This window comes from Apodemus sylvaticus, chromosome 14 (genome assembly GCF_947179515.1).
Source record: "Apodemus sylvaticus chromosome 14, mApoSyl1.1, whole genome shotgun sequence".
NCBI classification, from domain to species: domain Eukaryota; kingdom Metazoa; phylum Chordata; class Mammalia; order Rodentia; family Muridae; genus Apodemus; species Apodemus sylvaticus.
Genome location: NC_067485.1, coordinates 57951563 through 58023651, shown reverse-complemented (window position 1 = coordinate 58023651; position 72089 = coordinate 57951563). Strand labels below are relative to the sequence as shown.

Here is a 72089-nt window from a genome sequence, read left to right as displayed (position 1 = left end):
GATGCCAGGTAGCCTTGGTTTCTGTTGCTTAGATTCTTGTGCTTGCCTCTCACCATCTGATTACCTCTGGTATTAGTTGGTTTTGTTGTCTCTGACTGGAGCTTGTCCTTCCTGTGGGCCTGTGAGCCTGTGATCTAAGGTGTAGTAGCACTCCTAGGGTGACCAGCTTTCTCTTTGGTGGGATTTGGATGTTGAGGGTTGTGGGACAACCTTAGCTCCAGGGTGCAGATGGAGATGTGAAGGATCTTGTCTCCAGTTGCTCTGCTTTTCCTGTGCCCTGTGTATTTCTGGTGGGTCCCTTTTTGCACAGTTATTGGAGTAAAAGTGGTGATCTTACCTCTGGGCTTAAGAGTGAAAACACTCCTGGGAGATCAGCTCTGTCCTGACCGTATGTGGGTACAGAGGGCTGTGGGAGAGCCCCAGCACCAGTGTGCATATGGAGACCTGAAAGTTCCTGTCCCAGCTGCTCTGCTGTTCTTATACCAATTTTTCTGCTCTTATTGCAAGGCCAATATCTGTTTTGTGGTGCTCTTGGTGACCCTTCTGAAAAGATCATCAAACCTTCCAAAGGCCCCCAGGTTTAGAACTACTGCAGAGGAGGCTCACTGCCTGTCATAGCAGCTGTAAAGAGCCTGCATTCTCTAGCTTTCTGCCCTGACAAGTTTTCTGGTAGAGTCATTCGCAGTGATTCCTCCTGAGGTCTCAGGTCGGATACAAGGAATAATGGGAACTTGTGTATCTCACCAACTTTGTCTATCATAGCCAGAATGTCACTCATGTGTCTGGTGGGACATACAGCTGGACTATGCCAGGGCCTCCAATCAGGGAGAATAGGGTACACTTGTGGTAGGATCTTCAGTCTTGTCTTCTGAGTCTGGCTCCATTAAGTCCAGGCTAAACACTTAAACTGGAGTTCAACAGATGCTATGGGGCAATGAAAGGACCTAAATCTAAAGTGGAAATGAAATTAAATAATCTGGTTTATGAAATTGTGTTATTTCATTTTAAGATTGACATCTTAACATGCTTGGCTTCCAAAAAGGTTTTCTGCCACTGTCATGGGACAGTGGGCCCTGTTTTCATTGGTTTTGCTGAGACAGAATCTTGATTTATGGCCTAGGCTGACCTTGAAGCTATGGGCCTCCTGAGTCTTTACCTCTGTAGCAATGTAGTAGATATGTGCTCTGATTCCTGGGAGGAACCACAGTCTTCCCAGGGAAGCTTGTGAAAGAGTGACACAGGTAGAGCGGCATCTGTTCACTTCTTTTCTTCGAAGCATGTTCAGGGCTCTGCATTGTTTCCCAAAGATCTCTCCTGTTCTCCGCTACCGAGATCCCTTTAACTTCAGATTCCTACATAACAGTGCTGGCAGTACACACAAGGATGGGGCATTATGTTGTCGAATAGTGCATATGTTAAAGGCTAGGGCTAGATTTTGAAATAGAAGCCAGGAAATGGGGAAATTGCACGGACTTTATCTCACCCACAAGCCAGTTTATGCTCCTCTTATATTTTAGACTGATTGTATAATGTTGTAACTACAACTTTCTGAGTCTCTCAACCAACAGTTGAGCCTGTTTCCCAGTTGAATAGCATCTTAATACATTGTGAAAATAGGGTAGTAGGCAGTGCCCTCACAGTGACAGAGAATGACTAGCTTTTCTCTTTTGACCTGAGAAATATGGGGGAGTTCTGTTCCTAAGATTTGGTTTTAGCTGGCTTCAAGATAATAAGAATATACTTCAAAATATTAGGCTGTGTCTACTTCACCGATCAAAAGAGAAAGGAGGCTGTTGTAGATGTCTAATGTGGTTTATAGCGCTGGTGCTGATCTGTGGTGGCTGCTTGTTTTACATCCTCAGTTAACACATCCAGAAACGGAAAGGGCCTGATGTGTAAAAATGCAACCGGCATAAGCTCCCAAGCTGTAGTGAATCTGACACTAAAACAGAGTGTAGCAAAAACAAGAAAAAATTTCATTAAGCCAGACATGTTTGAAGGATGGGGAGTCACTGTGGGACCACAATGGAGAGTGGTCAGACAAAAGCATCACGTGTCTCTATTGTAAAGGCAAAGCTCCAGTTTATGAGGAGACTTTGAACACAGTAGGGGCAATAGGTTCATTATTCTGAATAATACCTACTTCTAACCACGAAGCAATGCTAAAATGCTCGAGGTCTTTGGAGGTATGAATGAAGAAACACTGTCTTTCCACGAAATTCTTAGAGGCATGCTTCATTTTTCCCCATTAAAAAACACAGCTATTTCTAAAATGTGGTACATTTCAAATGTGTTTCTATAGAAGCAAGTGAGTATTATATAGTAATGCCTAACACTCAACTTTAAGAACTAGTGTTCCTGCCACACACTGAAACATGGTGCTGGAGATCCTTAATCAAAAGGTAGGATGCACAGTTGAACCATGCAGTGTGTGACTATTAAAAAACAATCCATGCTACTGCCAGCTTGGCACTGGCCGGCAGCCTCGGTCTGTTCCCAGCCCAGTATACAGCTCAGGACCGAGACAGAGTGTTTCCCCAAGCCAATGCTTTTCCCACCAGTGCTGGATCTGCCTCTCCAGAGCTCTGAGATAGTTCTCTCGGTACCCATGGGCAGCTGGGTGTGCTGTCTCTGGCCAGTGCTTCGCTGTAGTTACCTTGCCCAATCTTCCCATCCCAAAGCCTGGCCGAATTCTGCCTCGGCTACCTTCTTTCCCTCTGGCCCACCTGAGTTGTTGTGAAATGGAAAACACCAGACAGTCTTGGTGTAGAATCAACAGGTAACACAACTGCTGGGTGCAGAATCTATACGGTGGCAGATTCTGGTGGATTCCTCCAGCAGATCTAACAGTCCCCATTTTTTCTGCTTTTGCTCCCCTCACAGTCCAAAACAAAGTGCCCTCTTCCTGTGTTCCCTCTTCCTCTCTCTCCCGGAAGACCCGCCTCCCCTTTGCCCAGTTATTGGCTTCTTGTCATCTGCATTATCCAATCAATTAGGGGAGAATTCTGCTACAGAGCCACACTGCATCAATGGTGCTCAGGTCAGGCTTGCACAGTAAGCCTTGCTTAAGCACGCAGAATGTATTAGAAGAAAGTGATCCTTAAAGATAGCTTCACAAGATAATGAAAAGACTAGTTTGTGTAAAAATCTGGCGAGAAGTATTTGCAGTGGTTTGGTGTAAGGCAGAAAACAACATCACCCTGGGTTTAACTTGATTTTCCTTGAAAAGCACTGGTGGACCCAAGTAAGAATGGTGCTCATAATAGCAATGACACACTGGCATGAGAAAGATATTTGAGAATGAGCTTGAAATAAAAAATTCCCTTGCAGTTTTAATGATTGGAGACATGAGTTTATTCAAAGCCGCCTTAGATCAATAGAGAGATAACTAGAATCTGAAATGCCAGACATTCTAACTTTAAAAATTTCTTTACATGGGTTTTTTGTAAGAAATTAGCTTAGCACAATATAAAATAATTGACTAGTAAATGGAATCTTATATCGGAACAATACACGTGACACCATTTTTAATAATTCCAAAAGAACGGTTATACAAAATAGTTTACCCCACATAAATTCCTGTGGAGTTTGCAGAGCAAGTTTATACCTCTTTTTTAGGGGGGTGTAGAAACCAAAGATTGGAAATTTCTTGTCACTGGGTAGGTACTTGCAACATTTTGGAGATTAGAAAGGACACGTCGGGTCCAGGGTGCTCTGGAATGAGACCTACACTTGTTGGCCTGCAGGATGGAGATATAGATTGGCAGAGGAGCAGAAACATAGCTTGTGTTAGAGCTAAGGTCTCCCTTCAGCATGAATAAGGAAAAAAACAAAACAAAACAAAACAAACCCAATCACCTAGTTCCATACATTGTTACTACTCATTAATGTAGATCTTAATTTCTTCATATTATGTGGTATGTTCCAGGGAGAAAGGACAGCAGCTGATGATAGTCAAAACCAAGTTGAAAGACCTGGCCTCTTTGCAGACTTAAACCCAAAGAGCCAACTTTTGCCAAAGCTTTTCTGGGGACACGGAATCCTGGCATTGTTTTCAGGAGTCAACTTCGTTCCTTATCCTGGCTCCTTCCTGAAGTATGGCTTCTAGAGAGTCTGCCTGCAACTCTCATGAGAACATGACTGTTTCTCAGCAAATCCAACTTGCAACAGAGTTGATGATACATCACTGAAAGATCCTTCCAAAGAAATATGCCAACATAAGAGCAGCCCCTTCAGTCCAGTGTAACTAATACATTGTGCATGCCAACTGCTCAGACAGAAGTTCCAAATCTATATGAAAATAAGCTTTACCTTGAAGTTTCTCCTTGAGTCATTGTTTCATTGGTTGGCTGATTAGTTGGTTTGGTTTGCTGGCCTGGTCTAAATTAAACACATAAAGAAAAAAAATCTTCAAAAGTAAATCTTCTAAGTAAAAGTATCTTCCTTCAGATTTTCTCTAAAATAAAATTTATGTGTTTAAAAAATTTTATGTGGTGTGTGTGCAGAATGTGTGTGTGTGTGTGTGTGTGTGTGTGTGTGTGTGTGTGTGTGTGAATACTTGGAGAATAGACGTATTGGAATGCCTTGGAGCTGGAGTTACAGGTGATTGTAAGCTCCTCAGTGTGGGACTAATGCAGGTCCTTTGCAAGAACAAGGAGTGTTCTGAACCACTGACCCATTTGTCCAGCTCCTGATTCTTCATCTCACTCTACTGGTTGTGGGTACCATTGTGCACGTTGTCTGTGGAGCTGCCTGATCATCTGTCTGGATGAAGAGCCAGGCACCAAAATGTGGAAGATTCTTTTTCTCAGTATTTCTAAGGAGTGGGAAGAATGGAGAACCAGTGTGTGAAAAAATAAGAAGACGATGGTGAAAATTCAAAGTAGAGCAAGAAATGATAGAGAAACAAGACAAAACAAAGCATGAAGAATAACACAGTTGAAGTCAAATGCAGCAAGGGTTCAGCAAAGGAGATCCTCAGCTGTGCAAAGCAGTGTCAGTGCACTGAGAGATACAGTGGACCGTTCTTTTCATCAGTGTGAATGAAGGTCACTGCTGACCTTGACTGGGGCCAGGAGGAGGGAAGGCAAGGAAAGTCAAATTGAGCTGGCTGTGATTAAAGGCATGTACCACACCTGGCTTATTATTATTTTTAAGAGGCCAGTCACAATATATTTGCATTGATGGAACTGATCCAGTAGAGGATGGAGAAAATGAAGAAATGAAAGATGGATAGAGGGCAGTTGAAGGAGAAAGGCTTTAATGTGAGGAGAAGGTTCTCATTAGACCAGGTGAAGGGCTCAGAGAGAAGGGCACCTGCTAAGATGGGCAGAGAAGCAGCAGGGATCAGACTGAACAGAGCTGTAGGGGTCCCCATGACAGCAAGACTTCCTGTTGCCCTTGAGTAGAGGATGTGTACAGAGGCATATTGGGAAGTGGTAGGCACTTGACATTGGCCAAGGACAATCCCTGGCTTCAGGCAGGAATCTGACATTAGGGCATAATAGGGAAGTAGGTTACAGCAGGAATTTTTATCCTAGGGTGGAGAAGCTCAGAGTGAAGGTTAAGCTCATTGTTCCTCCAAGTCTACCGAATTCCTGAATTAAGCAGGTGACCCACCCAGCTGTCTGAGCCTTGGAGTCAAGGACCACCAGAAGACTTTCCCTGGAACTCAGCCCGGAGTCTGGGGGGAAGGACTTGCCCAAACTGTTAAAAGGTCTGACCACCATTAAAGTTGGGCCTTGATCAGTAAAATATTGTCCTGGCCTTCTTTCTTTTCGCCCCTTCCCCATCTATCCCTCAGCTTCTGTTCCAGCAACCCAGTTCGTAGTAGCTGCAGGCAGCTATGGAATACAACAAGGATGGAAGGACCTGGGGGTTTAAAACACAGAACATTTAAAATAGTTGTAGGGTTCTCAGGCTTGAAAAGCAACCAATAAGCCATTACTGCTTCCTTCATGTCTCCCAGGTTCTTTGGGTGTAGACTGGTTTGTATAGGCAAGGGATTCAGTGAAAACCAGGTTATTGGTTTTGTTTGTATAGCATCTCTTATAAACATTGTCTGTTGATAAAAAACAGATAGCCAATAAGCTGAAGCAGGAAATAGGAGGTAGGACACTGGCAGAGAGAAAGAGGATTCTGAGAAATAGTGAGAGTATAAGAGGGAGGGAGATTCAAAGGATCTGAGAGGAGCTGGCCATAAACCAGCAAGTAGCTGAACTCAGGTAAGAAGGAGATTTGAGCAAGATGCTGAGAGAGACACTGAGGAGACACAGAAGACAAAGCAGCCTAGGACTGAAAACAGGTCACTAACAGGGTGGTAGACATTGAGTAGTTTGAATGAGTTAAATAAGTTAGTCAGGGAATGAGAGAAAGCTTACAATCTATGTATTTATTAATAAATAATTAGTCTCAGAGTTGTTATTGTTGGGAACTAAGTGATCTGCATGAGAAAGGAATTAATATTTTTATTACATGTTTGATTTGTTTTGGTTTCCCTGGTTGACTATAACGAAGGGAAAAATAAGAAAAGAAGCTGAGGGCACAGAAAAGATCTGTGCAGCCCTGCTCCGTGAGTGCACAAGATTAAGAAGCGTGAGGACTCCTGGGAGAGCTTTGCACCCAAACCTCCACCCAGTCAGCTTTGCACATCTTCCATACTTTTGCATCCCTAAGAGCTTTGGCATCTGTGGCAGGTGAGAACTGTGACTCCAATCTCCAGGGAGCATCCTGTGACTCTCCTGCCTCCCTCCAAGAGGGAATGTTAACAGCCCCATTAAGATAGATCTAGTTATCTGCTGCATGGTTCTGTTTATTTTGTTGCCGTGACTGTAAGCCAAGGTCTCCAGAAGGTCACCATAGTTGCTTGCTTCAAGCTGGAGATGTTGCCCGGAGAAAACTACATCAGACATTCCAAAGGCAGTGCTTGCTTGGGCACACTCACTTCAGCCTTGGTACTGCTGTTTCACTCCCATGCTGCCCTTATGGCCTTGCTCAGTGTATTCAGCCTCATTTGCAGGAATGTTACAGGACTTTTGGTCCTCTGACATTCTAGGTCCATTGCCCAGGCTTCCATGGTGGGCCAGAAGCTAGCACTAATCAACTCTAGGGATGTAAGGCTGCGTGGCAGTGTAGTCCTTCAGCGCCCACCATCTACTATTTTCTGTAATAGTGAAAATGTTCTATAACTTGAACCCAGCCTTACTCTGAGAATCATACTTTTTTGTATGTTGAGATCTTTCTATATAAAATAACTAGGCAGATGAAGTCACTGATAGTCCCTGAGCACTGTGTCCCTAAGTGAGGAATTCAGAATTAGTGGGAGAGCATTTACAGTGGGTACTCCTGCTACAGGGGATGACAGCCTGTCGCCCTCCTGTCAACCCTGGGGAAATTATGAAATCCTTGAACAAACTCCTGTAGCTTAAGGCTCTGTGTAAGCTGTAAAAGGCACACTCAACACGTGATACTTTTCAGGAAGATTAAAGAACCTTCAAGTGCAAGTGACAACATAGGCTGACAAATGATTTTTGACCCAGTGCTCTGTCTGTCTTCAGAAAGCCTCACCGTGGCTGTAAGCCAACAGCCAGACAACAAAGCTCTCTGACTACATTTCCTAAGAAAAATTAACAATCCCCATTATAGTTAGTATTTTTGCTACAGCTATAGATAAATATTTTCTGTGTAGCCTTTAAGAGCTCTGTGGATCTGTCTACATCTGTGTGTTCTAGCCCCAGGGTTGGAGAGGCCCATTGTGTAAGGAGTGACACCTGGGCAGCTGGCTCTAGTAAAGTCCAGGATGCTAAGATACCAGGAAGCACTTCCAGGGCTCAAAATCTCCCACTGTTTCTACTGAATACTACACATAGGAGGAACCCATTTCCCCAGGCTAGGACATGCCATATACCTGCCAACAGTAGACTACGCCTTAAACAGTTTTTCTCTTGCTTTACTTTTTCCTATCTCCATCCTCTTCCTTCTCTCATTGTGGTAGGGTTATATGTATCTGAGGTTGGCCCTGAACTCTCATTGTAGCTGGGGATGACCTTGAGTGTCTTAGTTGCTTATTTATTTGCTCTCGATCCTCCCCACCATGTGTGTGTGTGTGTGTGTGTGTGTGTGACATGTGTGTGTGTGCATGTGCGTGTGCGTGTGCGTGTGCGTGTGTGTGTGTGTGTGTGCCACTACATTCATAAGGAACTTAGAGGACAATCAATGTGAGTCAATTCTTTCTTTCCATCATGTGGGTTCCAGGGATCAAACTCAGATCCTCAGACTTAACAGTGAACACTCTTATTCGCAAAGGCATCTCAGACACCCTAACCCTGAACTTCTCATTCTCCTCATTCCAGCTCCTGAAGTTTGGGATTGCAACATCCACCAGCACTCTCAGCTCACATGGTGCTGGAGACAGGACACAAGGCTAAGACATTACTCTTCCAGCTGCGTGACATCCACACCCACCCTGAAGAGGTGACCAAGAATACTTATGGGTAGATGTGTATGACTGAAAACTTGGTGTTATCATGGAAACACATCCACACACTATCACCAAGGAAATGGAGATAAAAAAAACTGCCCTGACTTCATACTGGGACCATTTTACAAATATTATGAAACAAGACCTGGTTTCTGTGTATCATCAGATAGTGTTCCAGATGTCTAGGCTAGAAGAGGATTTGAAGGAAAATAGATGGTACTGCTGGCTTCTCTCCAAAGAGTTCTTGTATCAGTATTTTTCTTGGTTATCTGGGTTACACTACAGAGCCAGTATGATTTTATTCTATAGTAGATTGATAAAAATTTTGATCTACTGGAACATTTATGCTATACTTTATGATTTAAAATATCTTTTTATAGTATCAGGCAATGAAAATATAATTAAAAGTTAAATTTCTTTTGATCTATAAAAGATAGATTTAAAAGTTCATGTTTAATCTTTATCATTTAGAAATTAATGCCTGACATTTCCTCCCTCTTTTCTGATAAACACAGAATTTTATGGCTGATATAATATGATAGTAAGACTTACTTATGACATGATACATTCAATTTGTACGAGATGTGACATATTTTTATTAAGGAAAAGCTTTCTAGTATGTACAGACACATATGCATGCATGCATACATACATACATACATAGATACATACATAGGTTATTCATCCCTGTGTATAGAATTCCAAATCCAGATGCTCTTACATTTGAGAGTTTATGGGTGCTGATATGACACTCCAAAAGTTCGCATTCTGGGGCCAATGAGGTGGCTCAGCAGGTGAAAGTTCATGTTAACAAGCCTAATGCTTCTCAAGCCTTTGCCTGACAAGTCCTCCTAAAGCACCTTCAAAAGCAGTGAACTGAACCCTGTCCTTTATGCTCCATTTTATGGCCCACAACTCTGCCTGCTTTCCTGGAAGCCTGCTGGCATCAGGGACAACCAGGTAAAATACTTCACCCACCCAAGCCCTTGCATGCCAAGGGCCTTAAAACACACCCCAAAGCCTTAAACTGCACTCCACTCTCTGGACTTTATTTTCCAGCCCACAACTTTCCCTGCTTTCCTGAAAGCCTGCCGTCACTAGGTGCCCCAAGCCACATTGGTACTAGGGACCCAAGAGATAAGGTTAGCACCTAAAACCCCAGAGGTCACAAAGCCACAAATCCCCAGGGGAGACACCATTCCAACCTTAAGACTTAGTCACCAGAATCCCAGCACAGAAGACAGAAAGGATACAGAAACTTAGTGGAGGACCATTCAAAAAATTCTCATCCAATAAGTATAAATGCAGAAATCAGCATCTAAACTTATAACGACCTCAAAACCCAAATGACCAGAGGCCAGAGTAACAATGAAATCAAGAGACAGGGCAATGTGGAACTACCAGAGCCCAGCTCTCCTAAGACAGCAAGCCCCCGGATATTCCAACGTAGCTGAAATACGAGAAAATTACCTTAGATTTAATATTATGAAGATGACAGAGTCCTGCAAAAGAAAATGAATAAATCCCTTAAAGAAATACAAGAAAATACAAACAAACAGGCAAAGGAAATGAATATAACTGTTCAAGACCTGAACATGGAAATAGAAGCAAAAACAAAACAAAACACCAGAACAAAACAAAACACAAACTGAGGGAATCCTGGAGATGGAAAACCTAAGTAAGAGAATAGGAACTACAGACACAAGCAATATTAACAGAATACAGGAGACAGAAGAGAATTGCAGGTGGAGAAGATATGATAGAAGAAAATGATGCGTTAGTCAAAGACAATGTTAAATGTAAAAGGTTTCCGATACAAAACATTCAGGAAATCTGGAACATTATGGAAAAACTAAACCTAAAAATAATAAGGGTAGAAGAAGGAGAAAATATCCAACTCAACGGACCAGAAAAGGTTTTCAACAAAATTATGAAAAAAGTTTCCCTAACTTAAAGAGATGCCTATAAATGTACAAGAAGCTTACAGAACACTACATAGATTGTACTAAAAAAAGAGAATCCTCCTACCACATAATAACCCAAACTATAAATATACAGAGCAAAGTATCTAAAGTTGCAATGGAAAAAGATCAAGTCACATATAAAGGCAAACCTATTAGAATTACACCTAATTTCTCAACCTGACTCTAAAAGCCAGAAGGGTCTGGAGGAATAAATGTCTTGAGGTTTCTAAGAGACCTCAGATGTCAGCCCAGGCTACTTTACTCAGCAAAACTTTAAATGACCATAGCAAGAGAAAACAAGATATCCCATGACATAACCAAATTAAAACAATATCTATCCACAAATCCAGCCCTACAAAAGGCACTAGAAGGAAAACTCCAAGCAAAGGAGACTCACTACACCCAGGAAAATGCAGGAAATAATTTCACACTAGAAAAAACAAAAGAAACACACACACATACACACACACACACACACACACACACACACACACACACACACACCAAAGTAACAGGAAATAACAGCCATTGTTCATTAATATCTCTTAGCATCATTGGACTCAATCCCACAATAAGAAGATATGGACTAACAGAATAAATGCAAAAATAGTCTCAGCATTCTGCTGCATACAAGAAAGACATCTCAACATTACCTCAGAGTAAAGGGTTTAGAAAAGACTTTCTAAGAAAATGGACCCAAGTAACAAGCTGGAGTAGTCATCCTAATATCTAATAAAATAGACTTGCAACCAAAATTAATTAAACAGCATGGGAAGGACACATCATACTCATTGAAGGAAAAATCCACCAAGAAGATCTCTCAGTTCTAAACATCTATGCCCCAAATGCAAGGGTACCCACATTTGTAAAAGGAACATTTCTAAAGCTTAAATCACACACGGAATCACACACATTAATAGTGGGAGATTTCAACACCCTACTCTCATCAACAGGTCATCATGACAGAAACTAAACACAGAAAGAAAGGTACTAAGAGATGTTACGACTCAAATAGACCTAACAGGCAACTATAGAACATTTTACCCAAACAAAAAAGAATATAACTAATTCCAGCACCCCACTGAACATTCTCCAAATTGACCATATAGTCATTCACAAATTGAAATAATCCCCTGAATCTTATCAGACTACCATGGAGTAAAGCTGGACTTCAACAACACCTGAATTGGCCATTGTCTGTAACCAGGCACAACTTCCAGTGAAGGCATTGGAATACCAACTCAGACAGCTACAGGTGGCACCTGAACAAGGGGCCTGAACTCGGGGAGACCAAATGAGGGAATGCTGTCCTTGGTGGAGCTCCACAGAAAACAGAAGTTAAGTATCCAGCACGGTAAGCAACATACAGCATTAATGTTCATACTATAAATGTCATCTTTTGAAGGCTGTTGTTGCAGGGGTGCAAAGAGGAGATAGACTGAGTCAGCATTGGCCCAATGTTGATATCAGCTAGGATGTGACAGTACACTGGGACGGGGAATTTTATTAGGCAATTGTCCGAAGTCTAGAACTGCATCAGTCAGGAGGAATAGGGCTTAAAATAAAATAAAATAAAATAAAATAAAATAAAATAAAATAAAATAAAATAAAAAGTAAAAAACAAACAACAGCAACAATGACAACAACAACAAAAACAGATCTTAGAAACATGAGAGAGAGAGAGAGAGAGAGAGAGAGAGAGAGAGAGAGAGAGAGAGAAGGTAAATGGATTTCAGAACTCTCCCAGGAACAGGAGGAAATTGGGGGATGTCCTGCTTCCTCCCTGGCCCCTACTGGAGATATTCTTAGTACTAGTTACATCAAGTTATCTTCCCTCACTATGTATTATCTTTGGTGTACCAATCTATCCATGTGTCAATTTGTGTTTGATCTTGTTTTGTTGTCTGAATGACTGGTGTTCTATGTTTCAGGTTGAAAAGAAAAAATGTTAAAAACTTTTTCTGCTGGCTATCTATCCTTTGATTTAATTTAGAAAGCAGTGTGGGTTTGCACAGCAGAGGCTGATTTAAGTTGCTCTGTACCCTTAGCTAGGAGTCAAGCGCAACTGGAGAAAAGGTTGCTTTTAAAAGGGGCCAGCAGCATCTCAAGTTCTATGGCAAGTAGGCCGATGGTCATTTCTACTAGAAAAATCTCTGCAATTGTGATTATTGAGTTCAAGGTGCTATTTCTCTTGAAATTACAGCTAGAAAAAGTAAAAATTTTGTTTGGTCTAAATTTATAAGATTCATGTAGCTGCTTCATTTTTGTTTCTGATTGGTTTTAAAGGTATAAATGTTTTGCATGTCTTGGCTATAGAATATTGGCTTATAAGTTACTGGGCATGATTTAAAAAATTGTGACATTGGTAATAAGAAAGTTAGCTTAAAACTGGTAACTCAGGGTTGGAATCATTTTAAACAGCAAGTGACACGAACCAACCCAGGAAAAACAGGCCTCTAAAGATACTTCTAAATTGGCATAATATTTTATGTAATTCTTATCTTAGAAATTAGACTTATGAGGGATAAGATTCAAAACAATGTCTCTTTAATGAGGTATTAAAAGTTGCACTGTCACGCATTCATATACAAGAACTGGCAACAAAACTTGGTAATGTGAAAGCAATGCTTTTAGTATTGATTTTAAAGAGAATGGGTTGTTTAAAATTGGGGTTTGCTTTCCAAAGTTGTAGTTATGCTCTAATATTGCAAGAGAAACTTTGAAATTAATGGTAAAACTGCCAGTGCTCCATTGACTGCAGTTTGCAGTTTGGTCACCGGCTCAGGATTTTTAACTTGTCCATATTTGTAATTACGAAAAAATTAAGCAAGTGGAGGCTGCTGCTTTGCAGGAGACTGTCGTACATATTTACATTTGAGTTAATGCAAAGCTCAGAGCAGGGATGTGTGGCCCTGCTTAAGTCTCCCAAACCCCACCTAGGAAGTTTCAGACCAAAACAGCATTATTAACAACAGATCTATGCAGGTGTTGTTCAAAATAAAGTTCAAACTTAAGATCTATGAAAGGTTAATGGGGCTATGGAACTTGTAGAGGCATTAAAATCTGGCCTGCCCACTCCATATAGAATTATTATGGATTTGGAGGGTTGTTGTTTTCTTTTCTTTTGTTTTGTTTTTGCATGCTGTCACCCGACCTTTCAGCCCCAGATCTCCTTACACGTATACCTGTCCAACCAAGGCTGCGGGACAGCTCCAGGCCGCCACATTTGTACACTTTTCTTCTCACCCAGCAGATGGAAATGCACCTTGGGCACAGACAAGGACAAAGGTTCTCTGGCAGGGAGGATAAGTAAGAGTCCAAAACCATAGCTCCCATGAGCCCTGCCTCTACAGCCGCTCAGATCGACAGGGAGGAGAGAGAGTTTGCACACACATCACGTGCCTTATCATGGTTGCCTTGGGATCAGGTGCTGAGAATGGATGGGCCTGGAACAGTCAGCTTTGTCCTCATGATTCAGTGTGTAGATTGGATGTGGTGTCATCTCCATTCGCAGGAGGCAGAGGCATCCTCGTTTAGTCATCCCAGGCTACACCATGAAAATTAATCTCTAAAAATCAGTCTAGGCATCCTCTGTTCTCTCAAAATGTGTTTCAACTCCTCCATAAGAGTGCTCAAACTCCAAGTGGACGTCTAAAATCCTCCTATCAGTCAAACGTACCAATGTTCTACAGGCCAGTCATCCTAAACGAAGAAAAAGACCAGTAGAAGGAAGTTCTGTGATAGCCTTTTGCTCTCTTCAGTGTTGGAGGAAGGAATAGAGGTGGGGGTAGGCAGCAGTTGTTGCAGATACAAGTGTGATGGATGCAGATTCTGGACCCCAACGTTTCTTAGTTTGGGACCTGATGGCTGTCACTGAAGTGTGATTGCATCTATTCTCAGTTATCAGACAAAAGAAAGACAACACTGGCTAGTTAGTGCTCAGGCACCTCAGACTCCATCACTTGGGCAGTGTGGCTGGCTCCACCCCATGGAGAATCCTGCTGTTGTCTCTTTTCTATAAGGTACTGAGGTAGCCAAAGCTACCTGTGGAGCCTGTCAACTATCAAGACTTCAGTGTCAGTGTCCTGACCACCCCCTCCACAGATATAAGGCAGCTGATAGCCAAGCTCCTTCTCTTTCTCTTCCTTTTGACATAAAACACCAACAATAACGACCAAGTCTTTATTTTTCTTACTTAAGGACCACAGGAGCCCAGACATGAATGCAGAGGGCTGGCTAAACTTAATACACACGCTAGAGCAAAGTTCACTGTTCTGCAAATAAAAGGGAACATGTTCTGAAGACATCAGGTGACTCATCTATGAATCTCTGGGACATTGTCACAGGACGGTGGGGGTGCCGAAATTGCCACACAGGATTGTCTGAAGTTATTACAGGAAGCTGTCCCCATTCCCTGGAACTCAAACTATTCTCACTTCCTTTCCTGTGAGATTCGGGCCTGTTGCTGCCCCTTTAGTGTTAGAGGGGCTGCTCAGGGCATTGTCAAGTGCTTAACAACCCAGTCATGAGCACAGTGGGGATGGAAGGTGTGCAAATGAGCCTCCAGTTGGCTTGCAAAAGTCAACAGTGCAATGCCCTCTTCCCCAGCTTCTGCCAAACACTTTCCCTGCTACCCTGCTGCTTATTAAACAGCCCTTGTAAAGTAGAAGGTAGGTAGGGTTGCGGAGAGGGAAAAGGGACACAGGTTGCCAGAAAGATTTGATCTGTTCTGCCCTGAGGTGGCTACAAGAGGCACAAGGAAGCAAGCTGGGAAGTCCAAGGGGGCATGAAGCAAGGATTCTGCGCTTGTTAATTCTTTGTAGCTTGGCGCTTGATTTGTGGGCAAAGACACTCACTGTGAGTTTCCTCCGTGGCTATTAAGTTGGAGTTTCCAGATTCAGCCTCAGAAGATATGTGTGAAAAAAAAAAATCTGCTACTTGAATGATCACACCCAAGGTGTTTAGGGCTGAAGTTGCTGGTTTACTTCTCTGCAAGAAACAAAAATTACCCTATTTGTGAACAGAAGTGTGTCATCCTTAGGTACTGTAATGATACATACCTGAAGTGGGGTCTGGCTGCTACAGGGGAGATATGAAGGAAGAACACACACATACACACACACACACACACACACACACACAGAGAGAGAGAGAGAGAGAGAGAGAGTCATGTGCACACACACACACAGCTGCATTTTTACAGATTAGCTGTTTAAGTGGTCAAGGGCAGTTAGGTCTAATTAATGTGAACTTAGGCCCTTAAATTAATAAAGCCTCCTATGGGGCCTATGACTTGAGGGGTGAAAGGAAGTTGTCTCTTTAGTAGCTAATGAACCCTCTCTTGCCTCCTTGTTTTATCAGGCCCTGGACTCGGCACACTTAGCCATGAAGGGGTATTGGTATTTCGATTTGTTTTCCTCACTGTTTTTTAATTCTTTGCCTTGAACACTTTTTAACCAAAAATTTTAAGCCAATTTTTGCCTTATGAAATGAAAAAGTGTAAATCATATGCCTTTTATGGAAGACCTGATTTTTTAAAAAAAACTTATTTCCCTTGTTGCTTGTAAGCCAAGAAGTTAATACATTCCTTATCAGATCACTGATGCTTTGCATACTTACTGTGAGCTATTACTTAAGCTAATATGGAGAGACACATAAAGAGCAGCAGAGGCCTGGCTTGCAGGCCCCTGGAGTAGTTCCAGTAAAAAGTGCAGAGGTTAGAAAGCATTGACAACTTTGGCATCTATGCTCAATATGTGAAAGAATTAAGAATTAAGAAGACCCTTCTGTCCTTATCCAAATTCTACCAAGAGAGAACTTAAAACTTAAAAATTGAAGTGTATTAGCAGAAACTCAGCTGCGTGAGCCCAAGCCAGACCAAATCCCCACATGAAGAGGGGGGTGGGAACAAGGTTCCAGCCTAGTTATGGAGCCAATGTCAATTAATAGCTTCTGGGAGACGGGGAATCAGGCTCCTCTCAGAGCATAGCCCTTGGTGGGTCCAACCACACTCCACTGGAAGGCAGTGCAACCAAGAATATTTGGGCAGTGCAAATTGGTCTTGATGGGTTATTAAAGAAAAGACACAAAGTTGGGAGTGTGGGGAAGGAGGCTGGATCTGGGAAGGGTTGGAGATGTCTGAATAGGGTCAAAACACATTGTACAGAATTCTCAAAGAGCTAATAAAATTATTTTTAAAGTTTAGCTCTGACAGAACACTGGGAACTGGTGAAAATCCTTTAAAATAATTAAAAACAGCTTTATAGTACTTCACTGAAGTGAATTTAAACATAGTAAAGTAGAAAAAAAACTAAGGCGTGAATTGTGAGTTTATGTGTTTTCGTGTGGTCACGTGGCCTCCTCACACTTCCATGGCCCTCAGCTGAGACTAGTTATTAAGAACGTTTCCTTTTTGCCTTTTTTTAAAAAGCAATGCAGAACTCACAACAAACTATTTCACCATGTCAGATTGACTGCAGAACTAGGCTCCCATTGTAACACTGGGGGCGGGGTGGGGGTGGGGGACAGCCTCTCATTGGACTTGTTAAGAAATAATGGAATTTTATGTGTAATTGATCGTATGTAATTTTTTCTGTAATCGATTGAAATTCTGGGCTCAATTCACTTGATTTCTGTTGAATTTAAAAGTCACCAGTTTTGGAAGCCACACAGCTGAGCAGCTGCATATCCTGAGCTGTGCTACAGATAACACTTCAGATGGGTAGATCTTGATGATGAAGGCCATCTAAGTTGTTTTATAGTTGCTCACAAGCCACTTTGGTGTCCCTCTGTCCCCAGGCCAAAAGCATGGACTCTTTACTTGATCCTATAAAGAGGCCTGATGGGTAATCTATCTGAGGTCAAATGACCAAAATCTTGTTCTGAGGATAATACCAGTGCCACCACTTCCTGAGCATGAAGAACCCTGAAGATTCATTATTCAAACACATAGATCACCAAGATTTAGCCCAGTCACTCTTCCCAGTGTCTTTAGCTGTCTCCTATAGCTATTCTTGGGAGTAGCTTCTTCTACTCCCAATTCCTGGGAGTGCTTCTTCATGTCCACACTTGGCTGCCTCATTAATAAATGCTTCCTCCCTTCTGCCCTCTGAGTTTTCAGACATTGGTATATTGCATGATGGCCAAGATGAGCCTGGCTCAGTGACAAGATGGTGACTATTATAGATAATTCTTCAGTGGCTCAGGACAAGAGATAATCTTTCTGTACTTTTTAAAAAATTTTCTTAAATTTTAAGACAGGGTCTCACTAGTTAGCTCTGGCTAGCTAGTGAATTCACTATGTAAATTAGGTTGACCTTAAGCTCACAGAGATACCTGTCTCTTCCTTCAGAGTTCTGGGAACAAAGGTATGTATTACGGTGCCTGCTTAGCAGATAATCTTTTAACAGAAAAGATTCTGCTTTATGAAAATACATATCATATTGCCCTTAATTTTGTAGTTGTGTGTGTTATGGGTATTCTCATAACTCAAAATCAGAAGTAAACTTCAGTCATTTAGAGGAATGTTAGACTTAGTTTCCTGACTCAAAGATGAAGACAGTGCAAATAGCATGACTGCAGCCTCCAGCATCCTTTAAAAGCAGAGTTAAAAGCGCTAACATGTGGAGGGCCTGGTGCAGGACAAATAGCACGGGAAATGCATGTTAGTTTGTTCCTCTTCTTCTGACATCCTTTCCTTCTTTGGTGCCACTTCTAATGTCACAACAGAATACGAGCAGCTGTGTATGAATGAGGAGAGACCAGGTGAACGATGTGAAGGGTACACAGCCCAGTCTGTACAGCACTTGAGGGCCAGAGTTTGGAACCTCAGAACACACATAAAAAGCCAGGTGTTGCAACACACACTGGGGAGGTAGAGACAGGATGATCACAGAGTTTGGCTGGTCAGCCAGTCCAGATAAGTCCTGTGAGTTCCACATTTACTGAGAGATCATGTGTCAGAGAATAGGACAGAAGGTTGGCAAGATGACTCAGCTAAGAGAGGTTCTTATTTCTAAGCCCAACAACACAGCAGCACAAGTTTGATTCCCAGACCTCTACATGTTAGAAGGGAAGAACCAACTTCTAAGAGAGAGAGAAAAAGAGAGAGAGAGTGAGGGGGGAGGAAGGGAGGGAGAGGGAGGGGAGGGAGGGGGAGGGGAGGGAGGAAGAAGGGGAAGGAGGGAGAGGGAAGAAGATGGGGGAGTGATGGGGAGGGAGGGAGGGAGGGGAAGAGAGAGAAGAAGGTGAAGGAGAAGAAGGAGAAGGAGAAGGAGAAGAAGGAGAGGAGGAGGAGAAGTCATATGGAAAAGACAGAGGTGAGTCTTGCCTCATACAGAGATCATCCTTGGAAGCCAGTGGAGAGCACAGCAAGTTCAGTGCCTCACAGGCAATTTGGAGGGAGTTCTGAGATACCACACACCAGCAATGGATGCTAGCTTATGCGCAGGTCAGATGGCTTCTGGGAAACAGCTGAGCAGCAAAATTGAAACCTGATGCTACTCAACCAATATTTATGCTTCTGTGCAACCAAATGCCCTAAGCCTTCCAAGTTAAGAACACTGTAGCACATGCGCAAATATAATTCACTTCTGGCTGTTGACCTCAGGTAAGGGCAGTCTGTTTTCTGGTGTTAGTCACCCAGGATAGTAGGAAAGTTTCACAATGAGAACTGTGTTGTGGGAGGGGAGGGGGGAGGGTGGTCAATTTCTGCACAAGCTGATGATTATTACCAAAGCAGAGGCCCAGAGCAGAAGCACAGTCAACACTCCTAGGGCTGTCTTTGTTGATTTCAGTTTCATGTCAGTGCTAGTTGTCTTTGCTCTGAGAATATCCAAAGTAGACTGTTCTCAATGTGATCTGAGGTCTGAGACTAAAGCTCAGATGGGAAGACTTCTCACACTGATAATGTACATGTTAGGATTCCATCTAAGCTCCACCCCACAGTTACCTGGCAACAACCAGGTAGGTCTGGCTCACTCTAAAAGGGGTTTCTTGCTCCTCCTCTCTCTCTTTTCCTCTTGTTCTCTCTTGCCCTCTTGGACTCTTCCCTTCTCCCCTTTCTCTATGTGGTTATGTCCAGACTCTACTTCTCTACTCTCTCCTTCTCTCTGCCTTTCTCTGCCTCTACTACTCTCTTAGCTCCCCTCCCCATGCCCTAAATAAACTCTATTCTATACTATACCATCATGTGTGTGGTCCTTCAGGGGAAGGGATGCCTCAGCATGGGCCCACTGAGGCACCCCCTTCCCCCACACCTCACTACATATGCCATAGAACCTATCTTTTACCTATCTATCTTTATGATCACAACACTGGAGCTGTGTGAGGCTTATTAATGAAAGTCATCAGCTCCATACCCTCAGTGGTGTATATGTTCCACCCGTGAAGATGCCGTTGATTCGCACATGTTTGGAGGTACTATTCACGTGAAACACAAGATTCCCACCCTCTCCCGGGCTGTTGCCAGGCAGTGGCCAGCACCTTTAGCACTGAGCCATCTCACTAGTCCTGCCCCACATTGCTTTGAGGAAAGTGATTTTTTTGCCCCACAATCTCTGATTTAGCAGTCAGCTAAATTTACTATAAAAATGAAACAACATGCCAAACACCCGATGAACTATTTTCACTTTTAGGAGGGAACCCCCTCTGACTTTAGAGGTCCATGTGCCCTGGAGATGAAACTCTGGCCATGATCAGTGTTGACATCACCCTGCAGGGTCCCTGTCTCTGGGATCCAGGTCAAGATTCCCATCCAGGTCCACAGAAGTGAGGCCTGGTTGCAGTTTCCAGGGGGCACTTCCGCTCCAGCTTGTTTCTATTTTAAAGCTGGAGACAATTAAAGACCAGAGTCTGGTGCCAGTACTTTTTTTTTTCCCAACCAAGCTATTCTTAGAAATAGTTGGGCCGGTGGTGGTGGAGTCCGAAGGCTCTGGAATCCTATTGTGGTGACTTCTTTTTCCTGTGGTGCTTCTCTTGGGCCCAGCATCCAGACTGGAATTGCCTCTTTCCAGGGCAGAGAGAAAGGCAGGGCTGCCTCCCACAAGAAGGTCCTTCTTCCACTCTGAGCTCTGCTATAAGTTCAAAGGATCGTGATAAAAATATTTTAAAGTTTATTTTTAACTGTGGATGGATCTAAGGCTACATCTTGCAGAGTGGCTGCTTTTACAAACACTGACCATACGTTTGTAAAAGGAACCCAACCACCCTTTTTAAAAAAGCTACTACTGTGTATGACACAAGATTATTTAAAGTCTAGGATTTGTCTTCAAGGTGAACTAGGACACACAAGCTTGCTTTAACAAAGACAAGGGAACTGGACTATCCAAAAGCACATATTAGAAAGTGGGTGATGTTGAGCTAGGAACCTTCTAGAAGGATTTGAGGTAAAGCAGTGTTTGCTTTTGTGTTTGAAATTCTCCTCAATAAAAACCAAAAACCTCAGAACAGTGGAAGTAATAATGCATCAACAGCCTCAAGCGTGTGGGTTCATCCTGGATGGCCTGTTAGTGAACATAGGCTAGATGGTCTATGTGAGAAATGAGAGAGACCGGGACTTCCTGAGGGGGATGTTCAACACAGCACAATAGAAAAACCAGGGCAGTGCAGCAGACCGAAGGAAGGAAGTTGTAAAGATAAGCTTAGCAATTAATGAGCTAGGACACAAAGGCATAACACAGCTCGCCCAGACGGAGAGCTTGATAAAGCAGACTCTGCTGTTGAGGCCATGCTCAGAGGAAACATGCAAGATACAAGCGGTCATACCCTGCTCACGACCTGGCCATATCTTTGCGGACAGGCAATTCTCCAGAGGAACAATGATTAACAAAACTGATAGACTCCGAAGTCTGAATATACATCTCATCAACAAGAGAGGTGAGTTGAGTGGGGTAGTCTGCAGGCCCCTTCTAGTCCCTCCAACCTTCTCAAAGGAAAGACCCCAACCCTACAGATGCAGTCAAGTTTTCAGGATCCTCAAAGAACAGATAAATACTACATGTAAATCTTTGCAAAGAATAGAAAAGGAACACACTCCTTGTGTGATTTTATATGTATAACCTTGATGATTAAATCTAACAAGATTCTAAGACTATGAAGCCAAGGATCCTACATGAAATTAGCAAAAGAAGGTTATAAGAAAAGGCTTAAAAATATATGATTCTTGTCAAGAAGCATTCACTGCAGTGGTGTTGCTCGGTGGGTCACATGGCCAGCCTTCTGACGTACTTACAGAATCTGTCCATTTAAAGAGAGAAAAGCATGCCTACATTTTGCTTTGTTTTATGTCTATATAAATTTTGAAACTATGGTTAAATTTCTGTCCATCTTTCATGGATGTTCACTAATGACATGGGGTACTTTACTTGTGACTAAAGTATTTGACTTTTTATGATCCCAAAGGATGGCTCAGTGGATAACAATGCTCACTTTGCAAGCCTGGTGACCTGACCTAGACCCTTGAACCATGTAATGGTGGAGACACAAACTGACTTCACAAAATTATCCTCTAATTTTCTCACAGTGGCTGCGGTGGTATTAGGCAGTAAAATAAAACTCTAGAACCTTACAATTAATCAGTTAGATTTATATATCAGTAAATTCTCAATTCACAAGAAGCTCACACAATAATTTCAGGGCCAATTGATAATGGTATAAGCTGCCCACCTAGATCAGACAAGTTATCCCAATTATTCTATCCCTATATGATATTCATAACTGCCTGCGGCTATTTAAAACCAAGCAGGATCAGGATCTTCTTCCTGTCCGTCCTCTATCTTGCTTCCTTCCCCCTCCCTTGAGTCGTTTTCTGACCCTGCAACTTTTAGCTCTGCCTCCCTTTTCCCTGTCCAATCACAGGCCTCCTGCTGCACTAATATTTAAATAGATTGGACAGGGAAAATCCTGGCACAGCTTCTCCCTCCCTCGTGCTTTTCCTTTTCTTTGCTTGTATCCTTCTTCCTTCTTTTGGACAAAACTTCAGAAGGCCTGTGGTCCCCAGGGCTCCCTTCGCTATTCTCTTCCTTCTGTATTTTTCTTATCCTTGAGTTACTTTGTTGCCTTCTAGTGCGAGCAGGGAGGCTGAGCACCAGTGCTTGGCTCTTCTAGGAGAAGCTCACCGGTTAGCTTGACCTTGATGAGAACCCATCAGGTATCTTGGTATTGGGAAGTCAATACTAGCAGGTACTTACTTGCTTATTAACAGGGTCTCACTATGTAGCCTAGGCGAGGCTTGAAATTATGATCCTCTTGTCCCGTCTCTCTCCCTCCCACCTCCAGGGTCCAACACTTTTTCCTAGTGTGAAGTACTGAGATGTAAGAGTGATACTGAGAAATGGAGGTGACGAGTGGAGGGACTCCAGAAGGTAGTCAGCACTGATCATCATTTAAATTCTGCTCTGACATCCTCCAGATCCTTCCCCTATGGAAATGCTGAGTATCACTAGTTATTCTCTGCAAAGGCCTCTTAGGCAAGTTCAGAAGAAGCACTTGAGTTCTATCCCCAGAACCCATATACTGGAAGGAAAGAACTATACTCTGTAAAGCACTTGAGGGCCAGAGTTTGGAAGCTCAGAACACACATAAAAGCCAGGTATTGTGGCTCACACCTGTAATCTCTGCACTAGGGAGGTATAGACAGGGTGATAAGGTTGTCTTCTGTATATACATTCATAAGATAGACACAAATCAATAAGTAGATGATAATATAACTCTCCCAGAGAGTAGGCAAAAGCATATAGAATTGCCTCCATTATTCTGTGCATGTGCGTGTGTCTGTGTGTGTGTGTGTGAGAGAGAGAGAGATGTGTGGTATGTGTGCATGTGATGTGAGTGATATATATGTGTGTGCCATGTGTATGTGTATGGTGTATGTGTTTGTATGTGGTGTGTGTGTATGTATGTGTGGTGTCTATAATGTATATGTGTGATGTGTGTGTGATGTGTGTGTATATAGTGTGTGTGTAGTGTGTACATGTGGTGTGTGTGCATAGTGTGTGTGTATGTGTGTGTGTGTGTGTGTGTGTTAGAAACCAGTGTAGTCTTCCATTTTTATCCACCTTCTATTTAAATAGGTTACTTCCTGAACCTGAGCTTGCTGGAGCTGGCTAGAGCATCCTTGGGATCTGCCTGTCTCTGTGCCCCAGCACTGACATTATGTGTACAGTACCATGGAATGTTCTTTCACATGAAAACTAGGAAAACTGGTCTCAGACTTGTTCTTTATTCACTGAGCTTTCTTCCAAGCTTTTACTTTGGCTTTTAAATCTATATCATGTGTTTAAGAACATCTTATTTTCCATTTAACACTGGAAGTATTTTAGCTGTGTAAGAAGACACCTCATTTTCTTCTAGAATCTCCCCCCCCCCCAAAAAAAATCAAGGATCAATGATATATTTTGAAGATGTTCTGCAAATCTTTCCTTTCTCTTCAAGGTGTTCTCAGGGTTTTCAATGGCTTGGGGCCTTTGGCTTTGACAACCTCCCCCCACCCCTTCAGCCTCTCCCTGTGTAGCTCTACTGTTCAGGACACAGCACACCCTAGTCCCCCACAGCTTTTGAGGTAAGGCTAAAGAATGAAACGTGGCTTCTCAGAGGCCCTGGGAAATTGTGTATATTGATTTGTCTTTAGCATGTGGGAAGATGATTCACTCATCTTTTGGTTCATTAAGTCCTGAAATGAAGTGAAGGTGGAAATAAGCTTTGAACAGAGATAGGATGACAAGATGGGGCTGTTTCCATGCCTCTAGGTGGTGTGCAGTTGAGTCCTGGTGGAGCTGGTACACTTAGGTCATGTCCCTGTCAGGCTGAGGGCAGCAGGGCCATGCTGAAGGGAGAGCCAAGGTCTGTTCAGCTCTGGAATAAGCTTTTGGGGACACAGGGAGGAAGGCCGTCCAGCCTGGAGGCCTTTTCCTATAATGCCACATGGTCCAAAATGATAAGGTCTAAAAAGCTGTCTCTCAGATGCAATCTTTCAGGTTAAGCCCTTCTGACTTTGGATTTTTACAAGAACGGAAAGAGGAGTTCACACTGAAGCTGTTATTACCAACACCTGGCTGTGAATGTATTTTTCAACTTTAGTAGATAAAAGCATGATAAGAATTTACAAATTTGTTAACGAATCCAGAGCAGCTCCCTACCATTTATATTTCTAGAGGCTATGTAGCACCAAGTGACCTTAAACTTCTGACCCCCAATTTCTGTTTCGCAGTGCTGAAATTACAGGTGTGTACTGCCGTGTCTGGCTTATGAGGTCCTGGAAATGTAATTTGGGACCCTGTGCATGGTAGGCACACTCTCTGCCATCAGAGTTGCATTTCCAGCCTCAACCTCTGTCTCTATAAAGAATGTCTTATGGGAACAAAAGCATACCCCTGGGGTATACAGTGGCCATGGCTGCTGTAATAAGAGGGCTGATTAATTCTCACTGAGCCCATGACTTAGATAATCTGAGGTACTTGAGATTTGGCTCTTTATAGGAAATGATGCTGACATTCTGAGCAAGGGATTAGCTGTCTAACACTGACCTGCCAGCCACAGATAACTAGCCAAAGGTCAATGTCGTAAAATGAAATATAATTGCACATCCAGCATTTCCTTTACACCAGCCACGCATGAGGTTGTTATTAGCTAAACATTGCTAAGGCTGCCATACTGAAACACAGATATAAAAATTCTCTAACTGTAGGAAGTCCTCTGAATCCTAAACATTAAACAATAATATACACATCTTATCTGACTGCTCACAAACCAAACACATCATAGGATTTTAGGGTTTGTTTCTTTGGTTACTTTTTTTTTAAAAAAATTTCTATCACCATTTTAATCAAAGGAAGGCAACAAACTGTCTTTGCTCAGTGGAGTGGAACTCAGTCTGTGAATAATTATCTGTACAGAATTCTCTGTGCAAAACTATTTTCTTCTCCTTTGTGAGTCTTAAGCGCTACAGGTATTCTAATGATTTCCACATATTTCACTGACTCCTTCTAAACCTAAACAAATTATCGTGTCCATGTGTGCCAGTGTGCATCATGTGGTGTGACTGGAACTTAGAGGACCACTTCTGGCTGTCAGTCCTCTGTTCTCACCGTGGCGTCCAGGGACTGAACTCAGGTGGTCTTTAGACTTTTGCCCCCTTTACCAAGCCATCTTGTCCTGTTGGGCATTTGATTTGTGCTTACATGGGAATTTGCACACCTGCCAACAATTGGTTTTCTGACTGGTCAATAAAGACCTATCAGCTAATGGTTGGCTTGGGGGACAGAGCTGGGATTTTGAGGAATTCCAGAGAGGAAATGCAGGAGAGGGAGAAAGAGACTCACCAGGACAGAACGAAGAGGAGACACACATGAGAGCTGAGAAAGACAGAGACTCAGCCATGTAAGAATCAGGGGAAAACGGCCCCAGGGGCCACGCCCCTATTGGGTCTGGCGTAGAAGAGGTAAAGTATAGATTTTAGAAAGTGATAACTCAAGATATCGGGGGTGAGAGTGTGTCAGCCACACAGAGGTTCAGGAGTGGCCCAGCCATTAGCTTAGGGCGTGTGAGAGTGAGCCGGCAGGTGTGTGTCTTTTATTCATGAATCCAGAGCTCTTGTGAGGTACAGAGGAGACACACACATCCACCAGGAGCATAGAGCAGTCTTTAAATAGTCACTGTCCTCTTTCTCTCAGGTTATTACTCTTGTCCTTTCCCCCTTGCACCTTCTCTGGGAGAACGTCCCTCTGCATAGTTGAAGCTAGCCATGACAAGGTCACATATCCACGTATAAAGGGGGACTATGGCGGGGGAAAGGCTCTTCCTGGAAGGCTTGGGCCTAGAGGACAAGCTCATTCACTTGCACATGGCTCTGTGGCAAGACAAGTCTATCCACCTCTATGGGACACTTAGAAACAGCACTCCGGTCAATGCTCAGTGGAAATGACAAGTGTGTTTTGGTGGACTCGTGACCCTCCCTGGGCTATTTTTGTTTCCTTGGTTCTCAGGGGGTGTTTGTTGTTGCTGTTGTTTCTGTATTGCCTTGGATTTGCTCCTCACACACACACATTAAAAAACGAATCAAGATTCCTCATCCACAGAGAAACTGTTTCCATTTTCATTCTTTTCTTTCTTCCCCCTCTGCTTTTCAAGGAACATTAATTTCTCACAATAAAAGTGAATTATAATCTTTTGTTGCTGTTTCAAAATGACAAATCTCCAGACACATACACTGCATTAAAACATTACATTTCTCAAAAAAAAAAAAAAAAAAGAACCATTTCTATGCAGACATCTGTCTCTCAAGTGGGAGTGATTTGGAGTGCTGTTGGAGCAGGATGCCATGCAGGACACAGAAGCCCAGACAGAAGCTGAAGTTTCTTCAGAGCCAACCACCTGTCTACAGCCTTTGTCTCTGCACCGCCTCACCCACCAGAACAACTCTAAGTCATGACCACCAGCGGGACTAATTGACATGGGAGGCCTCAACCCTGAGTGCCCAAACTTTCCTGAGCAGTTGCTGGATTGTTCTAAAACCTGTTGATTCAACAGACCTCGTGCTGAGAAGTTTGCCCCATACTTAGCAAGCTGCAGCTGTCATCCCCATCAAATGGCTTTCTGTAATGGAGGGAATGAGACAAGGCTGCTCTTCCCCCTCACTGGCAGGAAGGGCAGTTGGGGTTTGAGTAGAACTGACACTTTTGTAAAGAGAACTAAGTGAACTTGACTTTTATTTCACAGTTGTGCTTTCTAGACTGATACTGAATCTATGAGGTGTGGACCTATCCCTGGAGTCTAGTTCTGGGTACTGTACCTAGTGGTCAACAAAAATTAATGTACCATTCGTGGAAGAGTCAGATGACTACTGTGGGACACAGGCTCAAATGGCTTCAGCAACTTGTGGGGATTCTTCAACAGGTAAAAGATTGTTTCTTCCTCACAGTTTAAATCTTTATGCTTACTTTTTTTCTCTTAGGGAAATTTTGAAATGCTGAAAGATGAATCCTGGCTTAACCAGGTCTATTTATCCTATATGCTCTATATAACATGCTTAAAGCAAACGCAAATCTTGTATAATCTTTTATTTGCTCTTAGTGAGAACGTATAGACAGAAAGAGAAACTGGAATGGTAGGAAGGACTCCAGATAAGGAAAATATATATAGAATTTGTTTAGCTTTTGAAGGAAACCTCAAGTCTATTACAGAAAAACAGACATGACTTGAGCATCCCAAGTCAAGCATACGATATGATATGGTGTCAGTGTGAACACGCGTGTGTGCGTGTGCATGTGTGCCCATGTGTGTGTGTGTGTGTTTGGGGAACTTTTTTTTCAAAGATTAATTTCTTTATTATGCATCATTTTTTTCTTTTTTTATTCGATATATTCTTTATTTACATGTCAAATGATTTCCCCTTTTCTGGCTCCCCACTCCCAGAAAGTCCCATAAGCCCTCTTCCCTCCCTTTGTTCCCCCATCTACTCCTTCCCACTTCCCTGTTCTGGTATTCCCCTATACTGCTGCACTGAGACTTTCCAGAACCAGGGGCCTCTCCTCCGTTCTTCTTGGACATCATTTAATATGTGGATTATGTCTTAGGTATTCCACGTTTCTAGGCTAATATCCACTTATCAGTGAGTGCATACCATGATTAATCTTTTGAGACTCGGTTACCTCACTTAGTATGATGTTCTTCAGCTCCATCCATTTGTCTAAGAATTTCATGAATTCATTGTTTCTAATGGCTGAATAGTACTCCATTGTGTAAATATACCACATTTTTTGTATCCATTCCTCCATTAAAGGATACCTGGGTTATTTCCAGCTTCTGGCTACTACAAATAGGGCTGCTATGAACATAGTGAAACATGTGTCCTTATTGCATGCCGGGGAATCCTCTGGGTATATGCCCAGGAGTGGTATAGCAGGGTCCTCAGGAAGTGTCATGCCCAGTTTTCTGAAGAACCACCAGACTGATTTCCAAAGTGGTTGCACCATCTTGCAATCCCACCAGCAGTGGAGGAGTGTTCCTCTTTCTCCACATCCTCACCAACACCTGCTGTCTCTGGATTTTTTGACCTTAGCAATTCTGACTGGTGTGAGGTGAAATCTCAGAGTTGTTTTGATTTGCATTTCCCTAATGATTAATGTTGTTGAATATTTCTTAAGGTGCTTTTCAGCCCTCCGAAGTTCTTCTGGCGACAATTCTTTGTTTAGCTCCGTACCCCACTTTTTAATGGGGTTATTTGGTACTCTGGGTTCTACCTTCTTGAGTTCTTTGTATTTATTAGATATTAGCCCTCTGTCGGATTTAGGGTTGATGAAGACCCTTTCCCAATCTGTTGGTTTTGTCCTTTTGACAGTGTCCTTTGCCTTAGAGAAACTTTGTAGTTTTATGAGGTCCCATTTGTCAATTCTTGATCTTAGAGCATAAGCTATTGGTGTTCTATTCAAGAACTTTTCCCCTGTGCCCATGTCCTCAAGGTTCTTCCCCTGTTTCTTTTCTATTAGTTTCAGTGTGTCTGGTTTTATGTGGAGGTCCTTGATCCATTTGGAGTTGAGCTTAGTACAAGGAGATAAGAATGGACTGATTCTCATTCTTCTGCATGCTGACCTCCAATTGAACCAGCACCATTTGTTGAAAAGGCTATCTTTTTTCCACTGGATGCTTTCAGCTCCTTTGTCAAAGATCAAGTGACCATAGGTGTGTGGGTTCATTTCTGGGTCTTCAATCCTATTCCATTGATCAGATTGCCTGACATTGTATCAATACCATGCAGTTTTTTTTTTTTATCACTATTGCTCTGTAGTAAAGTTTGAAGTCTGGGATACTAAATCCCCCAGAAGTTCTTTAACTGTTGAGAATAGTTTTAGCTATCCTGGGTTTTTTGTTATTCCAGAGGAATTTGAGAATTTCTCTTTCTAGCTCTAAGAAGAACTGAGTTGGGATTTTGATGGGGATTGCATTGAATCACTAGATTGCTTTTGACAAGATGGCCATTTTAACTATATTAATCCTTGCCAATCCTTGAGCATGGAAGATTTTTCCATTTTCTGAGATCTTCTTCGATTTCCTTCTTCAGAGATCTGAAGTTCTTGTAATATAGATCTTTCACTTGTTTGGTTAGAGTCACACCAAGATACTTTATGCTGTTTGTGGCTATTGTGAAGGGTGTCATTCCCCTAATTTCATTCTCAGTCTGCTTATCCTTTGAGTATATAAAGGCTACTGATTTGCTTGAGTTGATTTTGTAGCCAGCCACTTTGCTAAAGTTGTTTATCAACTGTAGGAGTTCTCTAGTAGAGTTTTTTGGGTCACTTAAGTGTATTATCATATCATCTGCAAATAGTGATAGTTTGACTTCTTCCTTTCCAATTTGTATCCCTTTGACCTCCTTATGTTGTCTAATTGCTCTAGCTAGGACTTCAAGAACTATATTGAAAAGATATGGAGAGGGGGCAGCCATGTCTAGTCCCTGATTTTAGTGGGTTTGCTTCAAGTTTCTCTCTTTAGTTTGATGTTGGCTACTGGTTTGCTGTATATTGCTTTTACTATGTTTAGATATGGGCCTTGAGATTCCTGCCCATTCCAAGACTTTTAGCATGAAAGGATGCTGAATTTTGTCAAATGCCTTTTCAGCATCTAATGAAATGATCATGTGGTTTTTTTTCTTTGAGTTTGTTTATGTAGTGGATAATATTGATGTATTTCCGTATATGGAACCATCTCTGCATCCCTGGGATGAAGCCTACTTGCTCATGGTGGATGATTGTTTTAATGTGTTCTTGGATTTGGTGGGCAAGAATTTTATTGAGTATTTTTGCATCAATATTCATAAGGGAAAGTGGCCTGAAATTCTCTTTCTTAGTTGAATCTTTGTGTGGTTTTTGGTATCAGCGTAATTGTGGCTTCGTAGAAGGAGTTGGCTAGTTTTCCTTCTGTTTCTATTTGGTGGAATAGTTTGAAGAGTACTGGTGTTAAGTCTTTATTGAAGGTGTGATAGAATTCTGCACTAAAACAATCTGGTCCTGTGCTTTTTTTGGTCGGAAGGCTATCTATGACACCTTCTATATCTTTAGGGGCTATGGGTCTGTTTAGATGATCTATTTGATCCTGATTTAATTTTGGTATTTGGTATCTGTCTAAGAAATTGTCCATTTCCTCCAGATTCTCCAGTTGTGTTGAGTACAGGCTTTTGTAGTGGGATCTGATGTTTTTTTGAATTTCCTCAGTTTCTGTTGTAATATCTCCCTTTTCATTTCTAATTTTGTTAATTTGGATACTGTTTCTGTGCCCTTTGGTTAGTCTGGCTAAGGGTTTATCTATCTTGTTGATTTTTTCAAAGAACCAGCTCCTGGTTTTGTTGATTCTTTGTATGGTTCTCTTAGTTTCTACCTGAGTTTGATGATTTCCTGTCTTCTTCTCTTCCTGGGTGAATTAGCTTCTTTTTGTTCCATTCCTCTTCTAGTGTATGGTCTCTCCAATTTCTTTTTGGAGGCACTCAAATCTATGAGTTTTCCTCTTAGCACTGCTTTCATTGTGTCCATAGATTTGGGTATGATGTGCCTTCATTTTCATTAAATTCTAAAACATCTTTGATTTCTTTCTTTATTTCTTCCTTGACTAAGGTATCATTGAGTATTGTTCAATTTCCATGTGTATGTGGACTTTCTGTTGTTTTTATTGTTATTAAAGACCACTTTTACTCCATAGTGATCTGATAGAAGGCATGGGATTATTTCAATCTTCTTATATTTATTAAGGTCTGTCTTGTGACCAACTATATGATGGATTTTGGAGAAGGTACCATGAGGTGCTGAGAAAAGGTTATATTCTTTTGCTTTGGGATGAAAAGTTCTATATAAATCTGTTAAATCCAATTGGTCCAAAGCTTCAATTAGTTTCACTGTCTCTCTGTTTAGTCTCTGTTTTCCTGATTGATGAGAGTGGAGTGTTGAAGTCACCCACAATTATTGTGTCAGGTGCAATGTGTGCTTTGAGCTTTAGTAAAGTTTCTTTTATGAATGAGGGCGCCCTTGTATTTGGAGCATAGATGTTCAGGATTGAGAGTTCTTCTTGCTGGATTTTTCCTTTGACCAGCAAGAAGTGTCCTTCCATGTCTCTTTTGACGACATTAGGTTTAAAGTCAATTTTATCTGATATTAGAATGGTAACTCCGGCTTGTTCCCTGAGACCATTTGCTTGTAGAGTTGTCTTCCAGCCTTTTACTCTAAGGTAATGTTTGTCTTTGACACTGAGGTGTGTTTCCTGGATGCAGCAAAATGTAGGGTCCTGTTTACGTAACCAGTCTGCTAGTCTATGTCTTTTTATTGGGGAATTGAGTCCATTGATGTTAAGCGATATTAAGGAGTAGTGGTTATTGCTTCCTATCATTTTTGATGTTAATTTTATACTTGTATGGTTACCTTCTTTTGGGTTTAATATCCTGCTTTTTCCAAGGTATAGCTGCCCTCGTTGTAATGGTGTTTTCCCCCTATTATCCTTTGTAGGGCTGGGTTTGTTTGGAAAGATATTGTGTAAATTTTTTTGGTCATGGAATATCTTAGTTTCTCCATCTATAGTGATTGAGAGTTTCGCTGGGTATAGTAGTCTTGGCTGGCATTTGTGTTCTCTTAGAGTCTGCATGAGCTCCGCCCAGGATCTTCTAGCTTTCATGGTCTCTGGTGAGAAGTCTGGTGTAATTCTGATAGGTCTTCCTTTATATGTTACTTGCCCTTTTTCTCTTACTGCCCTAAGTATTCTTTCTTTGTTTAGTACATTTGGGGTTTTGATTATTATGTGACAGGAGGTATTTCTGTTCTTTTCCAGTCTGTTTGGAGTTCTGTAGGCTTCTTGTATATTCATGGGCATCTCTTTCTTTAGGTTAGAGAAGTTTTCTTCCATAATTTTGTTGAAGATATTTGCTGGCCCTTTAAGTTGTAAATCTTCACTCTCATCAATGCCCATAATCCTTAGGTTTGGTTTTCTCATTGTGTCCTGGATTTCCTGGATGTTTTGGGTTACAAGCTTTTTGCATTTTGTAGTTTCTTTGACTGTTGAGTCCATGGTTTCTATGGTATCTTCCATACAGCATCTGCAATTCTTCTATCTCTTGTATTCTGTTGTTGATATTTGCATCTATGGCCCTGATTTCTTCCCAAGGTTTTCTATCTCCAAAGTTGTCTCCCTTTGTGCTTTCTTAGTTGTTTCTACTTCTGTTTTTAGATCCTGGAAGTTTTTGCTCACTTCCTTCACTTGCTTGTTTGTGTTTTCCTGTAATTCTTTGAGAGATTTTTGTGTTTCCTCTTTCATGACTTCTGCCTGTTGATCAAAGTTCTCCTGTATTTCTTTAAGTGATTTTTGCATTTCCTCCTTATTGGCTACTAACTTCTGACCCATATTCTCCTTAATTTCTTTAAGTGATTTTGTGTTTCCCTTGTAAGGGCTTCTAGCTTTTGATCATTTTTCTCCTGAGTTTCTTTAAGAGATTTATTTATGTCCTTCATGTGTTCCTCTAACAGCATCCTTACCAGTGATTTTGAATCTGACTCTTGTTTTTCTGGCATGTTAGGGTATCTAGAACTTGCTGTTGTTGGAGAGTTGGGTTCAGATGTTGCCATAAAGCCTTGGTTTCTGTTAGTAACGTTCCTACGTTTGCCTTTAGCTATCTAGTTCTCACTGGTGTTAGATGGTCTTATTGTCACAGGCTGGTGCTTCAACCTACTGTGGACCTTTAAGGCTATTTCCGAGACACTGGATGACTGGGTTTCCTCTGGCACAGATTGCTGATATGCTGCCTTCCTCTTTTGCGCCTTTGGAGCCCTTCTCAGTCTTGCCTCAAGCAATGTTATCCTTTGTTTATCAGGGTGAACCAGGTGTTACCGGACTGCTTTGTCATGGAGCGAAGATGGTGGCGGGTGGGGGGGGTCACTCCCTCTGTTGATTCTCATGTAGGACACAGGCCCCATGACAGACCAGCTGGCAGACTAACTGCCTATGTGCTCAGGTCCTAGATGCAGGCAGATCCCTGGCGTTTTGCACCCCCAGGGATCTTAAGCTCAGGATAATACAGTACCTAGTGATGCTTTTCTGCCCTGGCGGGAAGCGAAGATGGCCATGGGGAGCTGCTCCCTCTGCTGCTCTCCTTGCAGGACACTGGGGAACTTTAATAAGGAGATTCGTTTGGATATACCAGAACAGTGATGATTGAAAAACAAATCACTGGACCAGAGCGGGATGCTGCTTGCAGCCAGAAGCTCATGACTTGTGCGATGCTCTTGGAAGGTGATGTAGCTTTCACGTCGCTCACGGGGCACTCAGAACTGGTACCCTAGCAAGCCATTCCTTGAGGAAGTAAGATCCAGATGGAACGGACATATATAAGGGTCCTGGCTGAGGTCCAACGGTCAATGAGCATCAACCACCAGACTGTGAGTGAAGAGCAGGAGAATTTAGGTTCTCAGCTGAGACAGTTTTGTCTAGTTGAAGGTGTAGATAGTTCTAAGAAGGCAAACAAATCTCATTTTAAAAAACACATTCTAAGCTGGGCAGTGGTGGAGCATGCCTTTAATCCTAGCACTTGGGAGGCTGAGGTAGGTGGATTTCTGAGTTCAAGGCCAGCCTGGTCTACAGAGTGAGTTCCAGGACAGCCAGGGCTACACAGAGAAACCCTGTCTCAAAACAAAACAAAAACAAAAACAAAAAAACCAAAACCAAAAAAAACCAAAAAAAACAAAAAACAAAACACAAACCAAAACAAACAAAACCAAAATGCATTCTTGCAATATTTTCCCATTCACAAAATTTGTGACCCCCACAGGAAACAGTTGTTTCGAACAGCTAACGTGTAGTGTAATTTGTTCCCAGCTCTACTAGCAGGAACAAGGGATGGTGGAAGTGTCATATTGGGCAGACAGGGGCCAAGGCAACCAAAAAGTGTTCAGCTCTCATTTCCTTTGGTGTTACATGCTACACCACAGCACAGCAGCTCCCCCCTCCCCTCCCGGGACAAACATGGGGCAAAGTAAGGAGGTTGAGGAAAAGGACTCAGAAGGATGTCATCTCTGTAGGAGATAGAGGGAGTTCTTGTGGCCAGCAGCTCCAGGCAGCCATTCTTAGGCAGCCCAACATACACGCAATGTCAACAGATCTGTGGCTACTGCAACAAAAGTGCCTTTGTGAGAGCCAGAATTTCAGAGATGGGGATTTTGCTTTTGCAAACTCAGATATGCATGTATATATCAGCTTCCTAGACAAGGCTTTTCAAAAGGAGCCTTTTCTATACCAGAGGTGGCAATGGCTATCCTCCCGAGTGCCTGGCAAGGGAAGGGAAGGGAATGGCACAGATGGGTTAAGCTGGGAAGAGCTGTGCCCAGGTCAGGTCAGATCCACGAGGTTGTAAGAGGGAGAGGCCTACCAGCTGAACTCAGCGGGCCCCATGGAGGGACAGGGGACTAGGCTCCAGAGTCTTCCATCTTGAAGGAAGATTATGACATGTTGAGATACACGAAGAAAATTTAGTCCTCACTATACAACTGTGAAGTTTTCCCCTGAGGAAATAATTTATAAATTAATCTTTAAAAAAGAAAATCAAATGATCTCAACTTGGGTTGAGAAAAGACTTCTAAAGCAGTAAGCTTCTTAAATAGTGCTTCTAAATAGACTGTTTTCCCAGTTTCTTCCCTAAGTTTACAGATAATATATTATTACACCAGAATGTGAAGCTGCCAAATGAGCTCCAGGAAAGAAGTGGCACTCCAAAGTAAATACAGGAACTTGGTTAAAGCTACACGATCAGATATCTTGCAAATAAGACACAGAATTAAAATATCATTATATATGAGACTTAGAGTTACAGATTGGACAAGATAGTCCCACGATGCTGAAATGGAAATTTGATATACTAGTTGATTTGCAAAAGACATTTGGGGGAAATGGAACTTCGAACCTGTCATAGGGAGGAGAAAATGATAATGGAGAAATATGGCTGAAATCTAGAGGTCACAGAAGAGCAGAAGCTAACAGTAAATCTGTGATTGTAGGCAAACGCTTAGCAAGGCAGTACAGTTGTGTGAGTGGCTAGAACATCTGTGAGTGTGAGCAGGTTCTCAAGATTTATTCAGCAGAGAAAAACACCACCAGGCTAAATGCCACGAAACACACGTACAAGTGTAAGTCCTTATGTATGCTTAAAAGAATCTTCTCATGGGAAATCAAATTCCAACAGCGATCTACTTATTTACAAAAGCAAAGCAAAACAAAACCAAATCAACAGATAAACAAACAAATAAAAAAGCGCCATACTGAATAAAGGAATTAAAGATAGGTTTAAAAAAAATCTCATTATGATTCAATTTTGTCACACCAAGTACATACTCCAAGAGGGGTAAAATTGAGCTAACCTTTTCACAGCATAAGAAAAATAAGTAAAAGGCAGGGAAATAAGAACCCTAGGTCAAGTCAATAAAAACAAACTCTCCAGGAGTGTATACCCTATCATGCAGCTTTAAATAATTCATGGGCTAGGAATGGGGAAAAGATTATAGTAAAAATCTTTCATATTGCTATATTATTTCACTTTAACGAGGCAGCTCCCACAACGCGAGACAGAAGGATGTAGACAGATGCTAAGAAGAGACAAGTTTCCTTAGTAAATAAAAATTGCTAGGTACACAAGGAGATTCAAGGTTTACCTAGAAAACATAGTCTAACTGGATCTTCCTCCTCCTCTCCCTCCTCCTCCCCCTCCCCCTTCCTTTCCTCCTCCTCCTTAGCTTTTTGCTGAAGGAAGTTTACTGTAAATCTCTCCTTTCATGGGTAATGCTCAACTTTGCTGCCTTGGAATGTAGATGGGGCCTTCTCTCAGTGTGCTTTTTACATACGTGCAGGGGTTTTAAAGGATATTATGACTTTTTTCTTTCCTATAAACGACTGACAATCAGTCCAGCAAAATCGCAGATCTTAGTTTTTCTAAGGATCAAAGACTGAAAGGAACCTCATTTCCTGTAACAATTCACCAATTGGAGAGAGTTAACTAAAGAGAGAAAGTTCCCCATGGCCATTTTTGGAGCTAATTAAAAATACAGTCATGGATCTCAGTAAAAGGTGATACAACATGATACCAGTTAGGTTTTCCCCCTTTTTGGTCCATCTGTCCATCCCTCCTTCCTTTCCTTCCTTCCTCCCTTGCTCTCTCCATCTTTCTCCTTCCCCCTCCCTCCCTTCCTCCCCCCTCTTTCCCTCCCTTCCTCCCCCTCTCCCTTTTCTCCTTCTCTCTTCCTTTTTATTCCCTTGAAAACAATAAAAGTAAATGTACCCTCCTTTCAAGGAGGTCAAGAGTACACAGTAAATGTCTATTGGTCTCTGACTTTCTTTTCCTGGACCTATATGTAGACTCTCATTCCCACCTCTGTGGCTACTGTTAGTCAGTCTATAACTGCTTTTTGAAATTGTGCTATTTTCATTTTGGACGAACAACAAGAGTGGTATCCATGTTGGAAGAGCTCTCTGAATGTTCTCTGCTGGCAGTCTCGTCCTCAGGCAAGTGTTTCCTAAGCCACTGGGCTAAGACCGTGAGCAGGCTGAGTGGCTGGATATTGTCATATTGGCTACTGGACATAATGGGGCAGATGTCATAGCTTAGGCTCCTGGAGTAGAAGTCGTGCTTTAATGTCCATTGAGCTCTGAGCCAGTAGACAAATACCTAGGGTGCGGGGGTCATACAGCAAATGGCACTACTGAAATTACTTCTACAATTTTTGGTTTGAGTTGTAGATTGATGCACCACTTCTGCACTGTCTTAAAATCTCAGGGCTTTATTTTACTTTTAGGAGATGTTTGGCTTACACTGAGCATGGTAGCTCAGGCCTGTAATCCCAGCACTCAGGAGTCAGAGAACTCAGGAAAGCCTGGATTACACAGCAAGACCCAGTTTTTAAAATGTCATTGAATAACAAAAAACTTAGGATAGTGAAAACTATTCTCAACAATAAAAGAACTTCTGGGGGGAAATCACCATTTCTAACCTCAAGTTGTATTACAGAGCAACAGCAATAAAAACTGCATGATATTGGTACAGAGACAGGCAGGAAGGTCAATGGGATAGAATTGAAGACCCAGAAATGAACCCACACACCTGTGGTCACTTGATCTTTGACAAAGGAGCTAAAACCATCCAGTGGAAAAACCACAGCATTTTCAACAAATGGTGCTGGTTTAACCGGAGGTCATCACGTGGAAGAATGCAAATTAGTCCATTCTTATCTCCTTGTACAAAGCTTAAATCCAAGTGGATCAAGAACCTCCACACAAAACCAGATACACTGAAACTAATAGAAGAGAAATTGGGGAAGAGCCTTGAGCACATGGAAACAGGGGAAATTTTCCTGAACAGAACACCAGTAGCTTATGCTCTAAGATCAACAATTGACAAATGGGACCTCTTAAAATTGCAAAGCTTCTGTAATGCAAAGGACACTGTCAATAGGACAAAACTGCAACCAATAGATTAGGAGAAGATCTTTATCAATACTACGTCAGATAGGGGAATAATATCAAATATACACAAAGAACTCAAGAAATTAGACTCCAGAGAACCAAATAACCCTATTAAAAAGGGGTCAGAGCTGAACAAAGAATTCTCAACTGAGGAATACCAAATGGCTAAGAAGCACCTAAAGAAATGTTCAACATTCTTAGTCATCAGGGAAGTGCAAATCAAAACAACCCTGAGATTCCACCTCACACCAGTCAGAATAGCTAATGTCAAAACTCAGGTGACAGACGATACTGGTGAAGATGTGGAGAAAGAGGAACACTCCTCCATTTTTGGTGGGATTGCAAGCTGGTACAACCACTCTGGAAATCTGTCTGGTGGTTTCTCAAAAAATTGGGCATTGTACTACCTGAGGACCCAGCTCTACCACTCCTGGGCATATACCCAGAAGATGCTCCAACATGTAATAAGAACATTTGCTCCACTATGGTCATAGTAACCTTATTTGTATTAGACAGAAGCTGAAAACAACCCAGATGTTAGATGTCTCTCAACAGAAGAATGGATACAGAAAATGTGGTATATTTACACAATGGAATACTACTCAGCTATTAAAAACAATGACTTCATGAAATTTGCAGGCAAATGGATAGAACTTTAAAATATCCTGACTAAAGAAACAGAAGAGGTTCACAAAAGAACACACATAGTATGCAGTCACTGCTAAGTGGATATCAGCTCAAAAGTTCGGAATACCCAAGATTCAGTTCACAGACCATATGAAGCCCAAGAAGAAGGAAGACCAAAATGTGGATGCTTCAGTGCTTCTTAAAAGGGGAAACAAAATACTCACAAAAGGAAATATGGAGACTAAGTATGAAACAGAGACTGAAGGAAAGGCTATCCAGAGACTGCTCTTGCTCTACCTGGGGATCCAATCTCATATACAGACACAAAACCCAGAAACTATTGCAAATACAAAGAAGTGCTTGTTGACAGGAGCCTGATATAGCTGTCTCCTGGGAGGCTCTGCCAGAGCCTGACAAATACAGTGGCTGGATGCTCACAGCTACTCATTGGACTGAGCAAGAGGTCCCCAGTGGAGGAGTTAGAGAAAGGACTGAAGGAGCTGAAGGGCTTTGCAACCCCATAGGAAGAACAACAATATGAACCAATCAAAGCCCTCAGAACTCCTAGGGACTAAACCACTAACCAAAGAGTACACATGGAAGGACCCATGACTCCAGCTGCATATGTCATGGAGGATGGCCTTGTCAGGCATCAATGGGAGAAGATGCCCTTGGTCCTCTAATGGCTCGATGCCCCAGAGTAGGAGAATGCCAGAGGTGGGAGGGGTAGGTGGGTGGGTGGGTGGGGCAGCACCCTCATAGAAGCAGGGAGAGGGAGGATGGGATAGGGGGTTTCCTGGGAGGGGAAACCTGGGAAGGGGATAACATTTGAAATGTAAATATATAAAATCTCCAAAAAAAAAATTATGTCAAGGGTTTCAGCAGCTAAGAGCACTGACTGCTTTTCCAGAGGCCCTGAATTCAATTCCCAGCAACCACGTGGTACCTCAGAACCAAATGTAATGGGATCTGATGGCCTCTTTTGGCATGTTTATTTTTACATAAAATAAATCTTTTCAAAAAATGATATTAAGGAACTGGTGAGATGGCTTGTGGTTAAGAATACTTTCTCTTGCAGACAATGTGGTTTCAGTTCTTAGCACTCACATGGCAACTTATAACTGCCTGTAATTCTGGTTCTAAGGGATTCTACACCCTCTTCTGGCCTCTGTGGACACCAGTACATGCTTTTTAGACACACATACAGCAAGGCTCATAAAATAATAAATACAACATAATAAAACAAATCTTTGAAAAATGGTATTGAGTTAGGAGAGATCATAGGTAGTGAGGTGGAGTCTGACCTTCCTCCCGTCTTTTGTCTTTTTCTGTCTTCCTTTTGTTTTCAAATACTTCATCAAAAGGCTTTGTTTACTGAAATGCAGGCCTTTGTTTAATGAAGGTAAAGGCTTCTGAGTAAAAAGGGTCCTTGTCATTTCAACTCATTTGTGGCTCTTAGGTAGAACACATTTCTATGGACAGCTTGGGTCCTTACTAAGTAATCTTGTCCCGGAGAAGGAGAATTTCTTGAATATGTATCAGAGAGCAAGAGAATTGTAGGGGCAGATTTTATCTGGCCCACAGAGTACTTCTGATGTCTTGGGTAACATTGGAGTAGGTTTTGTAGGCTGTCCTTTGTGTGCCAGAGAAATTTTCAGCAAGGAAGACAGCAAGATAAAAGGGAAACCCTCTCCCTATTTGGAGATAAAAGCCCTCAAACTGGGGCATGCCAGACTCAGCAGAGAATACTGCCTCAAAGGAAATATTCTCTTTCTTTTGAAAATTCATTATTATAAAGCCATTGTGTGATGAGGCCAGTTGTGTGATTATTAAGAAATAACTAAAAATAATAATGGATGCTTCTTCAAAGGCATGCTAATGCTGCCTGATCTTTTTTGTTGGAGCTGTAAGATGCCCAAGAGGCAGAATCTGAAGTCATCATCTCTTCTCTGTTTTTGTTGTTTTCTTGAGACAAAGTCTTGCTCTATAGCTCAGGCTAGCCTTGAACCTGGGATAGCCTCCTGCTTTCTCTTTTTGAGTGCTGTGATTTAAGGGTGCATCCACCACGCCAGTTTTTCTGTTTAGAAAATCCCTGAACATATTTGAAATGAACAAACATAAAAAATATTTCCTCAATGCAAATCAGACGGATCCCCAAATAATTGCCTAAAGAACAGAGTATGAAGAGCAACCTGGAGAGACATGGGAAGGTTTTCCAAGGTGAGGTACAGGTCAGTGATAGAATGCTTGTCCAGCATGCCCAGGGGCTCTGGGTTTTATTTCTAGCAATAAAAGTTCACTCTCCCCACTCTGTGAAACAAGGAAGTTAAACATAGGCACTGAGTTTTAAAAAATATAACAAAATTCCTATGATAGAGTATGTAAAGATACCGCCAAGATGTAATAAAAATGCAGAATTTTGGCAAGGGATGTGCTGAATAGCAGAATGCTTAAACAGCGTGTGAAAGACCTGGAATTCAATATCTAGGATCACAAACCGCAAAATAATATAAGGAAGCACCAAAAGCAGACCGATAATCCCCCAAGAAACAGTCTTGGTCTTTGAAAGAACTTGTTTGGGCATCTCTATCATTTTGTGCATCTCCCATTTACTGCTGAGCTCTGCGGCAAAGCCCATGAAAATGCATTAGACTGAAACTGGTTTGAAGCTTAGGTCTTAATATGGCAAAGAAGGAGAATGACATCTCCTTCAACTGGCAGGGACCTATCGGAGTCATCCTGCTCACTTGGGTAATCCAATTTCCCCCACCAATACAAGGCCAATGTCACCAAAACAAGGCCAGCGTTGTTTTCCAGCCTGTACTGAGGATATGGAGAAGTTGGCAGAGAGTTTTAAGGCAAATACTTGGGAGCCCAATCATTGCAAATGACTTAGCTTTTAAAATGACATTCTAGGACGAATCCTTCATTCAGAGGAACACTATTTTTCAGAATGCAAAATTACCCCTAAATGACACATATTGGAGTTTTTAATGTTCAAAGAAAACTCCTTGTACCAGATTTTGGGATCAGCAAGTCTCTGAACAAAGTCATGACTTTAGAAAAAGTCTCTACACCTCAATATTAGCTTATGTTTCAATGGTGTTTAAGGCACATCTGTACTGTAGATGTGAGATAGTCATGACTGTGCTTCTGAGGTGTTTGGGAATATTCTAAAAGCCACAGGCCTCTCCCTCTTTTCTTCCCTTTACATAATGTGTCTATGACACAAGCATTGAGTCACTACTTTAGGAGTCAAATTTCAGTCTATCAAATCAATTGAACTGCATGCTTGTGTTACTGCATGCACACACAACATAAAATCACATGCAAGATTCAACTATTAGATCAAAAGCATTTAAATATACAGATGTATTAAGCTTGCCTAGATTACGCTAAGTAATTTTCCAGGATTTAGGAATCAGAATAATTAATTCAAGAGCCAACAAAGTCAAATCGTGAAAACCAGAAACAGCTCACTCCTCAGGCAGCTAAAACCTGAAGCCTGGAGAAAAGCTCTTCAGAAGCACTTTCTCTGAAATCCAGTGGCATGTCTGTTGTTCCAGAATGCTAATGGAAAAGCATAGAGGCAAGAAGGGGGAAGAGTCCTCTCTATGTTGGGGAATTTAGGCTGGATGCCAGTGCCAGGGATACATGGCTTTGGGGGATGGGGGTCTCCCTGGGATGAAGCAACAGTTTAACATATACCCTTGGCCTCTCACATGCTTACTCCCTGGGATCTGCAGGTTCGGGGCCAAAACCAAAGCATTGTCATAGTGCAGAGAGAGGTCTTAAATAATTAGGGTCTGCCAAAGCTCCTCCCCCCCACTCCCCGCAGGGCAACAGCTTTGACTAAAAAAGGAAACACAGTCACCTTTCAAAGAATCCTGGGTAGAATAAATTCTATTCAATGGGATCTTGCAAAAAAAAAAAAAAAAAAAAAAAAAAAAAAAAAAAAGAATTCAAGATCCCTGTGGTAGGTATCAGTCCTTAGTTCCCAGTCCCTCACCCTTTTACAAGGCTTAAGGACCCTATAAACTTTGAAAGTTGCAGTAAAATATTTATAGGGCAAGTCAAAGAAAAGCATAAAACTGTAGTCTAGGTGAGATTTTGACGTGACTAAAACTCTTTTGACCTCTCTTGCTTTTTAAATCAGGATCGTCCAGGTCTGAAGTCTAGTGGTATCTTGGCTCCTTTCACCCCACAGACATAAACTACCCCAGTAACCAGAAGTTTTCTTTCTTATTTTTCAAGATGTGTACTTTAAACATGAAAGGGGCTATTTTGATGAAAGAGGAGAGCCCAAGGCCACGTCAGTACCACAACTGAAATTTCCTAGGTCATTACCTCCTGAATTTTCCTGGGAAAAGGGCTTTGGTTCCACTTTCCACCATGCATGAGAAAAATCTAGAGTAGCAACTGGCATTTCAGGATTTAAGGAGCAATATAAAATAGAGGCCTGACTAGTAAAACCTGCTACCCAAAGCCCCAAGACACTCTTTATTCGAGCAGTGCTGGGGCCCTGGTGGAATTCCAGTGGGACTGATCATTCATACACTGCCTTCCTTCTTCCCTTTCTGGCTAGGACAAGCGAACTTAATGGTAGGATACTATTTGGTGGCTGCAATGACATCATTGAGCAGTGGTCTCAGCTTTAGGAGTGATTTCCAGGCTTAATAAGCATGGATGGGGCCAGAAACATGATCACATATAAATGCATGCAATATCCCAGAGAAAAACGTGTATTTTTTAGAAGTAATACAGCATTTCCTTAGGAATTACAGTGCATGCCAGCCAAGGGTTTTGCTTAAAGAGAGTTTGTGATTATAACAAAAAGCATATTATGAGGCAGGAAGGGGTCAACAACACAGGCTAATGTAATGAGTCTTTTGTTTTTTGCTTACAAACTTCCTGGGAGTGAAATTTAGATCATATCACGGTACTTAAAAGCATCAAAAATAAGGGCACCTTCAGTAAATATATCTCAACAGGTACCTAAATGTATTTTGTGTTGTGTTGGAGACACAGCTCGGTCTGGGCAGACCAACCAAACCAAACAGTGCCACTTGAGGTTTATTGTATGAGAGAAGGGCAAAAGTGGTGGCAAAGAAGAAGCAGGGGTGTGGTGGGGGGTGTGGTGGGGGTCAGAGGGGTATTTTTGGATAGTGACTAGTCTCTCCCAGGTAAAGGTGGGAGGTGAGCCAAGTGCATTCTGGGAATGTGTGGCAATAGCCTTGGCAACAAATGTGCAGGTTCCTGTGGCCGAAGTGTGTTGTCCCTGGGTTCGGAGCCCAATCTGCAATGCTGATACCCTGATGCCAACATGCTGTGCCCTTTAAATTGTCCTTTATTGTGACATGTTTGCCCAAAGCTCTTTAAAATGTTTTATTTATTATTAGGGTGGTTATGGCTATACATGCATATTTGTGTGTGTGTGTGTGTGTGTGTGTGTGTAACAATCACAAGAAAATATTCAGGGATTCTTATCCTTTTCCCATGGCTTCTTAGGATAGAACTCAGCCCCTCCGGTTTGCAAGCTGGGTGTCCCATCCTGCCGAGCTGCCTCACAGGCCCCTGAAGGGCTCTGTGAAGCTTGCTTTCTCCAAGTGTCACCTCCCCAGGGCTTGTGTCGACTTCTTCCCTGTTTCCTATTTCAGACATTGTGTGCTTGTGATCATCACTGTGAATGTTCCCACAGAATATTGTAGCCTGGCACAGAGCAGAAAAAGAAAAAAAAGCAAAGCCTGAGGATGTGGATCAGTGACAGAGCGGATGACCAGCACCCCTCAGGACTCCAGAGCCTGCTGTCAATAGCAAAAGAAAAGAGAAAAGAAAACATTTTTAAAAAGAAAGAAACAAGCAAACAAGTAGATGGCATGGCCTTGGAAGGAGCTGCCTTAGACCTGCAGTTGCACCCTAGGATACCAATGCAATGTCCCACACAGGAGCTTCTGAAGTTGTCAAATCTGCTTTAAAACACTCTGGTTGGTTTTAAGGCTCACACACACCTTTCTACTATAAAGATTTATAACCATTGAAGCTATTCTAAAAGAATGAGCTCCTAGATCTGGAACTCTTGAAGAGGAGGAATTTCCAAATTCTTAGCACTCCGATTGTATCACTGTGAATGAGCACAGTGGGAAAATATTGCCTAAGACTGTGGACTGCTCTCTGACAGGGCCAGCACTTGCTATGACAGAGCGGTGAACTTGCCATTGTGTGGGCTTCCTTTGTTTGGGAATGTTTGACAGAAGCATTTTAGATTTCTCAGAGCTGTGGGTTTTGTGGTGGTCATGGTTATTAATGAGACTGGATATTGCATGCAGAACTGTGAGTTCTACGCAGTCTTAACAAGACACTGTCCTTGGTGAGTCTTTGAATGGAGGTAATTTTTCTCTGCAGTAGCATGTATGCATATATATGCATGTTCTATATACATGCAATCACATGTATGCTTTGCTTGCTTATTTTAAGGACTTTATGGGACCTGAGGGAACCCAGAAGGTAATCTCATCCTCTCTCTACTCTAGATTGGATGACAGGCCAGTGGCTAATGTTTAGCTGTGTGCAGTCTGGATCAGACCCTCGCTGAGAAGTGATGAGGACCAGCAGGTGGAAATGCACTCACAAGCCCACTGCTCAGTGCTCAGCGGTGGCTCTGCTCAAGGCTGCCCTGTGATCTGTCAGAGATGCTTCTATCTCAGTCATCTGGTGTTGGAGACAAGCAGGTCTGGCACCCATCCCTAGAGCAGAAGGGCTCAAACTGGACCCAGGCTGGAAACCTGAAGGGCAAGAGGCTGAGTTGGCCCAGGGTGTTAGGTGAGTGCCAGCTCAGAAGGCCAGCTTTTGGAGCTGGGACTCTCTGGAAGAGCCATGCTGGTAAGCATGGAAATGCTTCTCTGAATTGTAATCGTGTCAACTCCAAGCCTTCAGTAAAATTTTCTTTGGGGAGATTAAAGGCAGAGCTGTGTCTGTACTTGGAGAGCTTGTGTGGGCAGGCTGAATGGCCAGGAAAACCAATTTGGAGTCTGCCCCAGGGCTTTTGTGGAGTCACACAGCATCAACTAGCCCTGGGAAGTCGGGTAGCAGGAGGGATAAGAAACTTCTCCCAGGACAGGGGGGTGGACAGCCTCTGACAACTCTCAGGGATTCTCCCAAATGTCCATTGAAGAGAAGTACCGAGTTATTTCTCAAGTCGTACGGCTGGACTTCAATGCCACTTTCATTTAGAAAATTAAGGAAATGTGGTCCTTTGGTCATCACAGGAGGGCATAGGTGCTGTCTGGGAATAGCTTGATTCTCACTAGAATGTGTGTTCTGCCTTTTATTTAGCATGGCTGCTTCTCAGGAGACTGAGGAAGAACCTGCGACTTCATTTTAGTTGAGTTTAGACATTCTCATTTTATATGATTCAATCTCACAGTTCAACTGAAACATTTATGTTCAGTGGTTCCTTTGGATGCTCAGCTATAACCTGTCCTACCCCCTTCACGGGTCTCTCTGTCTCTTTCTGTCTCTCTCTCTGTCTGTCTCTCTCTCTTTGTCTTTCAGAGATTACTCACCGGTGAGTCTTTGTAGCTGAAACCAGATTCTCATCAAATTCCTTTTCCATTCCCATCACTCTGGTCCGAGTCACAGACTTTACTGCTGGGCCTCTTGTCCCTAACAACACAGGTTGGCAGGGCAAGACACTTTTACAGTGTCTCTCTAGTTAAAGTTAAAAGTATAAGACTCAGATCATGCCTGTTGACACCTGCATGGCTTCTTGGGGACTTGAGAAAAAGAACTATACAGAAGCCCATTCTTTCTTTCCTCAGAATAGGTTCCGTCTTCATCTCCAGTATTCTCTTTTCAGCATCTTGAATCATTTGCTAGTGCGCCCTTTCCCATGATCCTGGCTCCAGAATACTCATGCTTCCTTCTTAGGGTTTATATGGTAAACGTTCTCAGTCCAATGTCACCTTTTTGCTATGTCTTTAGAGAGGTCTTCTCCTGACCGCTCTGTCCAAAGTAACCTTTCTCCAACCTCAGTCTTTTTTTCCATTATTCTGTTATTAAAAAAAACTTAGTGTAAGCTCAAGGAAGTGGCTAATGTGTCAAGCTTGTCTGTCGAATTTACAGTGATGTCCTTAGCATCTGGCACAGGAGACGTCTAATAAATAAGTGCCAAGTTGATTAAGCAGTGAGTGCCTGCATGGACATGAGAAAGACACAGTAGCATAAGCTATGTCAAGACAAAAGACAGTAGTGACTGTGGAGCTGGTGTATGCACAGACCAAGAAGATGTGACTGTACATGCAAGTGGTGCATGCATATATACACACGTGTGCAAACATGTACACACATGTACATACACACACATACACGCACACCCTTGGGGTCAAGTTTTTTTCTGAAAGCTTCTTTGGTAGGCACTGACTGGTGCCGCCTTTGTCTTTGAGGTCTAGCCACTTCATTCACAGTCAGTGTAGACTCTTATTCTCTAACTCTTTGTATGGATTCTGCCCCTTACCACCCATTACATGGTCTCTCCATCAATTTTCCAGCATCTAAACCCGTCTAGCCCAGCCCCCATCCCCCTCTCATGGCCATTCATTGATTTGTCTCTGTTTTTTTTTTTTTTTTTGCCTCCAGACTGAATTCATAGTCACGGTGTCTCACCTCTTCCTCCAGTCATTTCTCTAGATATGACTCTTCAACCTCTTCAAGTCCAGTCCACCTGACTTACGACTTGGTAGCTGTCCTTGGAGATACCTTTCTGGGGGGATGTAGAACAAGGGGTCCTTGGATTATGATTCTAGTGACTCAATCTTGTCTCCCAAATGCAAATGGGATTGCAGTCTTGTGCCATTCCCACTCTGGAGACACTCCTGATTGTAAAAATACTCAGTCTCTGTTTCTTTCATTCCCCGGAAGCTGCTTTACAAAAGAACTCCTAAGAGCATAGAGTGGGACAGATAAACACATTTCACCACATCAGTGTAAACACAGAGGGCTTTCAAAAGTGACTACTGTGTCTTCACTTTAAAAAAAGTATTTGACACAACCAAGGTGCTTTACAAGCAGTGTCTGATTTAGCTGGTGTCACTTTTTTTTTTTGACGACAAAACCAAGTGATAGTCAATAGTTTTCTAAGGGATAGGTCCTCAATCAGGACATAGTTTATGTCATATTAGTGATCCTGATAGTTGTCTGGCTTGCTTATCCTGATTATTTAAGGATAGAAGAGAGTTTAAATGCAGTTTATAAAAAGCTTACTTTTTGAGAGTGTCCTAGGGAAGGATTAGGAAGCTGGGTCTGGAACTATGCCTGGGTCCCATTGACCAGTCTGTTCATGAGGTGCTGGTGAGGTGTTTTCCTGGGCCAAACACCCTAGCATGTGGAATGAGGTGGGTGGAGCGACTCATTAGTGGTGATGTCACACTCGAGGCTCTCTCCTGCTGTTGTGTTCTGATGCCCAGGAACAAGGACTCCATAAAAACATTCCTCTCACTCAAACGGTCCATTAACCTTTCCAAGCTGGCTAATGATTAATGCCATTAGCTTAGGTGGGGACAAGAGCTTCCCCAGAGGGGACGGTGCCCACAAGGAGATAGGCTGTGAGACTTACGCAAACCCAGCCTGCTGTTGTCAGTCTGTCTGGGTGTGGAGATAATGGCTTGACTCTTGCCATCAGTGACTTTTATTACAAGCATTATTAGGCATCTATTTGTTTAGCACCTGTCCTAGTATGGAGGAAAGCAAACCTAAATAATAACACCAAGTTTACCCAGACTTAACCATGTGGATATCACCAAAGGTGTTCTGGCTCTGTGGTTCTCAAAGCAGAATTATAAATTCACCTTGAGAAAATGTATAGGACCTATTTTAATTTCTTTCTCCTTGGTCTAGATCTATCAGGTTACACTTTTACAGCTAAATTTTCCATTTTGAAAATGACCAAATATCAACAGTAACACAGGACTTAACCCAATATGCTCTGCTCATAATTATGGGATAACCCAGAGGATCACGTAGAAGGTAACAAGCAAAGAAAATAAACTCATCATTGAGACACCCCTCAAAATTAGGAACCACCTGCTATAACACCTGAAGTACCCCAGCTAAGACTGTGGTTGCCGTTCACTGCTATATCAACGTTATATGCATGTGGCTAGTGATATACTCTAGTTACCTCTGGAGGTCTCTAAGAAAATGAGGTCATGATGTTTTGTTCCTTTATGGTACCTGAAATAATTTTCATGGAATGTTCATGAAGGCCCGAGGAGGAAGGTTGTGTTAATAAAGAAGAAAGGCAAGTCTTAGAGGCCATAAGGATACCATAAATAATGAAGACAGGCTGCAGTCAGAAAGCTTTAATTAATAGTTCATGTACTTCAAGACAGCGCTCCTAGCTCAGTGCTGGCCCCAGCTGGTTAATGATGAATAGATGTGAAAGAAAGAGCTGGTTTCCCCAGGGTGCCACATGGCCCCGTGCTCATAAAAGTGTGCCAAAACCAGCACTGGCATCACCATCTCATGATATTCTGAGCAATGTTGTGAGGCCCTGCCAGGGTCCTTGTCTCTGGATGATGACACAGCCAGAATCCTCGGCCAGCTCCAACATTTCTCTATACCACAAAGCCAAGCCATGTCAGGTGTGTTAAAGCTTTGATTCAAGCCCCATCTGGAACTGCACGTGGGGGATGCTCTCCTCTTCTGCATGGGTACCCTTGGAAGGAGGCCTTCTTACAAGCCGAACACTGGGATCTATGGTTGCTTTGATATTTTATCTCTAGGTCTTGCTGATCTCAGGGTCTTCTAATGTCCTGAGTCAAGGATGATGCTCACAGTGAGACAGGCTGTGAGACCCAGGCTGTGAAACCTAGACTGCTGTTCCCAGACTGTCTGGGTGTGGAGTACGAAGTGAAACTTTGTTAGATACCCAAGTCATTACGTTTGTTTGTTTGTTTTGTTTTTTGTTTGAAAGGGATGAGAACTATGGGTTAGTGAACTATTAAATTGAGTAATAATTATGCCAAGATCTTGAGAGGGAGAAAAAGGGGGAGTGTATGGTTTTCTGCTGCAGTGCTGTTTTAATTGGTCTCTGTGGCCACCAGTGAACAGAATATTAAATGTGCATGCAAGCACTAAACTTAGAAGCTTGAGCAGAAATACAATTATTGAGTCATATTAATCTGTTTGCCAGCCTCTTCCTCATCTGTCACAGCCTTTGAGCCTTAGCAGCCTGGGTGCAGCTAATGCCACCCCTTTGCTAGAGAAACAGCTGAGGCAGAGTACAAATGTCATCCACACAGGGGTTGTGGGCCTGAGCATTACTGGGCACACAGCTTACAAGCTCAGTCACTCTGTCTGAGGTGAACTGGCTGTGTAGAATCTCCTCAGGAAGGGAAAACAGGTATCTACAAGGAAGATCCACTGTTTGTTGCTGGTCCTCTGCTCCCTGGTTAGCAGGCTCCAGGAGGCCAATCCCACTACCAAGGATAGGGACTGTCCTCATGAGCAGGCAGTGTGCATTAGATGGTGGCCATCTCTCTCCAACTCATTCCCTCAGCAGTTAGACAAGTGGCAGGCAGTCACACTGCTTTTATGTTTTGGAGAACAGGGATAGATGTGGATTAATTAGATAAAGGGAGGCTAGAGCAATGGAAAAAGCCACGAGTCAAGTTCACTGTCACAGACTCCCAAAGAGTATCATTTGTTTGGTTGGTGGCACTTTGGAGGGGACACGTTTTGTGCTGAGCTGTAGAACCAGAAGACTGAATGACAGCAGCTGGTATCTCAGGCTGTTTTATTCTGTCTTATATGGCTGTCTTCCTCTCTACAAGCTAGCATCCCTGCCTTGAAATTTTGTAGGTAGGTTGGAATGACCATGACTGGATGAGAATCAGTAGGTATCCTCTGTACTAGTGAGGACAACTTTACTTAATTTGTTTTCACAGCTGTATAGTTTTCCTCCACAAGACAATCTATCACACAGTTTAAGTGTTTTCTAGAGCGTGGATAGTTTGCTATTTTTATTTTATATCCATTATATTTTATAAACAAATTACTGCATGTGTATGTGAGTGTACATATGTGTGTGTGTGTGTGTGTGTGTGTGTGTGTGTGTGTGCGCTTCAAACAGCAATATTAGATTCATCATATTTCTGGAAGTGATATAGCTTGGACAGGAAATGTCAACAAAGTCCTGTGCTGAAAGTCTAGTCCATTGTACTCCTGGGAGCTAGGAGGCTATTGGGACTGCAGCCTTTTCCTGTCTCTCTGCCATGCTCCCTTGCTACTATGAGGTGGGCAGCTTAGGTCTAATGTGTCCCTACCATAACATTCTGCCTCACCATAGGCCCTGCACCACTGGGCTGATGGGACACTGACAGAAACCCCTGACTCCCTGATGATATGAAGCACAAGAAACCTTTCCTCTTCAGAAGTTAATTATCTCAGCTATTTTGCCACAGTGGTTGAAAACTACCTGAAATTAAAGTTTTGGCAAAGCCAACCTTTCTCTGCAGGAGGGATGTAGAGATAAACCTTTTCAGGCCTTTCTCTTAGTTCCTAACTTTGCTGAGAGTCTTTGGTGGTCTAGGCCTGCAGACACACCCAACCTGGTGCCTGCCTCCATTGCCTCACAGGATTTGGTATGTTTGTCTCTATGTCTTTTCTCTCCTTACAGGAACACCAATTAGACTGACTTAAAGCCCCCTGTTAATGCCTCTTCACTGATTGAATTGGCAATCGGCTATTCTCAGACTCTGGAGGAGGACATGTTGAGAAATTACTCAATCCCAGAAGTGAATACTCTTCCACTGGTTCTACACCTTTCTCTCTCTCTCTCTCTCTCTCTCTCTCTCTCTCTCTCTCTCTCTCTCTCTCACACACACACACACACACACACACACAATTAATCCCAACTGTGTTAAAAGTTGGCTTTGATGAACTGCTCTCTCATGAGCAATGTGTGAGAGTTGATGTTGGTTCAGTTTTAGTGACTGCTTTTACTGGACTTATAAGAAAACATTGCCCATCTAGTGTTTGTGAAGCAGTACACCTGTGGGGATTGATTTGCATTTCCCCATGAATACATATTTGTTTTCTACCTTAAAAAAAATACCTTAGACATTTGGCTAACTTACTTGTTTCTTGGCTTGTTTGTCTTTTCCTTAACTTTCTGAAGGAAGTCTCTGCCAGTTTGTACAGTCCAAATTTCTCTTTCAGTCCTAACTACTTTATGATTGTTGTTATGCTTTCTAATGGTGGACATAAAGAAAAGAAGTTCTTACTGTTAACCATGAAACTTTTCAATTCTGTAGCCATGTGTCTTTTGGTTGGTCATTTGAGTTGTTTCCAAATGTTTGCTATAACATGATGATCTGACTTGCAGATTTGTGTGCAAGAAGGTTCACTCAGAGTTCCCCCTTTCCTAATTTACCTCCTTTGAATAAATTTCTAGGTATAATTTTGCTAAAATTAGAGTCAACACATTTCATCTCCTTCCTCAGTTTCTCTCTCTGTCTGTCTATTTCTCTGTCTGTTTTCTATTCAGATAATTTTATCTCACCCCAGTTCTGGCTTCTTACACATGTGCATAGATAGCCCTTCACTACTCAAGGGTCTGACTGCCCACCCTGGACCACTTTTTTTTTACCCCAGGTAACCTAACTCTCCACATTTATGGCTTTGAGATATTGTTTTGTTTTGTTTCTAGACAGGAGGGAAGGAAAAGGCATTATGAAGAATATATATGAACATATACATATTTTGAGAGGTGTTTTACAACCATTTATTGAGAAATCACTAACACACACCTGTATCACTTAGATATATGGTGAAGCATCTTTGTCCTGTGGAAATTTCTATCTTTCTCACTGTTGTACTCTGGGCTCTGGCACCTAGCAGACTTGTTTAATGGCATGTGTAAATCTATGCACATTCTGAATCATTGTTACCAGCTGCTTTTTATCATGAACAGAAATTCAATATTGTCAGCTGATCAGTTGATGATGACACAGACTCTAGTCCAGGCACCATTGCTTTGTGGGGTCAAAGCTTCTGAGGGAGTCTACCAGTCTTTCTTTCCTCAGTATCCAGTGCACAGTTGTGTGTGTTAAATTTCTGTAGTGATTTGCAGCACATAAACAAGACAGTTGGTCATCACAGCTTTCTGTTTCCAAAGTGAAAGGCAAGACTGAATTGTTCGAAGTGAGTCTGGTTCTATAATTATGCAACCAGAAAGACATATTTTTTTCTGGTAGTGGGCAACACAATCTGTCCCAGCTGGCCTAGATGCTGGATGTGCTTGTTGGCAGCTAGGAACCCTTGGAGGGCTCTTTAACTTCTACTCTCAACTATTTCCTTATTTGTGTAATGTGGAGAATATCCAGCCACTGTGGTCTTGCAAGGCTTAAATCATAGATAATGTGTGTGAAATCCTTGGGACAATGTCCTGCACAATGGAACAATGGTGATGTCTTGTTGGATGCTTTCTGTTATTGCCCCCAGCAAGGACCCAGGCTTCAGAGAAGTTAAGAAATGTCTGGTTGCATCAAAGTTCTTTACTAACTCAATGAAATGAAAACATACTTCTAAAAGTGGAGGAAGAAAAATGCACCTTGATTGCTAATTCCGTTACAGGAATGGTGCTGCCTCTTGATGTTGCTTTTGCCATTAGGATGAGTTTTGATTCCTATAAATCTTTTCCTGCTTTGCTTGGGAGTAGCAATCCAGAGTGTCTGCCTTGATTTCATAAACACCAGTGTTAGATAAGGACAACTAAGCAATGCCACCCACCCTGGGCAGGCTGCACCTCTATCAAAGTCCCAAAATATCCATGGCCCATTTCTTCCTTCTCTTTGGCTTCCTTGGTTCCTGGCTCACCAAGAGCTGCTTTCCCACACTTTTTGATACACAACCAGAGGGCAGTAAGGTGTGGAGAGTATAAACTAGTTCATGAATATCACGTATTAAAGCAAGATGCTGCACAGGAGGACACGGCCACAGTACACAGTCTGTTGTAATAAATTCTAAAATGTGGTAACAAGGCACGCATGGCTCGTGCTGGCGTTTCTGCAAAGAGAATCATGGATGACTGTGTGGTGTTGATACATGAGGTTTTGCTGTCAGTTCAAGTAACCAGCAGTGGAAAGCTCTGCAAAAGCATCTGTAGATTCGGAAACAGAATCTCCTCGAAGTGTTCATGAAACCACTGCTACATCGAGGCAGAGGCTTTCTGAAAAAGACTCCTACATGCCAGCAAGCAGATGAACCAAAAATGTGGAAAGAGTTTGAAGATCATCCTGTAGATCAAAATTCAAGTTATGTGCAAGATTCTCCATCCAAGAAAAGAACGCTCGATGCTGACATCATCTTAGAGGAAAAACACTCTGAGGATGATGGAGGTGCTTCAAAGAGAAACAAACTGTGGGAAGACAGAGCCTTCCCGTGGAGGTCCTAAGCAGAAAGAGAGAGAGAGAGAGAGAGAGAGAGAGAGAGAGAGAGAGAGAGAGAGAGAGAGAGAGAGAACTGCAGCCTCTGGATGCTAGGCAACCGCAGAAATTTCAGAAGCTGAAGGAAGGACGCAGCTTAGCTGCCCAGTAAAATGAGCTTCAGGAAGTTGGCTTGGTGAAGTGTAAAGTCAAATTTTTTACCTAAGAAACTTTAATAATTGGATTAAAAGTATACTTATTGGGAAAATTTTAGAAAAGGTATGACAAAGAAAAGACTGTGACATTACTGTTCTGGACCTGGGATGTGGAAAAGGTGGAGATTTGCTCAAGTGGAGAAAAGGGAGACTTAGCAGGCTAGTGTGTGCTGATATTTCTATGCAACAATGTCAACAACATTACAAAGACATGAGATGTCGTCGTGATAATGAGCATAGTTTTTAGTGCAGAATTTAGAACTGCTAGCTGTTCAAAGGAACTTTTGCTTGAAAAATTCCGTGATCCAGAAATGTACTTTGACATCCGCAGTCATCAGTTTGCTTGCTGTTACTCCTTGAAGTCCTTGGAGCAGGCTGATATGATGATGCTTAGAAATGCCCGTGGAAGGCTTAACCACTCCCAATAGCTTCGAACTGATAAGACGCCGTGAAGCTTCAGAAACAGAATCATTCGGAAATGAAATATACACTGTTAATTTCCAGAAGAAAGGAAATTAGCCTTTATTTGGCTGCAAATATGACTTTTACTTGGAAGGTGTTGTGGATTTCCCTGAATTCTTGGTCCATTTTCCATTGCTAACTGAAATGGCAAAGACGTGCAATATGAAACTAATATATATATATATATATATATATATATAACATTTCCGGAATTCTATGAAGAAAAGATTAAGAACAATGAAAACAAAATGCTCTTAAAAAATGAATGCAAACCCTGGAGCCATATCCTGCAAATGAGAACTCTAACCTTGCCTTTGAAAAGGTGGGTGACTACGCCCATGCGGTAGAGCGCATGCAGAACAGTCAAGTAAGATTGCCTCTGGGAACCCTAAGTAAGTCCGAATGGGAAGCGACAAGTATCTGCTTGGTTTCTGCCTTTGAGAAGCAGCAGTGAGCACCCTGCTTTGGAGCAGCACTCTATCCTTCCAGATGGAGCGGACCATCTCCGAGACATTTGACGGCTGTTTATTTTAATAGTAAGTTCTACTGTACAGCATGCTGCCACGAAGTCCAGTGTATAGATTTGACATTTACTGTCTGTGACAGGTTAGCATACTGTGTGTACCTAAGTATGAGTCATCTTTAAGATCTATTTTTAAGTAATGTAAGAATTGTTTCCCTCTATTGGCAAAACTATAGCAAGGTATGTCAGAGCAACTGACCTCTCTAGTGCTGTGAGGTGCTGAATGTGTTTACAGAGCTGAATTTACAACAACTGTAGAACTGGCAAAGGAACGCTAGATTGCCACTGTGCCCTCATTTCAAGGTTTGTTACATTGTTTTTTCAAGATTTAATGGATTGTGTTCTATATACTTGAATGTAAGTGTTCAATATAAATTGCTAAAGTTATAAGAGCTACCTGGCTAGATTTTGACTGTTTCAATAAAAAAAAAAAACTATTTGCAAATGCACCACAATTCTGAGACTCTATAGAAAAATTTAGATGGCAGCATAGAGTTAACATGGAATGGTTTGATATTCTCTTTAGGATTTCTTACCATAGCAATTAGCATATCCAATTATTGATGTTGTGATAGGCGCGATTAACTTTCTTCGTTGGACAGTGATTCCATGGCTAGATTTTCTTAAGATTTTGTGAAAATGCCATGTCCTAATCCTGTTCCATATTGTTTTCAAATGGATGTATGCCCGTGCAACAGGACCAGCACGGGGAGATACATTTTAGATGGTTCCTCACCAGTAAGAGAACTCACTAATGCTGGATCCTTCCAGGTCCCAACACGCAGCTCCTGCCTGCCTCTCAGGACTCCCTAAGGGAGACCCCACTGTCTAATTTCCCTTTCAAACATTCACTGTTGAGGCGTTAATGGTATAGTGGTCGGCATGGCTGCCTTCCAGATCTTTACTTGCCGTCTCACAGCCATCACGATTGTCATTAATTTGTCAGTTATAGAGCTGACTTCTAGAACTGAGGCCACACCGAAGAAACTTGCAGCCTTTAGATACATCGAGAAACTTAAGAGCAAATACAAAGATGGCACTTTCTATAAAAATCTATAGTACTTGCTTTAAAAGTAGACTCAGGGCCAGAGAGATGGTTCAGTAGTTAAGAGTTGCTGGCCGCTGGTGGAGAAGACCAGGTTCAGTTGCTAGCACCTACATGGCAGCTTACAGCCATCAGTAACTCCATTTCGGGGGATCTGACATCATCTTTTCGCCCCCCCTGGGCACCAGGCATGCCCATAGTGCATATAGATAATGTACAGGCAGATACACACACATATAAAATAAAATAATTATTAAAGCATAATCTAGTTTATATATAGTCACTATTCTTAGTATTAGAGAGTAGGTTTGGTTCTGGTGCAGGGGTTGTGGGTTGTGGGAAGGGAAGGAATGTTCTTGCTCTTAGAAATTTAGGCTCATGTCATTCCTGGAGAAGTACCAGTAAGTATTTTGATGATGTGGTGTTGAGAAAGCGTTGTCACAATTCATGATCCTAGTCAATAGGTGATACATCATTTTTAGTCTCTTTCTGCCCTTCCCATTCCATCCTGTGGGTCATTTTTAGGAGAGAAGAATTCTTCAAAGGGTGGAATAACTGATGCTATCCCAAGCAGCAAGAAGAGAAATGTGGAGTTCCTAGGCCCTTCCCCGAGGGCCTAGGGTCTAAGATGGGCTCTAGTCATTATACCTACTGTCAAAGTTCCCATGATGTCACCCTACAGAAACAACTCAAGCAGCTGCCTATTTCCTGCTGTGCTCTTATCTGTTGAACCTCCATCCCTCCACCGCTTCTTGCAGAAGTTCATGACTCAGGATGGATTCTTGAGGACAAGAATGGGAAAGGGACCTTTTCCATTGTTTCTTTCAACAAATAAGACTTTGCCCAGCATTCTTGAAACCTAAATGTTTAATTTTGTCATGGCTTGTAGTACCTAATGAGAAAGGTGTGGCTTTTTATTGCAGCATCCAAAAAGAGTCCCTTCTCTTGGGTTCAGTGATGAAAATGGTTCAGGCGTGTTCAGATGTGCCCAGGCCTGCCACACAGTGTATGCTCAGGTTATTTCCAAATGAACATCAGGGGCTGGGGACATGGCTCACAGCTTAAGAGTGCAACTTTCAGAGGATTGGAGTTTGGTTCCCAGCACACACATCAAGTGGCCTAGAACTACCTGTATTTCCAGGTAAAGGGACTTCAGAAATCTCCTCTAGTCTCTGCTGGCACCTGCACATACATGCAGATACCTATACATAAATAAAAATCAAATGAAGATCATGTGGGCCATTTTTGGGAATGATACAACTTGAACTGGAGACAGTTGGCTTGGGGACAGAGCTGTACTGCAGTAGGACCTAGAACGCTGACATGGAATTGCTTGGGTCTAGAATTTACTCCGGAACAGTCCAGGGTATAGTGTTGATGGAGAGAAGCTGAGGAGTTGTCAGTCTCTCCTCATCCTTCTGGTAACCTAACCTGTACTGTACTGAGAGCCTCAAGCCTGTCAGAGCTGGCTCACACACCACTTCAGTGCCTCCCGAGCACCTTAGAGACCAACTCTTAACAGCAAGAGAAGACTTCCTGACTCCCTCTTACTCTCCGTGTTTTTTTTTTCTTAATAATCCTATGCTCACTTCCTGTCAACTGGTTGCTTGTTCTGCCTCTTGACCTGTGGTTAACTTTATTTAATCCCATTTACAGTATTCAAGCAGAAAGCTCTCAGATTAAAGGTGTGTGCTAAGGCTGAGGCACACCTCAACTAAAACCAGGTTTCTGTAGCAAATAACACAATGTCAGGGGTCACAATATGATTAAATATCCTGCAACATATGGGAAGAGAGGGAGGAAGGGAAAGAGGAAATAAGGAAGGGAGGGAGGGAGGGACGGAGGGAGCAAGGGAGGGAAGAAGGAAGGAAGGGAGGGAGGGAGGAAGGGAGGAAGGGAAGAAGGAAGAAAGGGAGGAAGGAAGGAAGGAAGGGAGCCCAGACCTTGCCACATTTTGTGATAGTTCATCCAGAACAATTGCATTGCTGGATAATAAATGCATGAGCTTTGCAGAGCTTAGGGACAGCAGCTTAGCCACTGGTTTACACCTCAGAGAACAAAGGAACAAAGGTGCGCGCCAGAATCAAAATGCTCCCACTAAACAGGCCATCCTTCCTAGCATGCTATCAAGGTTATGAAAACCAATAGTGCCTCTCCTGTTTTAGATACAGAGGAAGGATTCCACTGAGGCTGAAGACCTAGGAAGTAAGAAGTACTGTTGTTTGTCAGTTCTTTTCTCCTGTATTTTAAGACACATGGTCTTTTGAAAGCGACTTAAATTTGTCCCAATGATTTGGAACAAGGCAGAAGAGTATTAGAGAGGGATGTGGGAGGGATGGTAGGGTGGCCAGCCCTCAAAGAACATTTCCTGCCTTCTGACCTTAGATTTCTCCTACGACTTCTCATAGGAAGCCATCACCCTTGGCCACTCAGAGCTACTGAGGGAAGAGGTAACACAGGTTTTGTCAAGGAGAGACAATTGAACTCTTCTGCTGAAAATGCTGGCCAACAGCTGGTTTGGAGAAAGGTATCATGAGGTCCCCAGGAAAGGGTCCTAATTGCCCCCCACATTCATGCCATTTGGAGCAAGGATGTGACCAGGCAGCATAGAGATGCCACTGGGATGCCACACACGAGGGATGCCATACCCCACCTGCTTTTGTCTTCCTGTATCCTCCTCCTGTCCTTGTATGAGTGTGTCTCTGCAAGTATACAGTCTGTAAGCATGCTCATGAGAAACTCACAGAGCCAGACTTGCTTATCAGTGCTGTGTTGGACTCAGCCCCATCTTCATTTTGGTGGCCACAAAGGACCCCTGCCAGCAAGTTTCCAGAGAGAACATTAAGCTGTGGACACAACAGCAGGACTACATATTCAGGATTGCTTGCCATTTTGTAGTTGTGAGGTCTTTGTCTAATTGTTTCACTTTATGAAATTCTGCCAGATTTGAGAGGAGCAAAGGAGGCTGTCTCTGAAACCTGGATGTATAAATCAGGGCTACCAGGGGAAGTGGCATGCAGTCACTCGGCCAGTAGCCACATTTCCAAGTTTGATGGAAGATGGGCCATCTTGTACTTCAGAGGAGAACAGAGAGAGGAAGAATCCAATGGTACAAGGTCTGGATGGCAGGACAGGTAACTTGAGTCTGTGGTTCTGCTGAGCCAACAAGACAAATGGGCATCATGACATGGGTAGGGAGGAGTCTGAAAGATGCTGACACCTTCTCTTGACACCAGTCCTCTGTTTGCTGTTCAGACTTGGTCAGATGATACAGACTGGTAAGATGCAATTTTTGCATGCCTATGATGGGCGGGCCAGGTAGGCCTGGCCCATGATAAGAGGGCCTGCTTGGCCCCTCCCCTCTCTCTTACCCTCTTGGCTCTCTTGCTCTCTTGTTCTCTCTTGCTCTCTTGAGCTCTTCCCTTCTCCCTTCCCTTCCACCCCCCTCCATGTGGTCATGGCTGCCCTCTACCTCTCTATTCTCTCCTTCTCTCTGCCTTTCTCTGCCCCTACTGCTCTCTTAACTCCCCTCCCCATGCCCTAAATAAACTATATTCTATGTTATACCTCAGTGTGGCTGGTCCCTCAGGGGGAAGGGATGCCTCGGCATGGGCCTGCCGAGGTACTCCCTTCCCTCACACCTCACCAGATGCCTCAGAACATATCTTAATATCTCTTTCTCTTCTTATGATCGCAACAGGAAGTGCTTCCTAACTCTGGGAGGGAAGGAACTCAGAGAACCCAGATGCAAATCCCTTTGTCACACCATCTAAGTAAGGAAGGGAATTTGCAGCAAGTTCCTTTTTGTTCTAGATAATTCCATGTTACTAAGAAAGTCTTCCTGACATTCCTCTATGCTTTCTGCTAACGCTAACTCAGGTGAACTGTTAGGTTAAGGGTTTTCAGGATAAATAGTAGTCATTGTGATGTTTGCTCAGTGTTTTATGTGCTTTATGTTTTGACAATTTTCTGACTTTTCTTGGTCTTCCTTGATATATCAGTGAAACAGAATTGTATATATATGTCTACATGAATATATGTGTGTATATAAAAACATTCACACATATATAAAAAATGAGCTCTAACTACTTTTATGTGAAAATACTGTCAGAATTTGTATTCTGGATCAAAATTAAAGATGAAGAAATTATGTATACCCGTGTCATAGAAGCACATGTATTGGAGGCCTGTGTCAAGAAGCACATTTATTGCACATTTGTGTCATAGAAGCCCATTTATTGCAGACCTGTGTCATAGAAGCCCATTTATTGCAGACCTGTCATAGAAGCCCATTTATTGCAGACCTGTCATAGAAGCCCATTTATTGCATACTGTGTCACAGAAACACATTTATTGCATGTGTGTGTCATAGAAGCACATTATCAGTGTCAGTAGTGTTGACTATGACTGACTAAACTTGCCAAAAGAAGCCCCGGTTTTACAAAGTATGAGTAAATTATTAGCCTTGAACGTATTACATCTAACCTTGTAGGTTAAGGCCATTTGCTCTCAGGCGTAGGTAGAAGAGGACTGAGTAGTTATGAGCATGGACTCTATAGCCAAGTAGACATGGGTTCAACTGTTCTTTCTGCCTCCAGTATCTATGTGACTTAAGGTCACATTTGCCTATCAGAGCCTAAGTTCCATTATCTATAAAATAGGACAACTTTGCTTAGCTTACAAATACTGTGACAATGCATTGGCCACTAAATAGTGCCACATATGACTGTCTTTGCTGTGGAGGTGAGGATCAAGGCAACACGCTGAAGTTGGCAGAATCAGATATGGAAAGAACTTGAGTCCTTGAATGAGGCCGCCACTTGTCTTAATTAGCTTTCTACTACTGTGAAAAACACCCAAGGAGATCACTTAAAGGCGGGAAATGTTTCTTGTGGCTTGTCATTTCTGAGGTTTTAGCCTATCATTGTGGGGTCCAAATGCTTTTAGTCCTGTGGCAAGGCAGAATATTAGGGAAGGGTGGAGGAACAATGCCACTCACCTCAAGGCAGGTGGGAAGCAAAAGGAGGGAGAGATCTGGGCGGAGCCATATGTCTCTCAGCCAGTTCCAAACAGCACTAGTCACCCTGCAGACTTTGGCTAGGGCACATGTGACCACTACTGGTTTAATAGGTAGAATCAGTGATTCTGTTACTTGTGGCTAAAATCATCCTGGTAAGAGATCAATTTTATATTCAGTTCTATAACTGAAAGCACAAACTAGGAAAATCTTTTGCTAAAGATGTTTAGACCAAGTTTAGCAAGAATGTGTAGGAAACATTTAGAAAACAATAGTTAAAGGGATTCTCACAGAATGCTCCTCCAAGAAGAAGACTCCCCAAGGGAGGTATCATCAGGTATGCCATACCAAAGCCCTTAAAAGCTCTGTGTTGTTAGACTTGATGGTTGAGGGCTAGTCTTCTTTGTCAAATTGACTAGACTCAGAATAACCATAGAGTAGAGCCCATAGGTGACTCTGTGAAGCAGTTTCCAAAAGATTTAACTAAGAAGGGTGCCTCACCTTAATTATGTGTGAGGCTATCCCATGGACTGGGGTCTCAGACTCAACAGAAGAGAGAAAGTCAGCCGAGCACCAGCATTGATCTTTGTCCACTTGGTCATGGTGGGTGCAATGTGACAAGCTGCCTCATACTCTGTCAGCAGCCTTTCCTTGCCATGATAGACTGAAGCCTTTCAATCTGTGGGGTCAAAAGTGAGCTTCCTCCCTTAGGAACTTTATGTCAGTTATCTGGTCACAGCAACAAGAAAAGTAACTAATGCACCTATAACCCGCAAGGCCCTGGCTTTGATTTCCAACACCATATACAGGTGGCATATGCACACACACACACACAGAATGCACGAGATTCTTCAGATCAAGAAAGTGGCATGGTTGAATTTTTTCAAGACTTTGTTTTTTCCTTAGTTGTGGATGTGTGTGGAGAATCAACTAGTATGAACACACATTCCTTTGAGGAGTGTTTCTGAAAAGGCCACCACAATGGTTCAGGAAAGCAGTGACATGAGGCCAGAATGACCTTCGAACTGATCACAGTGCTTGAGGAGGAAAGACTTCTTGCTGAATTAGCAAAAAAGATGATCAGCACTGAAACAACTGTCATAAGTAAGACAACACAGAAACCAGTGGAGGGCCAAGAAGCAGGGAAGGAGGAAGAAAGCTCTGCTCCCCATTACCAATGCTATGAACCTCCCAGCTCGGAGGACTGCCCTGCACCCTGGAACAGCTGAACTGTGCTTGGAGTCTTCTACTGAGTCCTTGTAAGAGCTCCACAGTGTAGGCTTTCCTATCACTTCCTCTTCTGTTTAGGGAACCCACACATTCAACAGTTTAAATAATTCTGCTCCTAAGAGGAGATCTAGGAATTCCAGACCCATGGCTCCTGAAGTATATTCATGCAGTGGCAGGGTAAGCAGACACACAACCCAGTAATACGGAATGTCAACCAAGTAAGGTAAGTGCCATATGTGGCAATTAGGAAGTCAATGGGAGAGACGTTTCTGGCCAGTGACACACTGCTGTGTGAACGCAAGAAGGAGGAAGGCAGGCAGTATGGACTATTAGGGAAACCCAGGCTGTCAGGTTGCTTAGTATAGAGTAAGCCTATGCTTTTCCATTGAGCCTACTTAAAATTGTTTTTCTCCTTCACTTACAACTATGGGTGTTTAAGGAATCCATGTAAAAATACTTGTCTGATGTCACTTAGAAGTCAAAATGTCTTCAAATCTGATGTCATTTGCATAAATGTCAACCAAAGGTCCATGTGATAATATTGGGAAATGGTGAAACTTCTGAAAGGTAGGGGCTTGAGGGAGGGTCTTAGGACACTGGATGCTTGCCTTGGAAGGGGATTGTGGCTGTTGGACACTTAATTGCTCTTGTTTGCTCCCAGCTATGAGTAGTGGACTATACCATATACTTCCCATCTATGCCTCTGGGCATCCTCACTAGAGGCCTAAGAGCAATGGGTCTACCTGGTTGTCAACTGAAGTGTCAAAATTATGAGCCCAAGCAAGCCTTTTCTCTTTGTGTATTAGCATGTATATTTGTGATAATATACTCAACAAGGAACAATTTAAGGAAGATAGACCTTACCTTGGCTCACAATTTAGAAGGAAGAAGTTTATCACTGTGGGGAAAGCATGGTGGTGGGAGGAGGAGACCAGTTGGTCAAACCATGTCTGCAGTCAGGAAATAGAAAAAAGAACATGTAATGGCTCCCAGCTATAAAACCTCAAGACATGGCCCCAGTGACTCACCCCCTTCAGCAATACACCACAATGGATGGTTCCATCATCTTCCAAAAACAGTTCTACCAGATGCAGGTACCTATGGGGGACATTTCTTATTCAAACCACAATAGTTCATTTTCTCAGGTATTTGTCATGGTCATAGAAACCCATTTGTTTTCTTTCTATTAACATTGGTCCCTAAGCAAGAGACCAAGTAATTCTGTTTACACTGGGAAGAGAGGTCAGCTGCTGGAGAGGAGAGCCTGGCGTGATCACACAGCTCTATGGTCTGTGGACAACCATCTAGCTAAATTGGTAACAGTCAATCCATGTAGGAATCCACCAAACACTAGCCCAGCTACTACATTCATATATGAGATTGCTGCCGTGGAGGGCACGTTTTGGGGAGCACCTTCTAGCTGAACCAGATTCTTGTTTATTAGAAAAGTGTTCTGGATGGGTTGCTGGCTCTCGAGTCCTCATGGTGCCAAAATTGCTGGCTAATTGCCTTAGAGTAAATGCCAGCTCTTCTCTGGAGCCTCTGAGAGGCTTCATGTCTCCTTGAAACTTCCACTTTTGCCCTTAAATTCCAAGAGCCCACACAGCTGGCAGTGATGAAGGGTAGCCACAGTCTTTTCTGTGAGAACAGGACTGAGAAAGGACTGAGAACAGAGGCTGTGCACCGGGCTGACAGGGTCAGAAGCCAACCCTCACACTTGGTTGTCTCGAATGGAGAAGAACATCTACACCCCTTCCATGGTCTGGAAACATTCCACAAAGAAGTAGAGGACAAGCAGAAGACATACTTTCCAATTAAACTGGAGGTTTCAACATGATGATGTACATGACTAAATAATTACACTTCCCCAAGGCATTGTTAAAGTTGTCATCTAAGAGAAAGCAGCGTGCTTCATCTTTTTCTGGATGTAACAAATTTCGTCTCGGCAGGCAAGCGTCTGGAGGCCAGAGACCAGACTTTTCGGCTTTTGATGTCTATCAGGGTTGTCATTGTGTGTATGAGATAGCTCCAGTTATTGACTTGTCTGGGAACATGGCAGGATTCCACTTCCCAGCCCCTTTGTGGGGAGGTGGGGTCCTGGGAGCAGCCCTGGAGATGCGTTAGCACAGGAGGAGGACATGTTTCGTCCTCGGGCTGGAGGAGCTGGCCACTTGGTTGAGCGCCTTTGAAGCATTCTTTTCTCTCTCTGCCGTGTAAACCAGAAATGCTCAGATGAGGATTGTTTACAACCTGAGTTCCTGTCAAGGGGAGTAAGAACAGAAACACACATGTACACACACATAGACACATGCACACATACAACACATGTATATACCACACACACAAACCATACCATACACATATTCACATACTCACAAACCACACATACACACACACATATCACACACATAACACATACACACCACACACATGTACACACATAACACACATGTACACATAACACACATGTACATACACACAATACACATGTACATACACCACACACAGAGACATGCATACACACATACACATACACCACCACACACACATATACACACACCACACACATGCCACACACATGTTTACCCTCACATACCACACACACGTACACACATGCATACACATTCATCCATACACACCACACGCCACACACATACATACTCTCATGTAACACACACATGTACACACACATACATAGAACACACACACACCTTCAATCGCTACTCATTTAACTCAGTGAATCTATGGCATGAATGAGAAATAAACCTTTCTAACGTTAAGCCAAGAATTTGGAAGTGTTTGTTGTTTAAGTATCATGTGGGGTAGGGAGTGGAAGAGTGTGGAGACGTGGCCAGCATCTCAAGGGCATGCTCCACCTGTGCTACTTACTGAAGTCTTTGGGATGTGACACCGGAAGCATCACCCAGGCAGAGATGGTCTATGTTCCTTCTGTGTACCTGGCATCTAGCAGAGATGCTTGGTATTTTCTTTTATCTGAAGTATTTTGTTTATTTATTTTTTTGCCTGTGGGAGAGAGCAAGAGAGCACATTTAGCTACATACATGTCATGGCACTTATGTAAATGATAGACTATAACTTTCAGAAACCAGTTCTGCCCTTCACTGTGAATTCTGGGGCTTGAACTCAGGTTGTTAGGGTTGTGTGGCAAGTGCTCTGACCTGCAGAGCCTACACACCAGCCTGATAGATGTTGTCTCCTAATGAAAGTGTATCTGAGTGCTTGAGTATCTGAAAAGATGGGGAATAAGGGGAATATAAAGAGGGGTACTGAAATTCAGTGCTTCTCCTTCGTTATATTTAAACATTTTTTCCACTTCACTCACTCTGCCCTGTAAACAATGGTTTTCAAAACTAATATCTCACCAAGTGTGTTCTGAGTACTAGTAAGGACTGTGAAGTTGCTGGTGCAAGTATAGCAGATATGGGGAAAAATAATGTCTGTGAAAGATGGGTTATGAGAGGGAGGGAAGCCAGAAGGGTGGGCTCCTCCTCTTGGCTACAGAACTGGCCATATGCATAACAACTTCTGCTACTGTTTCTTGTCTCTGTCTCTGTCTCTGTCTCTGTCTCTCTCTCTCTGTCTCTGTCTCTGTCTCTGTCTCTCTGTCTCTCTGTCTCTCTGTCTCTCTCTCTCTCTCTCTCTCTCTCTCTCTCTCTCTCTGTAGGACTAATTTTCAATATGTAATTCAGGTTGACCTTGAACTTGCTGTGGAGAGTCCGTGTCTTCCGGCTTCTGCCTTCTGAGTGCTGAGATTGGAGTTTCATACCCGTTCACTCCAACACAGGTCATTTTCCTTGGGTGACTGGCATGCTCATGAAGTCTAGTCTGGAGATGGGTGAAATCCAGTCTTATGGACAGTGATCCTAATATTTGCCACTTATCCAATGACTTGCCCACTACTTCACTTTCCATAATTCCGTGCAATTAACTCTGTCATTTCACCAGTCTAACTGACTGGCTGCAATGGTCAGGAATACCACAGGGAATGATTCTATGTTTAGCCCAAACACAAAGTTTGCTTTCGTTAACTTAAACAGGCAGAATGCAGTTTCTATTGCACTTTCTAAAAACAGTATGTAACTTGAAGGAACTTCTGCAGTTGAGTCATAGCCTAAAAATTGCTTGCTAATTGCTTTGCTCAGGCCCTGGGTGTGCAGCCTAAAGAGGCCAGACAGACCAGCCTTTCTCTTCTTTAGAATTTGCTTTCTCAAGTGGGGTATGGTCCTGTTTTCTGGGAATCTGGACAGTGCAGGACACATACCCACTACTTAGTGTGTGCTTGGCCAGAAGATGAAGCAATGAACGAACTGGTGGATGCCCATCGCTCATTCGCCTGAATCCCAGAGCTCATAATTGTATGGAAAGGAAGAAGAAAGCTTTGCATGCCTCTTTTTGAAGAGTGCAACAGGTCAGCACTCAGTTCAGCATGCTCTGGCCACACATTGGCGTGGGTGGGGCCAGGCCCAGTACTGGAGGTTGGAACCTCCAAGCTCACTATGCAAGTGGCTAACATTCAGCTGCTGGAGGAAAGTGGAGACACCTGGTTTACATGACTGCAACAGGGGTCACTGTTCCTTCCACAAGCATGTCACATCTTTTCAGCCGCTACTCAGTACTCATGAGCAAAGTGAGACATTAACTACCCAGTTCTAGAAAGGGTGTGTGTGTGTGTGTGTGTGTGTCTGTGTGTGTGTGTGTGTAAAGACAAATATAGGAAACTGAGTGCCTTCCACTGTCAATGTGGAATGTCTGTCCTTTCCCCTACATTTTAAAATTACTGAGCCACTGAGTCTTTTAAATGAGCTTTCTGTTATGTCATAAATATTCAGACCAGGGCTGGTAATTGTTCCCTGTGATTAATTCTGCTTACTGGGGAAAGTTGTGCAAGGCTCTCTCTGCAGGGCATGTCTTTTATGTTTTAATGCTACTCATGTATAATGCAATTTGTCCTGAACTGGAGTTGAGACAGTGGAGTTAGGGTTAAGGATTTTTTTTTCCTTCTTCCTATGGCAATGTTTGGAAGTACTTAGATTGGATGGTTTGTGCTACCCTGGCCTAAGCAGAGATTAAGGTAATTGATGGGGCTGTAGGCCAGAAGTTCCTGCTGGCCATTTCAGTCGCCCTGGTTTGGCATTAATGGAGAAAAGCACCCTGCGGAAGGTTTCAGCAGTTCCCTTTGGTTCCATTTTAATGACACTCCCTTGCCAGTGTTTTTTCTTTGAAGAGCAATTTAATAAACAATCACTGGCGTTTCATGTTGAGGGCAAGATTTGTAATGACATTCATCTCCCCGGGAGTGCTTCCTTAGCATGTGACTGGATCAGGGCCACCACAGTGAACACAGCTCAAGTGTGGGTGGCTCCCAATGCATCATGGGTCTCCCCCTGCATGGACAAAACTGGCTGGGAGTGGAGGTGGGGGTGAAGGTCAATTTTGAGTTCCACTTACATGCCTCTGATTTATAAAACTATCTGAGGGAGTCAAATGTGAGCCTGCAACTAGTCCCAGGACCCTTGAAAGAATAGCCTGGCCACAGGGGCACACTGAGGACTTCTCTGAGCTTGGGGGAAGACTGAAAGCTCAGAGACCTCACTGTTGACAGCGTCAGTGGAAGCTCATTAGCAGTGCTTACGAAGCACCCTCGTGAGGAAGGCATCATTCTGGGCGCTATGTAAAGTGAGCCCAGGCAAGGAGTTAGGCCATGTGCTGACTAAAATCACATATAAACTTAGACAGCCAATTAATGTGGGCCTCAGACTCCAGCTAAGGTGTTACATGGCCTTATATGAGGCTGAGGCCCAGCATCATACTTAAAAATAAGGGGTTTGATGTCTTTTCTGTTTCTATGGCTGCAACAGTGTCTATTCACCACAACAGTGTTCTAGAAAGATCTTGTAGGAAGGGAAGAGTGATCAAAGAAGATGGCAGCATAACGTAGACTGGAGGTGGGAAGGATGGTTATTCTCCCTCTCAGTGAGTGGTGCCACCCCAGGCATGGCTGTAGGGATTCATATAGCTTGTCCCAAAGACCACTAGAGTGGCAATTTCTGTAGGACAGTGGGTTGGCAACATTTGACCTGTGACAAGCCATTGTCCTATTCTTTTCTTTTGTGGTAGGTCAAACTTGGAGTGAAATCAGTAGCCTGGTATAACTGTTTTGGACTCTTGAGAAGAGTAGAGAGTATGATTTAACAGGAGAGAAAGCTGTCTGTGACGTCAGGATAGGGCTGGTGACAGGGTTCCCACTCGCATGTCAGGATCCGTTTCTGCTCTGTAGATATGCTAACACTTTCTACACCCTGCTCATATGTTCAAAATGCCCACAGGGATTAGAGTGTGGCCCAATGGTATAGTGTTTGCCTTGTACACAGGATGTCCTGGGCTCTATTTCAATATCAAAAACCAAACCATGCTGTAGCAAGAGAAGATTAGCCAACAGTATGCTCACCATAAATAAGAACATAAAATGTATACTTAGATGGAGTGATAGTAAAATAAATGAAGCTCTAGGTTACAGTACTAGAGACTGTGGATGTGAAGACGGATTTGGCTAATTTTTGTTAGGTTAGAGCCAGGGCTAGGGAAGAACTCATGAAAGAGCTTGTAGCCATTCTCTTATTCTGGCTGCATATTGTCTAGAAGCCCAGGACTTTCTCTAGGTATTCAGATGTGATATTAGTTGAAAGACAAGCAATTAAGTTTTAGCAACCTAACAGTAGCCACGTCTCCAACTTTCTCCCTCACCTGTATTTTAGTTAAGAAGATGCCTTGAGCTTGTTGTCTGAGACCTCAGTCTACTGAGAAGACCCTTTTCCCCTCTCTGTTTGTGGGGCCAAGAATTTGTTCTAATTCTATGGACATTTCTATAGCAATCTTGTGCTGTGAACCACCCATGGCAAACATATACTGGCGAAGAGGGAGTATTTACTGGAGTCTCACAAGGGTGGATTTCTGGGGCCATTACATGTCAGTGGGCCTGCTATATTACCATTGCTATGAGGAGGTTTTGGGACCATTTTTCCAGGTTCTAGTCCGTTTCCAGCTGTTGTGGTCATAAAAAGAGAAAGTGGTGTAAGAATATGTTCTATGGACATGTGGGGGAAGAAGATGTCTCAGCCGGCCCATGCCAAGGCACCCGAATCATGATGGTATAGTATAGAATTTCTTTAGGGCATAGGGAGGGGTGTTAAGAAGGTAGGAGAGGCAGAGAAAGGCAGAGAGAAGGAATGAGTAGAGAAGTAGAGGCTGGCCATGACCACATGGAGAGAGGGGGAAGGGAGAGGGGAAGGGAAGGGAAGAGAGTCCAAGAGGGAAAGAGAGAAGCTAAGAAAGTAAGAGAGGCAAGAGAGAGAGGAGGGGCAAGTAGCCCCTTTTATAGTGGGCCAGACCTACCTGGTTGTTGCCAGGTAACTGTGGGGAGGGGCATACCTGGCCGTTGCCAGGTAACAGTGGGGTGGAGCTTAGACAAAATCCTAATATCAGCTGTCTGACTTAACCCACTTACTGGACCATCTAGTACTCTGGGAAGTGGCCACATAAGTCTTGACCCGGATGTGATGGGGACATTTATTTCAAGGGTTAAATGAATATAATATGCACAAAGCACAGCCATTTAATAAGTCATAGAGAAACACTCCTTTTCCCTCCTTACTCCAGAACCTCAGCAGGTATATGCATGCCCTCCCTCTCATTCCTACAGACGCTGTACTAGGCCTCAGTGCGATGCCTGAGTAAGTCCCGTTTGTTTGGTTTGCTGACAAAATGATCAGCACTAAGCCCCACTCTCTCTACAAAAACAATGGCCACATGTTTGCAGAAACATCCAACACACTTCTTCCAGGAGAGTGAATTCCTTATTGCAGGTCAGGCTAATAAAGTTAAAGGAGGGAAGGTCAAAATTTATCTGCGTCCTGAACAATAGCAATAGTTTAAGATATAAATGTTTTAGGAGTCGTTCGTCTTCGGCCGTCCCCCATCAGGCACAGCAGAGACAACTTGGGTTAAATTGCAATTGCTGAGCTCTGAATCTGCAGAAACGATTGGGCTCAGGATGCTGGGGTCCCCAGGTTACACTGTCCCTGGGGTACTGCTTGCAAATGATGCAGTGAAATGAAGTGAAATGAAGACTCTTAAAAGAAAAGAAAAGGGAAAAAAAAAGGTGGTTCGCTGGCCCCGAGGAAGGGCATATTCCAACACAGCGCTGGCCCAGGTGGACCCTCGGCCTGCAGGGCTCCACTCTATCCACTGCCTTCCTAATTACACAACACATGGAAAAGCACAGTAAATTGAAAGACAATTCGTTGGCCCCCCTGAGGAGGACAGGACGGTTTTATGTCGTTAAATGCATTAACTGAGAGAACATTTATTTCTAGGCTCCTTTGTGGGGTGACAGCTCTGTCCACAAGACGGCTCTGACTCCTGGCAGGCCTCTTCCGGTGCCTCCCAGGCAGCTGGAGGCCACCGCACTCATTAGGTCATGTTTACTGAAGGTGCTTGTTTTCGTCTCAGGACACGGGATGGGACAAAGCGTGTTGTAACTGACCACCAATGGAGCCAGCTCTGTTCGCGGATTATGGTTGCCTTGGCAACCAGCCTTGCTGAGCTCACCCCAGCAAACATAGAATGAATGGCTAGGTCAACAGCTCAGATAAAAAGAGGGTTATGCAACTATTTGCAGATCCCTTGGCAGAGGTCTCCCTCCCCGCCCCCATTTCCCAAATATCCTCATATTCAAGACTTCCAAATGAAGATTTTTTTTTTCATACGAAAAAGAAAAAAAAAAGTGGTCGCTTTGGAAATATAAAGTCTAGAAGCTCTGAATTAGGTGTTTGTTACTTCGGTTTCAGGAACAACCCGAAAGCATGTTTAATGAAGAATCTTCTGTAGACAGGAAGCCAGAGTGGCCACTCATGTATTTCTAATGATCTACATGAATAATTTCATCTGCTTAGACTCAAAACTTTAGTCGTTAAATGATTTTATTCTTGTCCCGGCTAAATAGAGTCTCTAAAATGAAGAATTTTAAGATGCAGAAATAAAGCCTTTGGAAACAAAACAAACCAAAACCGAAAAACAACTTGAGACAGGACGGAGCCTCTCTTTGTGGAAAAAATAAATTAGTCAGAAGGACAATGTATTTAAGACAGTAAGCACAAAGGAGCCAGGACTGCATCTCCTGTTCCCTGAGCCACTTAATTCTGTGCAATTAACTGGTAACAGGATCCGGGTTTCTAGAGTAGTTTGTGTGTATTTCTGACCATGACTGGAAGAAAGCTACTGCCTGGGTCACAGAGCCAGAGTCGATGAGATCAGTACCTGGGTGGAGGGCCACTCTTTATTCCGGATCTGTGAGTTCCTCAGATTTTTTGGGCCTGACTCCTGGAGAGTTGCAGGAGTCACACATTTTCTGTTCTTTCCTTCCCTCTGCAGGTGGAATGGGCCTCTTACTCTGTGTCAAGCAGCTGTAAGGTCAAGCTAATCTCTCTCTCTCTCTCTCTCTCTCTCTCTCTCTCTCTCTCTCTCTCTCTCTCTCGGGTTTGTTTTGCTCTGTTCTGGTTTTGTTTGCTTAGGCCTGTCGACCAGGCTGGCCTTGACCTTGAGGTCTTCTCCCTTTGTC

At 42.8% G+C, this 72089-nt stretch overlaps 1 pseudogene; it reads left to right on the top strand.

Moving 5' to 3' along the window:
* Positions 1-33617: 33617 nt before the first annotated feature.
* Positions 33618-55091, top strand: LOC127664582 (mRNA cap guanine-N7 methyltransferase-like; annotated as a pseudogene).
* The last annotated feature ends 16998 nt before the right edge of the window (positions 55092-72089 follow it).